General features: G+C 37.0%; 1 long non-coding RNA gene across 2 annotated transcripts; it reads left to right on the top strand.

Annotated features, from left to right (window-relative positions):
• The first annotated feature begins 5,076 nt into the window (after positions 1-5,076).
• On the top strand, positions 5,077-12,432 carry LOC113898837. 2 transcript variants are annotated; one of them, XR_003512762.1, is made up of 5 exons: positions 5,077-6,930; positions 8,054-8,148; positions 9,839-9,958; positions 10,576-10,683; positions 11,074-11,098. It is a non-coding gene; the product is annotated as an uncharacterized LOC113898837 (long non-coding RNA). The 2 variants fall into 2 exon arrangements; XR_003512779.1 differs by having other exon boundaries at positions 5,077-7,067; positions 10,576-12,432.
• The last annotated feature ends 51,738 nt before the right edge of the window (positions 12,433-64,170 follow it).

Here is a 64,170-nt window from a genome sequence, read left to right as displayed (position 1 = left end):
ATACGTGTCCATCACAGAACAAGCTTTGGCTCAGAGTAAAGAAAAGAGCAGAACTCATTAAAAACAGGATGCGTGCTGGATGAGATAGTGAGTGTTTTGTCACAGAAGTGCTCAAGCAGGAGCAAGCTGTGGTAGAAAGAATTCTTTTGAAGAATCAAAGGCTTGACTGTAAGGTTTCTAAGTTTCTTTTAAATTTTGAAATTCTTTTATGAATAGAATATAGCTCAGGCCAAATCTTGGGATAGGGTGTTCCATTCCTTCCAAGTAATGCCATCAAATCTTATTGGCTTCACCTTTAAAGATATGGTAAAGCCAAGAGGATAATTGTATTTTATAGTTTTTGAATCATCCTGATTCAGGTAATATTCATTTTCCTCCAGCTTATAACCATCTATGTAATTAATATTTCCCTGCTTTCATCTTCAGCTCACACTTCTTTTGTATCAGTATAGAGACAGAGTGGTCCTGTCAAAATGTGAATCAGAGCAGAGCATGCTATTCTATTTCTCAGAAGGAGATCAACATAAACTCAATACTTATGTCTGGACCACACATACAAGTGTGAATGTGCACGTGCATGTGCACACACACACACACGTAACTGTTCCACAGATTGAACTTCTGTTATTTCATCATATGTCCAAACTTGTACCATCCAGGTTGCTTTCCTATTCATTTCTCTTCATTGTGCATCACTCACATGGAACATAATTATTTACATGCGATCCTAAAATTATGCCGTTTGTTATCTACATGGAATTTCTGATAGAACTCCTTTTAATTATATTACTGTTTTTGAATTACATCAAGATTTTAGTCAAGTAAAAGTTTTAGTGTTTTTAAAAAATATAAATTCCTATTCAGTCTTCCCACCCTATTCTTGATTATGGATAATTGTAGCCCAAATATAAACGTTTTCATGCATCACTGGAGATATTCATGTTTGTATTGATTCACTTATAAGTACTTTAGAAACTTAGGGCAGAAAGAGTTGGAAAAATCCAAAAATCTCTTGTTTCTTAAAACACATAACAGTTAAGAGAGAAATCAAAAGGCTTTTCAAAGCTGTACAGCTAGAAGGTGTTGAGTCAGAATAAGTGGGGACAGGCTCCTTCGCTGAGTTCGTGCTTCATAGTCAATTATGTTGGCTCGTGTTTGTCAGTTACCGTGTGACTGTGAATGGGTAAGTGTGTGCACTCAGGGGACAGGACAGCAGAGAGTGTGGGCTGTCTAAGGTTGCTATTTCCCACATTTGCTCACAGAGGAAGCCAAGGTTTGATTTAAAGGAAAGGTACATTGGAGAAGGACCTCCTGTTTTACCTTCATTTCCTGGCTTCCATCTCTTGTCAGGGCTCAGTATCTATACATGGATCCCCCTCTTTCAGCTTCTCCAAATTCAAAACAGAGAGACATCACTTATTCCATCAGGCTAAATAAAGGACAGACACTCAAACGGCATTATCTCAAACACATGTATATCCATTTCAAGCCCAATAATGTATGCAACATTTATGCAACAAATAATGTGTGCAAACCAAATGCAACATTTTCCCACATTTTAGCATGGTCACCATGTTTTTGCATTAAAATTTCAAATATTCCCTATAATTTCTGCCTCCATGCTTTTATAGTTCCCGAAATTCACCTCATTTTTCTCTTTGTCAAATCTTGCTTTATAAAATATCTGCTATAAAAAATGAGTTGGACAAGTCAGACATTTAGTCAATGAAAAGCTAAATGAATACCCTAAACGTGTATGGCTGCACATCATTGGTTTTATAGTCACAAAGTGTTCTTGTGTTATTTGGAATATGTAACAGTGTTATCCTTTTTGAAAAATAAACTAAACTTTGCCCTGAATTTCTCAGTGTTAATAGGAGTTGCACATGAGTAAATCAAGACTGAATTTGTGCCCCCTGGCACAACACAGCATATGTGTATATTTGCTCTTCAATCCAATAAGAACACTACAATACAGAACTACTACCATACAAATAGAAATGAACTTCAACATAGGGGTAATGGCTTTGCTTCTTCAATAAAATAAACCTTAATAGCTATCTCACTTTGTATTTCACATGAATAGAAATTAAGAAAGGCTCTGGATATTAGATCTTGGTAAATTAGTAAGTATGAATAATTTACTAAAATAATGGCATTGAACTTTCTATACAAATAAGTTGACCTTTTAGAGTAGTACTCATTTCAAGCTACATTTATGTGGCTTTCTTGTCATTGCTTATTCAGTAACAAATAGTGAAAGAACACATGTGTTATGAAATATATAGTGCTAGTTAGTAACTCTGGAAGTGAAAATCACTCAGTCATGTCTGACTCTTTGTGACCCCATGGACTATACAGTCCATGGAATTCTCTAGGCCAGAATGCTGGAGTGGGTAGCCTTTCCCTTCTCCAGGGGATCTTCCCAACCTAGGGACTGAACCCAGGTTTCCCCCATGGCAGGTGGATTCCTCACTAGCTGAGTCACAAAGGAAGTAACTCTGAGGGATCTAAAAATGAGTTAGACATGAAGATTGTTCTAGAGAAGTAAAAAGTTTATTACAGTTACTAGTGGTATGTCAAAAATTAAACAATTTAAAAAGATAAATGTACCCCTGGCTTTCCTGGTGGCTCAGTGGTAAAGAATCCACCTGTCAATGCAGGGGGTGTGGGTTCGACCCCTGGGTCAGGAAGATACCCTGGGGGAGGAAATGGCAATCCACCTCAGTATTCTTGCTGGGGAAATTCCATAGACAGAGGAGCCTGGCAGGCTACAGTCCATGGGGTCGCAAAACAACTGGACATGACATGAGCATTCACACATGCACTCAAGAATTAAATGTCACAGTATATGGTCTCTCAAGGCCACTAACAAAATTGCATCTTTAATTGAATGTATGACTATAAATTTTAAGTTTGGAGATCTTTCAGACTGTTGGACTATAATTAATGTATTGTATTTAGTGATGTAACCTCATTTTTAAACCTCATTTTAAGCCTCATTTCTTCCTAAATATGTTATATTCAAAAAATTGGCTCAGAATCTCAAAGATGCCCAAGAGTAGATGAAAAATTAAAATAATTTTGAAAATAATTTTAGTTATTTTTGATGCAAAAAATGTAAGAATGTCTAAAGTTCATAAACTGGACCTTGTTGATAGACACAATTGCAGTGATAAGTGATATCTATGTACAATGTTCATATGCTGGGGGAATGCTGTATCATATTTTCACAGTTTAATATGAGAATTTCATATCTTCTCTCTCTACTTTATATGTGAAAATTACAATTTAGGCTACAAACTAGCCTTTTCAAAACATATAATTAAAAATTTAGTATTTCTATATTATAAAAATTTAAGACAATCCCTCATAAAAGAGGTCTGGGCATTCAGTTTATTGAAATCTTGTTAATATGTATTTAGACTCAGTTGTGGAATTCTTTCTAGCTGAATCTAACTTTTACATGGTCTTTACAATAGCACAAACAATAATCATATTTAGTGATTATCTGCTCCATGTACAGCATAAAGAAGTATAAAGAAATATTAGATAAGTTAATTGCCAAATTAAGAATAACATATTTTAGTGATGACAAGTAACCCTACAAGAAAAGTTATTGTATTAGGAGGGCTAAATTTGTAGTCAAGAATAGCAAGTTGATTTGACATATCAGAACAGTCTTCATAGTTTAAAATCATTTTTATGATAACAGCTACTGCATTTGGAGATGTGGAGAGTCTAAGTACAAGCCTGAGATCAGCTGGAATAGGATACTGACTTATAAAGAAGGCTGTACAGAAGTTGTTTACTCTCAACTTTTCCCCTGAATGGCTACCCTTGACTTTATTACCAGAAGGATGATGTATGAGTTTCCTACTGCTGCTGTAACAAATTATCACAACCTTAGTGACTTAACTCAAATGTAATATTTTAGTTATTGATCCTGGGAATCTAAAATGGGTCTTAATGGACTAAAATGAAGGTTTCATCAGGAATGTATTCCTTCTAGAGGCTGCCTGAATTCTTTGGGCCCTTGCTCCTTTCTTCATCTTCAAGTCTTGCAGGTTAGCATATTCAAATCTGTCTCTGACCCTATCTTCTAACCTTCTTCTACATGGAAGGTAACTTGTGATTACATTGGACGCAGTCAGACACTCAAGGAAAATTCCCTTGTTTTAAAGTCAGCTGATTAGCAACTTGGATTCCATCTAGACACTAATTTCCTTCTGCCATGTAACAAAGCATATTCATAGGTTTCAGGCTTTAGGAGGCAAACATCTTTGAGGAAGAGCATTCTGCCTGCCAGAAGTGAGGCTATGTTTTTACAAAAAGCATGAATCATTGTGCTGCTTGGCATTCTTTGGGATATTTGAGTCGTAGATTGTTTCCCCAGTCGTTTGCAACACCACCCATGTGGTTCTAAAGAGCACTGTTGACCCCATGACGTGAATAGACTGCTCTTTTCTACTACTATACATCATAGTCAGCTGTGCTCAAAATATTAACCTATCTTTTTTTCATTTTGGTGGGAGTATTCCTGATGCTTTCTCACATCAGCTCTAGCAGATTTCTATGAAAGGGAGTAAAAGACCTTTGGACAAAGGTTTGTCCAAAAGATCAGGATCTTGTTTGTACAAAAGATCAGGATCCATCAGGATGGGACATGGAATTTTTCATTGAAACAGACTTGGCTTAATGCTTTGTTCTAAATTCTTTCATATGGATATAGTATGTTTGTATTTAACGACAGTTTTATTTAATTGATATTTAATTTTGGACTCAAGCTGCATTCATAGTGTTGACAATCAACATATTTAAATGTTTAGATGACTGACTTCCTTTTTCTTTTATTCTCCACATGTTTGACAACTAAGGTTTCAATAAACTTTATATCAAGTCAACAATATTCAACCGTCATTTAGCATATACTTTAAATACTTTTCAAAAATGCACATTGGATTAATGCCACTCAATTTTATTGTAAGAAATAAATACATTTCCTGGGGAAGGAAATGGCAACCCACTCCAGTATTCTTGCCTAGAAAGTGCCATGGACAGAGGAACCTGATGAGATCCATGATGAGTCCATGAGATCACAGAGTTGGACATGACTGAGATACTGAGCACAGACCAGAATGCTCAATAATTTATTCAGTCATTTATTTCTTCATTTTTTCATTCACTTATGCTAGAGTTTTAGAGGTGAAGGGGATTTTAAAAGTTGTCTATTACAAGTTCTTCATTTTACAAATAGCTATCATGACCCATAACAAAGAATTGCCGAAGCTCACTGTCGTTCAGTGGGGGTTCTACAAGGAACCCCAGTGACTCAGATCTCAAGTCAGTGCTTGTCCTGTCCTATAGATCTGTTTTAATAAAGAAGCAAATAATAAAGAAGAATAAAGAAAGGATCTGGAAGGCAGTCTTTGAGAAATGTGCAGGCATTGAGACATTTTGCTTTACGAAGAAATGATGGTATGTTCCTACGACTTTCAGTGCCCAGGATATAATTCATGTAGCTCATTGAGGTCAGTTGTGTAAATATGAGAGGTCAGCCCTTTGGGAAAACTCCCCATTCTCTTGGATACATTTCAGGATACATTTGAGCTAGGAAATTTTTTCTTTCAACAAGTGATTTCTGCCATCAATACGGAGATTCAGACCACTAATATTTTTATAAGTATATTCTGATTTTAATGAAGACAGAAAGTTATTTTAGGTCAGAAGCATAAATGGCAAAGCTGAACTCAGTCCCTGAAAGGAATGATCCAGAAAAGAGTTTGGGAACATGAGGGTGGGATTGGGAATATGAGGGTGGGAAGCCTTTATCCACAATCTGCTAAAGAATTTAGAAAGTGATGAAGGCACTTCTCGTGAACAAGTCAGAATATACACATGCACTCAGCTCATCATTCAATTTCTAAAACATTAGAAACAGTTCTTAAGTCTCACAGTTCCCTCAAATTCAGTGTAAGGTTATTCAGGTTAGAATGGTGAAATAGAGACTGACAGAAAATACTAGTATTTCTTTGGGACACATTCTGCATTTAAGAAGCAAAAGGCACAAAAATAGACAGGGCAAGCATTTTACCTAAATTAAAATCATGAAGATGCAGTATCCTCCAGAATATGATTTAAAAATTGAAAAATAAATTACAAAAAATTTTATGTCAAAATAATGCTTAATGACAAAGAAGACTTTCCAAAAGTGAGTCAGAAATGTTGGTGAAATAAGTCATATGAATACAAGTGTAAATTATGGTTAACCATCATTTTAGTAATACCTGATGTTACAAAAGTGGGCGGTTGCTTTTTCTACATCTTGCACATAACGCACATTACGTAGAAAAGCAGATCTAAGCACAGAGTTCTGCTACCAAGGGAGGATGGGGACTTTCTCCTTGGGGGTCATAAATATAGTTTTCCATCTGCTGGAAACTGTTTAGGTGAAACATGCCTGAAGTCAGGGCCTGGATCAGATGATCTCTGGGGGTCTCTTCCAGCCTTTTGAGTCTTTGAGAGAAATTTCTAATCAGCATGTTAATGACTACTTTAAATTTGTATTCTGGTTTCCTTGAAGATAATTACCAGAAACTCTAAGCAGAGAATAGCATTTCTAAATGCCTGTTTAAGAGATGAAGAGAAAGAAGAAAGAAAGAAAGGAAAAAAAAAAGATTCTGTTTAAAAAGAAAAAAAAAATAGAGGTAAGAAAATGTGACCCACTCGATATCAGAGAAAGCAATTACCTGAGAAGATGGTATGGTTCGGCGGTCTTGGTAACGTCTGAGAAAGTCCAAGGATGCTGGATCTTTTCCTTGTTCTTAGATGTCTTGCTGTGTGACACAGGGCAAGTCACTTGACCTTGGTTTCTTCATCTGAAAATGCAAGACCCCAGGAGTTGTGCTTGATTACCTGACTAATATCAAGGTACAGGAACTAAATGAAGAATGGAATTTCATTTTGGGCTTCATCACTGCTGCAGCGATGACAGATGGGAATAACATGAATTAGGTTACTCCTGCGCTTCATTAACTGACAGGAAAAAAGTCTCAACAACATGGATGGTAAACTAAACTTTGAAAACACTTTAAAAAATCTTAATTTGGATATTATAGGATGATAAATATGGCAAAGATGTATTTAATTTCTACATAATAGAAAATCAACTTTAATATTATTCTATATGTTCAATTAATTTAGTTTCTCCAAAATTAACCAGAGAAGAAAAGGAGTGGGGTAAATATATGCTATAGGCCAATAAGTTCCCTTTCTATACCTAGTCTTTAGAGGGGGAAAGGCCTTTATATTAATGTTGATGTATAGCTGCTTTATAAATAACAAAAATGTATCAGTCCAAATTATTTTTCTCCCTATGTCCTCCTTTTCTTTACCAGTAGTAAAATAAGTTTAGTCTAAATTTTCATATGTTTTTGACACAAAATGTCATTTACCCTAGGTGACTAAGCTGACAAGTTTCCACATAGGGTTAAGAGCTTAGCTCCATGCTATTTCCAACACATTTTTCCCACCAGAGAGTTTTGTTTGTTTTAGTAAATATGTCCTACATGTGTATGTATAACTGAATCACTTCGTTGAACAACTAAAACTAAAACCAAATTGTAAATCAGCTATACTCCATTATAAAATAAAAATTTTTAAATGTCCTAAATAAGAAATCAAATGAGGAAGGAATTAAGCTTATACCTAACACAGAAGATAATACTTTCCAATAATCAGCTAAAACTTATCTCTGAGTACTACTAATAATCATTACCTATGTTTTAATGAATAATATATTCTACTTACAGTGAAAGAGCCAAACTCATTCTGGAAAAGTAGTTGGCATTTTGATTAAAGATTGCAATTATCTGCAGCTTTTTGTTCATGAATGCTAAGGGGAGGGCAGAGATATCACAGGAAATACTGCTCCACGTGAGGTTTGGGGAATCATAAATTCTGGTTCCGACTCTGCTATTCAGGTTGTGGATGGCATTATACCTTAGTCCCACCATCTGTACAGTATGAATAATCATATTTCTCTAACTCACAGGTGTGTTGTAAAGAGCAGACAATAAAAAGTAACGGAACATACAAGCATCCTAAGAGCCCAGATGATAAGGAAAACAAATGGTTAAGAGATACAAAGTAAGTGAGTTGAACTTTCTAATAAAACTCTGAGAATCACATTTAATCTGATAACAAAAAATCTTTTCTGACAATGTCCTCCTACCAAGATTTTCATAAGGCTCAATTTTATTTACAAAATGTGCATGATTTGGACTTTCGGTTTTATTCCAGAGTCTGTGAGGGGCAACAAAAGAGAAACACACTTCCCAACCTTGCAGCATTTGGTATGTCTTATGTGAGGGATCAGCAAATGGTACATTCTCACTGTGAATCTATGCAGTATTTAATATTGAATTACAACTTTAATTGAAAGAGTGAAAAGTATACTTTAGTTAAATAAGAGGGACTAGGATAACTGTTAGGAGCTGAATAAATGTCTTTTTATTCCAGGTATTGACATTTATTAACATGACACAGGTAAAATGCCCAGCAAGCCTTTGTGTTTCTTCCTTCAAAATTTGGGATTCCAAGGATACCAAGTCAATATGCCTAATTTAGATAAAATATTTACCCCTGGATATTCAGATACACTCACAATAGGCAGGTTAGAGTATAATATAATCATGTTTAATATAATCAAGCTTCCCTAGTGGCTCAGACAGGAAAGAATGTACCTGCAATGCAGGAGATAGAGGTTCAGTTCCTGGATCAGGAAGAAGCAGCCCAGGTCAGATTCAATTCCTGGGCTGGAGAAGGGAATGGCTACCTACTTCAGTATTCTTGCCTGGAGAATTCCATGGAAAGAGGAGCCTCGTAGGCTACAGTCCATGGGGTTGTAAAGAGTCAGACATGACTGAGCAACTAACACTTAGCCTATTATTGGGTTGTTCGCAGATACAGGAAAATCTTTGTGAACCAAGAAATCACCCCCTTGACTTCTATAAGCATATTACTAAATGTTATTAAAAGCAAGTTATATCCTTTGGTATATGGGAGACAGATAAATGTCTTCTCTTCATGCTTAAAAGAACATTTCCTGTTTCTGCTGCTGCATAAACACCTTTTTGCTTTAACTCCTTTACCCACCATTATCGAAAACCAGAGTTTTGAAATGTGGGGTTAAAAGTTGTGAAGTTGTGTGTCTCCAGTTCCTTTCTTTATATGACTTTCTGTGAAGACTTTGTTCTCAACATTCCAGCTTTTTTTTTTTTTTTTAAAGAAAGCAATCTCATTCAGCTTCTTTAAATAAACAACACAAATAAATAAGTTGAGGATCTCTGGTTTAGTGTTAGGAAAATCAGAAGGAAAGAGAATTTCAAGGGTGGGTAGTCAAAATTGTGAAAATCATGAATAGTGGATGAAAAGTATGAGTGAGAGAAAAAGGAAGTGCAGTTTCACTGGCGTAGGAGCAGAAGATCAAAATGCTTTAAGATACAGAGCAAATGATGGTGAGAAAGAAAGTGGGGTCATCGACTAAAGAATATACTTCAAAATTTTTAGAATTAAAAAGTAGATTTTTTTTTCAAGATAATTGAGATATAACCTCATAACATCTTGTGGGCTGAGTGTATGGGTCTGGGAAAACTCAGTTTGTGGACCAAGCGTACTTAGGGGAAATGTGAGAAATGCCTTCAAGTTTTGTACAGGACTCTCAGTAATCCACACATTGTCAACCTTGAATGGGTGCCCATGAGTATTTTTACCTTTTTAAAAAAATTATTCATAATTTTTATCTTTTTCGTCCTTCTGATTTTCCTTACTCCCAAAGGACCAAGGTCAACAGTGTACCTTGCTGTCAGGGCAACTAATATTGGTTTTGGATTTCATCCTGTCCTGAGTTTGGAATAGTTTAGAGCATCTGGATTCCTTTGAGTATAACATGCAAAAGGTAAACATTTCTCTACTAATCTTGACAACCTTAAAGGAAGAAAGGGCACAAAAGGAACAAGAAACTTCTATTCCCCCATGAGTGCTTTTATACTATCGTGAAAGCTCCTAGTGAAGGCAAAGACTGAAACTGGTGGTACCATTGATTTTCAAACTGAGGTGAAGACTACCTACATCACCATCAATGCCATATTTATCTATATCATAGGTGTGCCAGGCAAAGAGCATGGGAAAGTTAAGCTTCAGAAAGGAAAATTAATCTCTTTGCCTCTGAGATTTAAGCAAATAAAGAAAGAGAGGAGAGAAAGAGATTGGATGAGCTTTATGGAGGAGTAAACATGTTATCACATAAATAGCTTACAATATCTGAATTCTCTAAGTGATGTAGGAGGTAAAGCCCTCTATTAAGAAATAAGTAAATGGGTTGGATTGTGACTGGATAAAAGTCAAGAACAACAACAAAATAATCAAGAATTTCTGAAATTGTCACTTGCTGAATTCCATAGAAGTCAATAATATCCTGTTGTTCCTATGGGATAATACTTGTCCAATATTTTAACAATTGATGGCAACTTAAAATCAGTGCTGAATAACTCTTAACGTAACTGCTCTTTCCAGCACATACAGGGACTCCATCATGGCACTTCATACAGTAACTTAAATTGAGTTCTGTGCATTGTTGAAAATGTCGTCAGAATGATTATTCTGTGATTCAGCATTGAAACAGTAAGTTATTTTGTACTTAGAAAGACATGGGAATGGAGCAGTGGGACATTAATTTGATATTAATGAAGCAAATGTTAATCAGAGGAGAAATGAACACAATTCTATAATTTCTTACCAAAAAAACAACCAAAAGCATTAGTGAGATCCAAGAACATAAGACATGCATATATTTATTAATGAGATGTCTGTAAAAAGATTGGCAATCACTCACCAGGCTCTGTAACTAAAGGAAAGAGAAATATCCATGTATCTCAGCCTAGATGGATGAAGTTTCAAATTATTGAGAAGATGGTATGACCAACTTCGTTGTAACACAGATTATTTTTAAAATGCTTGACATCCATTTTCCAGAAACTTCAGCAAATTTAATATTACCTCTTTCACTTCCAGCAACATGTGATTCAGTTGAAGAAAACTGAATAAATTCCAATTTTGTCAAATAGGATAAGCTGATGAATCCTGCAACTCTCTGACATGCCTCCAAGTTAGACCATCAATACCAAAGCACTGAGAAGATGAAGATTATGGACATGGATGAAGAAAGACACTGTATCACCAAGAAATTGTGCATAATTGCCAATGTTCAAATGTTTCCTCCATGTTGCATTTTAACCTCAAAATATTTCTGAAAATTATCTCCTCAGAAATGTTACTCCATATTTCTATGCACATACATAGGTTCATGTACATGCACAGTCGGTTGAAAATTGTCTGAACTATAGACTGGATATATGTTTTCTGGAAGAAACAAGTAGGAGCCTACCCTAGTGAATTGCAATGTTTACTTCTTGATTTATTTAGTGGGCATGCACTGAACCATTTTGAACATAAACTTACCCAAAACTATAATGACTTAGTTGTTAATTGCTGCCATTGTGAGTGGATAACTGCAACCTCATGATTTTCAATCAACCAATCATTTAAGGACCATTTAAAGGAGGGTGTGAGCCCTTGTTGCTGAAAGACAGCTATTTGTTAACACCTGAAGATTAATCTAGTGTCAGATATAAAAACTGCCAATTGGGAATCTAAATGAAAGTCTTGAAGGAAACAGTGACTATGTAAAAAATAACCATGCATCAGAAACACATTTAGTAGGACAAAAGATGACAATTAATATGAAAGCATGCTCACTGATGAAGGAATAAAAAAAAATTCAAAAAAGTAGTCTCTGAAAGTAAACATATTTCAGAAATTGCATATCAATTGAATTTGAGACTTAGAAAATTATGTATCATCCCCAAAGTGATATAGTCTTATATTTTCTTTAAATATATTCATAAATTATATTTAATTTTTTTTACATCTAGATAAGTCTAAAGGCTCTTCCAATAGTATAAAATAAAAAATATATATTTCAGGAAAGTATATCATTTTATTGGCAGATTTTTTCCTTCTCAATTGCACATAAGAGATGGTACTTCTGAGAACTGATGTCATATTAGATTAAATAAAGTACTATAATAGGGATTTTCACAATGTTATTTGTCACCATTTTTTCTATCTACTCTCATGCATCCATCTATTTGTACAATCCATAATAAGTAGCACTTTTGTTCTAGGAATTCTACTAAAAACTAGGGATAGAAAGTCTTATGAGGTATAGTCTTGAGATTAATGTCATTACAGTCTAGCTGAGGAGAAAAGGAGAAGTAAATAGCTATAAGGTGATAAGCATTGTATTGTGCTGTGCTTAGTCACTCAGTCATGTCCAACTCTTTGCAACCCCATGGACTGTAGCCAACCAGGATCCTCTGTCCATGGGATTCTCCAGGCAAGAATACTGGAGTGGGTTGCAATGCCCTCCTCCAGGGGATCTTCCCCACCCAGGGATCGAATCAAGGTTTCCAGCATTGCAGATAGATTCTTTATCGTCTGAGCCACCATGGAAGCCCAAGAATACTGGAATGGGTAGCCTATCCCTTCTCCAGGGGATCTTTCCAACCCAGGAATCAAATCAGCATCTCCTGCATTGCAGTTGAATTCTTTACGAGCCAAGCTACCAGAAAAGCCTAGGCACTGTATTATATATGTGTGTATGTACAAAAACATTATTATTGGAGTAACTATAAAGTCACTGGCTCTGCCTGGGAGATTCTGAGAAAACAGAAGAAATATTAGGGGTTAAATCATGAATAAGTGCTTATTAGACAAAAAGGGAACACATTTTGAGTAGAGGGAACAATATATGCCAAGATCAGAGTGACAGAAACAGCAATATTAGAGGAACTTAAGAGGAATAAACTGGAAACAGATTTTGAAGTATTTAGTTTGCAATGAGAAGATTGTAGTAATTGGAATCACTGAAGACTTCTCCAGCATTTGATTTTTAAATTTTTTTTTATAAATTGTACATGACAAAAAATTGACTGTTTTAGTCATTTTAAGTGTACAGTTCCATAGTATAAGTGCATTCACGTTGGACTGCTAACATTAAATTTGAGAAGGTCATTTTGTGGTAGGTAAACTGGAGTTCAAAGTCATTAACAAACAGTGAATTGAGTATTTTTATTGAGGTATGATAGGACCAAAATTAGAACTGGAGACTAGAAGATAGAGACTACTAAAATAAAGTTTGTAGGAGGGGGATTATTTAAGGCAGGTGGTGCTAGTAGTGAAGAATCTGCCTGCCAATGCAGGAGACACAAGAGACAGCAGGTTCGATCCCTGGGTCAGAAAGATTCCTTGGAGGGGGAAATGGCACTCCACTCCAGTATTCTTGCCTGGAAAATCCCATGGACAGAGGAGCCTGGCGGGCTACAGTCCACAGGGTCACAAAGAGTCAGACATGACTGAGAGACTTAACACTTTTACCTAAAGAACAAAGAGTCAATCAATAAAGGAGACCGTGAAGGAATAGCGAAAGAAAGGATTAAGAGATGCAGACAGCGTAAGCATCAAGAAAGGAAAGTATTTCAAGTGACAAGAGCACCTAACTGTGTGAAATATTAGTACTCAAATAGAATAAAACTTTTTAGATAGTTCACTGGATTTGACAATTAGGAGTCATCGGTGAGTATAGGAAGAGCAGTTGTATAAGATAATTGGGGATGAAGTCATGGGCATAAGTGAGAATATAGTGAGTTGAAAGAAATATAGTGAATTGAAACAATAGTAGGAATAGTAAGAATATGAAAGAATAAGAATGATGATAGTTGCTATTCACGGACCACTTACACAGTGCTGGGGACTGCGCGAGTGTTATGGACCATGATGACATATAATTGTCCTACAAAATTTTCGCCATAGGTATTAAAATGTTATAGACTTAGAAAATTTATATAACTTGCCTGAGGATATACAGCCTATTATAAAGGCTAAACCCAGGTTTTTACTACTCTATATACCATTGACAAGGATATTTACAGAATTAAGAACAAAGTATTTTTTCAAGATGTTTGACCACAAAAGGAAGGAAGAAGATGAGTCAGTAACTGAAGGAGATAGTCATATTGAGGAAACTTGTTTTATTTATTTATTTTTTTATTTTGAGGGGATTGGTATGAGAGGCAGAGTTTTTAGATTGAGCAAATTGAACAGAACTCAAATTGTTTTATAATAATTAGTTTAGAAAAACAGAGTTTTGATACTGTAAAGATAAAGAAGATATTTTGTGGAATGAGAGCCCAGAGTAGGAAGAATAAAATTTGCAGTTCATGGGTCAAAAGTTTACTCTCTGAGAATAGGAAAAATCTGGATTCACAGAAGAAAAGGAAAAAAAGAATGTATGGCATTACATACAGATAACTGAGCATGGTAGTAAACTTATGGAGTTTTTGAGTGATACTCAGTTTTTTTTTTTTAACAGTGTAGAATATGTTTGGGGTTTTGAAAGGCATATAATAGTAAGCACAAAAAAATGTCTCAAGGAACTGGAAGAGAATTATAATAGTAAGCACTTTGGTCAGAGAAGGCAGTGGCACCCCACTCCAGTACTCTTGCTTGGAAAATCCCATGGATGGAGGAGCCTGTAGGCTGCAGTCTGTGGGGTCACACAGAGTCGGACACGACTGAGCGACTTCACTTTCACTTTTCACTTTCATGCATTGGAGAAGGAAATGGCAACCCACTCCAGTGTTCTTGCCTGGAAAATCCCAGGGATGGGGGAGCTTGGTGGGCTGCTGTCTATGGGATCGCACAGAGTCAGACACGACTGAAGCGACTTAGCAGCAGCAGCAAGCACTTTGGTAGCATAGTTCAAATGAGCAACTAGAACTTGAATGGACTCCAGTAAATATTTTCATGTTATTCATCATGACCAGTGTGTAAGGCATTGATAATAAAAGAGAATTGAAGGCAATTCTTGCATTGATCCATGGATAGTGAGGTCATATGGGCTTCCCAGGTGGCTCAGATGGTAAAGAATCTTCCTGCAGTGCACTAGTCCAGTGTTCAGTCCCTCGGTTGGGAAGATCCTCTGGAGAAGGAAATAGGAACCCACTCCAGGATTCTTACCTGGAGAATTCTATGGACAGAGGAGCCTGGCAGGCTATAGTCCATGGGATCACAAAGAGAAGGACATGACTGAGCAACTAACACACACACTAAGGGTACAATACTAGAAAGATGAGAAAGGAAGAGAATTCAGAAAAGTGGCACACAGCTGATAACCAGGCGGGAGTTACTTATAGAACTGTTGTTTGGTGTCAGAGCAGAAATGTAGTGCAGACAAACAGTGAGAACTATGAAATAATAAGTGATTGTGTAAAGAATTTCAGAATGTAAACTTTCAGAATCACCCCTGACAGTTAACTAGTTTTAGTGTCTCATCATGAAATACTTCTGCTAAAGAAGGAGGAATGAGAAATGCCCAAATTAAAATCATATCTGGTAAGGTAAATAGCTTAAAAATGTGAATTTTACCCCTAGTTAAGTAATTCTTCTAGCATATCTTTCACTAGCAGCTTTGAAAAAGAAAAATAATTCTCAAGAATACAGCTCTTACAAAAACACACTGATTCCTGTACCTAACTTCTGAGTTCATGAAAAGCAATCCTTTTTCTCACTGCTATCTTAAACAGACCTACTACTAGTACACAGGGCTAACTGTAGTACCTTTTGAACCCCAAATGCTGGTTAATATGGGTGTTGCTGTTAATCTACTTCTAGAAGCCTGTATTTTCTTCAAGGTTAAAGCTTGGATTCATGAGAATAATAACCATTCCTCTTCTTTAGCAGTTAATTTTTGTGTTTATGATCAGCCCTTGAAAACTGTCAATCATTTTTGAAGAAATTTGGTCATGGTTTTTTATCTCTTTGTTACTAAGACCAAGCTTAAATATTTGCATAGTATAAATTTGTATAATGTACTCCATCAGCATTTATGTGATAGTTTATTATTTTATCTCTTCTATTGTTTTCTCACTCAATGTTTTTTTAAAGTTTGTTTCAATGACAAAAGCACCCAAAGATAGAATATAAGCAAATATCCATGCCGACTATGTTTAACATTTTACTATTTAGATTAAGTTCTGGATAATAAAGCAAGAGATTTCTTACTTAGTTGCATCTGATTCATGTTTTTTTCTTTTTTTTATCTTAATCAAAAGTATAGAAACTACCCAAAAACTGAAATCCAAATCAGGTAACCTCTATTTACACATTTTCTTCAAAACTAACTTATTTTGAATGTAAGCAAGATGGGCTCTTACCATGTGTCCTGATCAGTTCAAACACTGCTTATCACAAGATCTTTTCTGATTTCCCCAGGCAGAGTTAATTACCTCCATGTCTCAAACAACTCTGCTCATGTATGTCATTTATCATATTGTATTGTGCAATCTGTTTATACATCTGAATCTTTCTTTAGACTTTGACTCAACTGGGTATAGAGGCTGTCTTATTTACCTTTGAATCCATGAAAGCAATAAATGTCTGACTCAGATTCTATGTAATTCAAGACAAGTCTTTACACATTTGAGTTACAGTAATTGCATAAGGAAAGTTGTACAAACCCTCAGCATACAACTTGATGAATAATAAAGAGTACCCAACTTTCATTATGAATTTTTCCCCCAGAATCATTCTCAGTTACCTTTCATTCAGAGGGACTCACAGAGCTACACTTATGATTCCTCAGTCACTAAACCTTTTCCTTGTCCAACAGTAACCACACTCAAACTTCCGTAAATAGTAAGAAACTATTTTACATTGTTGTTTTGGTCCTATGTGAATAAATCTGTGCCTTCTTTATTTTTCTCTTTATTTTATATATATCTGTATATATATGAGTTTGTATTTTATTCATATATATATGTACATATATATATAAGATGACAAGTTCAAGGATGACAAGATCAAGAATAATTCAAACTTAACTAATTTAACTATTTCAATGAAAGTGTCAAGTAGTATTAATTAGGCTTATCTAATTTAAACACCTTGTATGTATGATATACTAAAACATAGCTGACAATCATTTATCTTCCAGCGACAGAGAAACAGATCCCTCCAATGTGATGGTATTAGGAACTGAGGCCTTTGTGAGGTAACTAGATTTAGATGAGAACTTGAGGATTGGGTCTTGGATGATGGGATTAGAGGCCTTATAAGGGACATTAGGTAACACTAGTGGTAAAGACAAAGTGCTAACAAAGGTCCATCTAGTCAAAGCTATGGTTTTTCCAGAGGTCATGTATGGATGTGAGAATAGGACCATAAAGAAAACTGGGCAACAAAGAATTGATGCTTTTGAATTGTGGTGGTGGAGAAGACTCTTGAGAGTCCCTTGAACTGCAAGGAGATCAAACCAGTCAATCCTAAAGGAAAATCAGTCCTGAATATTCATTGGAAGGACTAATGCTGAAGCTGAAGCTCCAGCCCTTTGGTTACCTTATGTGAAGAACTGACTCCTTAGAAAAGACAGATGCTGGGAAAGATTGAAGGCAGAAGGAGAAGGGGATGACAGAGGATGAGATGGCTGGATGGCATCACCAATTCTATGGATGTGAGTTTGAGCAAGCTGTAGGAGTTGGTGATGGACAGGGAAGCCTGGTGTGCTGCAGTCCATGGAGTGACAAAGAGTTGGACATGACTGAGCGACTGAACTGAACTGAGTGGTGAAGAATCCACCTGCCAATTCAGGAGATGCAAGACACAGTTTCAATCCCTGGTTGGGAAGATCCCCCAGAGGAGGAAATGACAACCCACTCCAGTATTCTTGCCTGGAAAATCCCATAGATGGAGCAGCCTAGCAGGCTACAGCCTATGGGGTTGCAAAGAGTCAGACACAACTAAGCAACTGAGCACACACACACAAGACACACCAGAGAGCTTGCTCCCTCTCTCTCTTGCGTGGTACACGCAAAGAAGAGGTCATGTGAGCACACAGTGAAAAGGCATCCATCTGCAAGTCGAGAGAAGATATTTAACAAAAACCTAATCATGTTGGCACCCTACTCTCAGATTTCCAACCTCCAGAACTATGAGAAATACATTTCTGTTGTTTAAGCCACTCAGTCTGTGGTATTTTGTTATAGCAGCCAGAGAAAACTAAGACACTGGTATTTACAGATGTTCATGGTATTTGGACCTTAAGCCTGTATATGCATAATGATGTTTCAGCTTCCCAGAATGTGTGCAGGAAATGTACATGAAGCCCAGCTCTGTCTTGCCACAGCTAGTGTGTGTATCGTTTTCAAATTTTGCAACTGAGAGTTCGGTGATAGTTCCTTTTTCCAAAGTTAATGATGCAAGTAAACATTATCAAATTTAGATTAGGTCTTCCACTTAGAGAAATAGTTCTCAATGAATATGATTTTACCCCTCAGGAGACATTTCTGGTTGTCATAACTCATGGTGTAGTGTGGAGGTTGCTAATGAAATATAATGGTTAGAAGCCAGAGATACTGCTAAATCCAGTGCCATAATACTAGAAATGGTAACCCACAATAAAGAATTATGCATCTCTACATGTCATTAGTGCTGAGGTTGAAAACACCTGGCTTAAAAGAAATTTTCATGGAAATAATTTGATTTTATATTAGCTTGGTATTTGTTGGATTTTGGGGATGCCTAAGATTTGAATTACATGTGTCATTTTTCTTTTGCTTTTCATTTTTAACTTCAAGGGATGGAATAACACCAATTTAGGGAAACTTAAAGTTATGACCAACCTAGATAGCATATTCAAAAGCAGAGACATTACTTTGCCAACAAAGGTTCGTCTAGTCAAGGCTATGGTTTTTCCTGTGATCATGTATGGATGTGAGAGTTGGACTGTGAAGAAGGCTGAGCGCCGAAGAATTGATGCTTTTGAAGTGTGGTGTTGGAGAAGACTCTTGAGAGTCCTTTGGACTGCAAGGAGATCCAACCAGTCCATTCTGAAGGAGATCAGCCCTGGGATTTCTTTGGAAGGAATGATGCTAAAGCTGAAACTCCAATACTTTGGCCACCTCATGCGAAGAGTTGACTCATTGGAAAAGGCTCTGAGCTGGGAGGGATTGGGGGCAGGAGGAGAAGGGGATGACAGAGAATGAGATGGCTGGATGGCATCACTGACTCGATGGACATGAGTCTGAGTGAACTCCGGGAGTTGGTGATGGACAGGGAGGCCTGGCGTGCTGCGATTCATGGGGTCGCAAAGAGTTGGACACGACTGAGCGACTGATCTGATCTGAAGGTAAATTAAACTAGAAATAACTGGATAAATTTGGGAGCTAAAAATACTCAAATATTATTTCTCATACATTCTACTTTACAAGTTTCAAAGATGGGGCTGCTCTGGTTTAAATGTCCTTTGGAGCATGCTCAATTCCTGGTAGATATTATTACTTACAGTAGTAATTAAAGATATTCTGAATCATCAAGAAATATTTTTCTCCTCTTAACATTACTGAATTTTATTTCATTAACTATGATACCACATTCTAAACAATTCTTTTCTTGAACTTCCAATTTGATGATATTTTCATTGTCTTTCTATGAAAATTAATAATATGTGAAAATCACTTTTCCAGTGAAAAGGATGCCAGATATAGTCTACTCTTTAGAGCATGAGTCATGAAATATTCCTTTACTTGAATGTTATATCTGGCTTTTAAAAAATGGTTACATATAAGCAGTGACTCTTATATGACTTTGCTGAAGGTAAAACTCTTGCCAGTGGTGTCAGTTTGGTAGAAAAATGCTGTTTATCACTTATTATGCGTTACAATAAAGCATGTGTACTAGTAAAGAATGAGAGGAGGAGAGAGGCAAAGAAAGAGCTGCAGAAGAGATAGATTACATGGGGCTGTGTGTATTATCACCCTGAAGTCAGTAGGGACGCCTGCTAAATGCTCTTACAACTGTAATAGCCTATCTCATGCTAATTCTAGCCTGAAGCTTCCTGACACTTCTTGTTCAGAGATAATGGGGACAAGACTACTCTCTCTCTTTCTCTTTTCTGGTTGAACAGCAGATTTTTTTCTTTTTCTCAAGGACGTCAAATAAATTAAGCAGTCTTTGCAAACATTAATACAAAAGCCTTTTGCTTTGTAGGAATTCCCAGTAATAACATGCAAGAGTTATTACCCTTGATACTTAGTAGATTTTTTTAATGGCTAGCAATAATCATTTTGATTGAATATTGGCTTATAATAGGCTTGTAAAGGAATTCAAGCAGCCTTAACTGCTTTCAACCTTAGCTTCATGTGCCTCAGGAAAATCCTTGCAACAATATATCTTGGAGTCATTAACATGGAAATATTTTATAAAAATGAAAGTTAATACCTATTAGCTTCAAAAGTGAAGCCTATTAAAATGGACTCTTTATATCAATTTTTAGTGCTTTAATATATTATTGATCCTTTTCTTTGAAAGAGGAGATCATTTTATGGCAAGTTGCAGGTTTAATTTCCTTGGACATTCAACTTCTTTTTTAGCAAAGAAATTTCATAGTTTTCCTAATTCCTCATTTACAAATGAACTGAGATTTTATCTGCTTAACACCTCATCTAAATATTTCAGTTTCCTTCAACCAATTTGGGAAAGAAAATGAGATGCTTATTCCATGAAAGTATATTATTTGAACTATTAAAAATCAAGATTCCTTCAATATTTTGTTTGAAATTTATGTCTCCTCAGTGAGAATGCTTATAGGCCATCCTCTATTTTAGTAGACTTTGAGTAAGAAAGACATACTCCAGAGGCCAATCTACTGAAAAATATGTGAAGTGATTCCACCGTGAGGCTGTGGAATCCACTAAAACTCAGCTTCCACAGCATGAAGGACTGCAAGAAATGCAGGTTTGAGGCTAGATTGGACTCTAAAGAATTATGAAAAAATGATTTCTTACTTGTTGTTTTATCACATCCTATCTATCAGGGCAGGATAGTATCAGTAATTGAAAAACACACTAGTTGAGACCCTGGAGTGTTTCTGCCCAAAGGACACCAGAGCATTAAAGCTGGAGGAAGATGGTTGTAAATCGAAAGGTTTGCATCTGCTACTCTTTGCCTCCTTTGAAGCCCTGGATGGTAAAAAATGACAGAAGCTCTTAGATTGCCAAGGAATTTCCATTATTATCAGTTTTTTCAAAGGCACTAAATAAAGCGCTTTGAACAACTCTTGCTACTCGCCAGTGTATATTTAAATATTTCTTTAGTTTTCATTGGTTGATGATTTTGACTCTATTCCATATTGGAGTATTGAAATGCTTACTTTGTCTTCACAGTACGGAGACAGTACATTGCCTCTTGGAACACATATAATCTTACCACTACATGAACATTATTAGGTCAGGAAACCATATAATAGGCCTTTATGTGATAGTTATTGAATTAGTGAAGAGATGCTCATATATTCTTGCACTTTGAAACAGATCACTTGATTGAAAGAACTAATTAAAAATGACTTGGTCATAATTTTAGGGTATACTTTCTGACTTGGGGCTTCCCTTGTGGCTCAGCTGGTAAAGAATCTGCCTGTAATGTGGGAGACCTGAGTTTGATCCCTGGGTTGGGAAGATCCCCTGGAGAAGGGAAAGGCTACCCACTCCAGTATTCTGGCCTGGAGAATTCCATGGACTATATAGTCTATGGGGTTGCAAAGAATAGGACACGACTGAGTGACTTTCACAGCTCTGACTTGTATGTTAATGGCAACAACCCAGATTCAATAGAATATGTGTATTAAATGATTTCCCAGTGTTGATGTTGGGTTATGCCAGTTCCTTTACTGGTCACAAGGGCACAATTGTAATATTGGCTTCTGGGACAGATGGTAGGGCCTGTCGCTTTAAAATATAAACTATGGAGTAGGGAAAACTAACTGCTTATGATACAAATTGAACGTGGGACTTTAGACCAATTACTAGCATTTTCCAGGTAGGCATTTAAACATAACGTTAAATTCTGGATTATCCACAACATTCATATTAACGAGTGATCACCTGTCCTAATGCCTCTCCCTCGACAGGCTTGGTTCCCCCACTCCTCCTTAGTTTCTTTTCTCTACCGCTGTGTAACTATCCTGGGACTACAAGCCTCCTTTCACCCCACCACACACCCCTTACAATGCTGTCTCAGGCCAGACTCTTTGCTGACACCTGCACTAATAGCAGGGTTGATTATCTGCTCTTCTTAATTATCTCTCCCACAGCTCGCCTCCATTAGCTTGGATAATTGACTGTATACATAACATTCATATGCAGAACAATGTGCTATAGGAAAAAAATTAATGAAGAGAAAAAAAGGAATCTTTACATGAGGTTTTCTCTGTGTGGTGTCACATATAGGGAATCTGGAGTTTTGGGGGCGCATCTGCTTTTCTTTTGTTGGGAAAGTCATTAAGAATTCGGAATGAGACTTTTCAAAGAATAGGAGGAAGTGTTGCGTAGGTTTTGCATTGAGAGGGCATTCAAGAGACAGAGTTTCAGTGAAGGATGGCAACCCACTCCAGTACTGTTGCCTGGAAAATCCCATGGATGGAGGGACCTGGTGGGCTGCCGTCTATGGGGTCGCACAGAGTCGGACATGACTGAAGCGACTTAGCAGCATGAGTGAGAAGACAGGAAGCAACAAATGATGAGGCATGAAGAACAAAAGGATTGGCCATGAGTTACAGATCTTTGGAGGAGGCCTAGAGAGGCCAAGGGGGTGAATTCAATGGAAACTGGTCATCAACGGAACAATTATGGAAGAAGAAAAATATCTTTCCTATATTCTTTGAGTCAATCCTATAAATTGCCCCTGCAATTTTTGGCATTTATCCCTATTATATGACTGGAAAATTCAAGTATTCTATAGTTTTAGTGATTTCTCCATTTGACAAATGATGAGACTGGAATTTAAACATGGGGTATGATGCTAGAGGGTATATTGTGATTCAGTAGGCTATTTGAAACATTTGGACTGTTTCAAAAATTATACCTCAAAGTTGTATTGCTTTAAAAGGAGGTAAATAAGAACAGCAAATACAAATAATATGAAATGATTACTACAAGTCTATATTACCTTAAATTACAGAAACAGTGAATATAATATATTGTGTTGTTTAGTCACTGAGTCGTGTCTGACTCTTTGCTACCCAATGGACTGTAGCTCGCCAGGCACCTCTGTCCTTGGGATTTCCCAGACAAAAATACTGGAGTGGGTTGCCATTTCCTTCTCCCAGGGATCTTCCCCACCCAGAAATCAAACCCTGTCTCCTGCTTTAGCAAGTGGATTCTTTACCACTGAGCCACCAGGGAAACCAGAAAATAATATATAGAGAGAGTGAAAATGAACATAAATTTGTGATTTATTTGTCTGAGTTCTTCTTTAACAGTAAAGAAACTGCAGAAATAATTAGATTGAAAACAGGATTAGAAAATTGTTCAGCTGTACAATAATAATTCAAGATTTTATCTTTCTTTGTTTTAGATTAAATAACAGTTTGAACGTCTTTAATTTTGCATAGTTTCAAATTACTTCTCATAATAACAATAAAAATCACTTACCTATCATTAGCCCTGTAGATGACCTAAGACTTCTTGGTATATTATTATTGAGGTTTTAGGAAAAAAGGAGGAATTTTGCTCTCATACCTCTTACGGGTTGACCTCACAAGAATCAGTACACAAAAAAGAATGTGTTCTTTGAAGTGATTTATTAATTTATCTGGTGTGAGATGTAGTGGCTTAAAGCTTTTTTGAAAATTCAGATTTCATCTTGTTCTGTTTGTTTTCATGTGTTTGAAGCCGAAAGGTTTTCATTTGTGTTTCTGCTGACTTGCACATTTCACACAATAGGCCTTGTTATTAAGGGCCTGATCATGGTCAGTGCAATTTGCAGTGTTAGCTAATTTTTGAAACTAGCAGTGAATTTGAAATTAATTGCAGACTATTTTGGGTTCATTAGTGTTCATGAAGGGTTTTATGCCTGTTTGTTTGTTTTTCAATTGAGTAGAGGGGACCAAAATAACAAAGGCTGCTTTCTCTTTTATTCAGAAATAAAGTGGTGCAATCTTCAACTAAACCAGTGATAATAGTAGCAGCAAAGACAATACAAACCGAATGATTTGGCAACGAGAGGGCACTTGCAGCTATCCTATTTGCCATTTGTATATCCCAAAGCATGGAATGATAGAGGCAATGTTCAAATAATTAAATGACCAAAACAAGGAAAATAATACAAGCTTTGCAATTTACCTATTGCAAGGTAAATAAGCTTTGCCTATTTACAAAAAGGGGTCAAATTCTAAGCATTCCATATAATCAAATAATTTATTAGGTTTGTGAGGTTAACTGCTTACAGCTAAACAACTTGTAGCTTAATTGCTTCTCATACTAGAGTAGAGTTAGAAATGTCTTTCTGCCCCCTATCCCCAAAGCGGGAAAACGCAGCCTCCAGGCACTCAAAGTGCTATACAGGAAACAGTAGGTAGCATAATTCAGCCATGTCAAATTAATGTTGCTATCCTGGGAACATAGATAGCATAATGAAGGAAGAATAAGGACATTCAGGAGAGAGAGTCCTTCAGCAGGACATCCCTTCTGGTTTTTATTTCTGTGCAGAAAATAATGATTTATGTCCCATTAAAAATAATAACATTTGGAGTTTGGGAGTAACATATACACACTACTATATATAAAATAGATAACCAACAAGGACTTACTGTAGCACAGGGAATTGTACTCATTATTCTATAATAACCTATATGGGAAAAGAATCTGAAAATGAATGGAGATATATATATATATATTATATACATAAATACATATGTATAAAGCTGAATCACTTTCCTGTACACCTGCAACTAACATAGCGTGATATATCAACTATACTCCAATATAAAATAAACATTAAATTAAAATATTATCCTGAAGATTAATTTTGAGAGACTAAGTATACAATTTTATTCATCCATTCATCCTTCTTCTACTTTTTAAATATTTGTTTAATTCTCTGTAGTAGCTCTGTAAGTTTCCAAAAGGGGTAGAGAGCATGGAGAATTGTGTAAAACATGAACAAGGAAATATCGAATTGAATCTGTTTTGTGTGTGTGGCATTCAATGAATAAATCTCCTTGGAAGGCACATCAATGACTGCTCTCTGCTCCTGTGGTTTAAAGCCATCCTTGCTCTTGTTAGATGACAGATTATCAGCAGAGAGGAACAGCAGGTTTGAATTCATGATGATAGATAATGGGCTGAATATAAGTGTGTTCTTGAACTTGGTTGAACAGCCAGCCTCATCGCTTGAGACATTTAAAAATACACTGGATAAAGAGAAAGAAAATGCCCTTCAGGGAAAATCATTTCCTCTACGCATAGATAATCTGTCTTTTCAAGATTTTGTTCTATATGAAAAGTGGAACTAATGATGTACCAACAGGAGTCTGAGAAATCTTTAAATTCACAAAAAAAGAGCTGATAATTGTGATGCGAGTGAGATGGAGAAAGGCAGTCTGTCCTTTAACACGGAGCCTGGAGTGACAGGTCTAGGATGGTTTGTCTCTCCTCAGTGTTCATCATTTAGCTGAGAATCTAGTGGCATGCTCCAGTACCATTTCTGTAATTCACACAGAAAAAAGAGGAACCAGAGACAATTCATGTAAATGATTACAAAATGATCTAAGATCACGAATGGAGGGGATTTCACTTTTCACATGACTCAAATAGTGATATTTTGACACACTCTAATGACCTGTGTGGAAATGATCTCCTTGAAATATTCAACAAAATACATAAAGTACAGATAGGTAAGAGTTGCTAAATTAGCACTAAAAAAATACTAAATACTAAAAAAAAAAACAATTTAGAAAATTATATTTATTCAAATACTGAAGTATTAGTTTTATTTCCAAAATAATCTTAGACACAAGCACAGTGGTGATTAAAATAAGAGAGAGAGAGAGAGAGATGGAAAGCCATCTTACTCCATTATTTGTTTTAATCAGCAATAGCAAATGAGATATGACCTGTTCCAGATATTTGGATTTCTTAATGTGTTGTAGTAAATAGATTGTTGCTCATATTATAATAGATTGGACTCATTGCCTGGGGAGGGAGACTGCATTATAATTAAAATGTTGCCAGAGGGGTTACCAGAGAATATTTCCCCATGTTCTTAAATTCCTTTAACCAGAGAGTTCATTACGTTTTATGAGCATTTATTTGTTACCATTGAGAAAACTTTTGAGCTTTGGATGTTTTATTTCCCTTTCTGAGAGAAACATTAGGGCATTTTATATTATCTGTTCAAGTACATAATGTATCTGTGGCTAAGAAGAGATTAGTTCTTTAAGGACACAGGGGATGGAGGTGGGGGAGGAGAGAGTGGGATGAATGGAGAGAGTAGCATGGAAACATGTACACTACCATATACAAAATAGATAGCCAGTGGGAATTTGCTGTATGACTCAGGGAACTCAAACTTGGGCTCTGTGACAAACTGGAGGGGCGGGATGCAGTGGGAGGTGGGAGGGAGGTTCAAGAAGGAGGGGACATATGTATATACCTATGGCTGATTCATGTTGATGTATGGCCAAAAAATATTGTCATGCAATTCTCCTTCAATTAAAAATAAAAAAAAATTTTTTAAAGAAGAGATTAGTTCTATAAAGAAGAAACTAAATACTGCAATGGTATATCACTGAATTTTTATGTATCTCTGAATAGTATGTCATAGTGTATATAAATATATCATGTAGAAAAATTTATAGTCGATTTCTGGGAAAGAAAATTTGCATAAGGAAAAGTTGTACTATCTTTACCTAATCCCCACATCTGCCTCTCTGTCTCTCCCATCCTCACTTTTCACAGTATCAATTCCAGTTCCTTTGCCAGGGGTTAGGAGAGTTTTTCCAGGGCAAGGATCATCTTGTTCTCCCAATTCACCCCTGGGCTACTCTGGCCCCCTTCAGAGTTAATGATTAGCACTGGGAGATGTAAAAAATAGAAAAGAGTGTACTGAAAGGCACAGGTGTCATCTAGTGAGGGTGCCCTGGGGATGTTTGCTCGTACTGATACTCAGTGGTGGACACTTTCCTGGGTTCCCCAGGTACCTGCCTTGCTGGGGGCTCCTGATTGCAGTACCTTTAAAGCGGGGAATGCTGGCCGCCAACAGTCCATTTGCTTATGATCCCACTGTCAGGCCCCTGGGCATGCAGAGTGTCATCTGTTTTTTGGAGTCCCATTGACCCACCAGGCAGTCATATATGTAACATGTGGCAGATTCATGTTGATATATGGCAAAACGAATACAATATTGTAAAGTTAAAAAATTAAATTAAATTAAATTAAAAAAAAAAGGGTTCAGCTTGAACACAGAGCACCCCTTGCCCCAAAGTCAAGGAACAAGTACATTTCTTTTGCCTTCAGTGGTTTGCTCACATTGTAGCTTCTTTACTGTGCCATGCAGTCCATCCTCTGTGGAATTTTCAGATGTAGTTCTTGTATTGGTTTCTGTATCTAACAAATTTCTAGGGCTAAATATTTCCCTTAAAGACCCTGCCATTCACCTGAGATCAAGAGGGAAGAACCACTTTCCCCTCTGCCAGTGCTTAGGAGTGCAGGATTATATATATGTGTGTGTGTGTGTGTGTGTGTGTGTGTGTGTGTGTGTGAAGGGAGATGTCTGTTAAAGCACTATAAAAGTTCTCTACAACCTCAGCCTGAAAGTAGGTGAAAGGTGGAGGGTAGCAAATCAGATTTTTCAACTTTTTCAGTCACTCCACCTAGAAAGTGCACCACCTCGTTTTCAGAATGTGGCAACACGTATCAACCGTTGCTTTGTTCTAGACCTTGTCATGAGAACTTAATGCAGAAAGAGTTGTGATTTAAAATCTTTTCCCATGCATGCATAGGTTTAGCTTTTAGCCTTAAGGCCATGAGTTGCCACTGTATAATTTTAGGTAGGTAAATGACATAAATAGAACTATGTTTAGGGAGTTCACTCCAGCAGCAGAACGGGCAATGGGTTCGAGGAAAGGAGAGTGATTTGAAGGGAATGTGTCTCGACACATTTGCAGGAACTTAAGACTCAGTCAGGCTTGAAGTTACGCAATTGCTGTGAAGAATGGTGAGGTGGTGGAGTCAGATGGCAGAGATATCATAGAATTAGAATCTGTATGACTTGGTTATTTATTATGGACAGAGAATGAGAAAGTGGAAGATTTCAGGGTTTCTGGCTTCAGTAACAAGACAGAAAGTGGTGCCATTAATTGAGATAGGAGTTATAGGATGAGGGAAAAACATGGGTTGAAAGATGGCATCAAAGAAATTGCCAGTTATGTAACAAAGACAGGTATGGGTTTATACACATGGATGCTTGTAATCTATGCTAACATTATATATTTCATATACATTCTTCTTAACCCTTTCTGCCACCTTTATAAGGATTCAGTTTAGAAGACTCTTTCACAAAAAAACACAGGAATCAGGTGGCCTCTATTGTAAACCACAGGCAGGAATGCTATTCTTGGAAAAGGAAAACACATAATAAGCAGTTTGTACATTTCAAAACTTCAGATTGTTACAGATATACTTTTAGTTTGCAAGATCATAAGCACATAGCTGAAATATTCACTTTATATTGCACGATTACGTGAAAATTTGGGAGGCCAATTCAACTGGGGTTCTATAGAGTATTTTTTAATGAATACAAGTTTGTTCACCATTGCAACAGCTACTCTCATTCAGCTAATTCAAAGTAATTTAAAGGATAGGAATTTGACTTATTGACATGAAATCAGAGGCTTTAGCCTGGAAATATTTTCTTGTGAATCAACCACCAAATAGTTTACTTGAACCATGGCTAAAATATTTCAGGGCTTTCTGAGGCCAAATGGACCAGCTGTTTTTTCCTGATTCCCATCTTCTTGTCAATATTATAAAGAGAAGTCCTCAGAGGCAAAAAAAAAAAAAAAAAAAGAAAGAAAGAAAAAAAGGGAGGCAGGAAACAGAAAACAGTCAGTTTGTTAATTATAAGGCTCATGATGTATACTTTGTACTCAGGTCAGGCCTCAGCTCAGTTAAAGATTTATTGTAAATTACCCAGAGTGTCTGTGGTAGATTGTAGGAATGACCATAATTCTTTGCAGTTACTTCCGTTAAGAATTGGAGTTTGTTCCTCCATTCCTTGAATTTGGGATGGCTTTGTAACTTGCTTTGGTCAACAGAATTTAACAGAGTGATGTACAGGTCTTGAATCCAAGCATCAAGAGGCCTTGGGTGGTTCTTCCCTTTCTCACTCTTGACTGCCATGTGAACAAGGCTCAGCTAAACTTCTACATGAACAGACTAGTCTAGTTATCTTTGTTGCCCACGGATTTCATCTGACTAACATCCAGCTAGGTTAGTCCAGATGGCCACTACCTAGTGATTAAGATGAACCAAGTCTGACCCAGATCAGCAGAACCACCCAACCAAACTGTTCACTTGTGAACAATGATGGTAAATGATTGCTGCTTTAAACCATTATATTTTAGGGGTGGTTTGTTACAAAGCAAAAGCTAATTGGTATAGGAGCTAATCTTGATAAATTATCCAGAAGCTTAACTTGCCCAAATAGCCCAGTTTTTGATAAATTTACTAAAGTCTGATTGCAGGTATCTAAATGACAGCCATATGAGCCAACACAACATCTAGACTTTGTCCAGAACCATAGCTTTTTATTTGTGCTTTATTTATATTTATTATAAATTATACTGACAGGGCTCAGATGGTAAAGAATCTGCCTGGAATGTGGGAGACCCAGGTTTGATTTCTGGGTCGGAAAGATTCCCTAGAGAAGGAACTGGCAACCCACCCCAGTCTCTTGCCTGGAGAATCCCATGGACAGAGGAGCCTGGTGGACCATGGGGTCACAGAGTCAGACATGACTCAGCGATTAGATGACATGACATTATACAGATACAACCAGATTAATATGGGAGTTATATTCTAACTTTAAGATATCAGATTATTTCATTGCTAAAGAATAGTAATGTCATTGATATTTTAACAACAGGAAGCAAAGGATAGTTTGCTTCATTGTTTGCCTTGTGTTTTAGAACTTATATAAAATGTAAAGGGAGTTGAACAGTTTTTTTTTGTCCATTTAAAATTACTATTGTATTGCTAATTATAACTATGTGGTAAAATCATTCATTCTAAAATTAAAGATATTCAGACCAAGATATAAGAAAAAATGTTAAATACATTTTTAAAAAGGACTATATCAGCAAATGAAGAGTAATAGCACCACCATTTACTCTCATATTACACAGTCCATCATTAATGGTTTGAAGAAGTGAAGTGAAGTCGCTCAGTCCTGTCTGACTCTTTGCGACTCCATGGACTGTAGCCTACAAGGCTCCTCAGTCCATGGGATTTTCCAGGCAAGAGTACTGGAGAGGGGTGCCATTTTCTTTTCCAGGTCTTTTCCAGACCCAGGGATGGAACCTGGGTCTCCCACATTGTAGGCAGACGCTTTACCGTCTGAGCTATGCTATGCTAAGTCACTTCAGTCGTGTCCGACTCTGTGCGACCCCATAGACGGCAGCCCACCAGGTCCCTCCATCCATGGGATTTTCCAAGCAAGAGTACTGGAGTGGGGTGCCATTGCCTTCTCCTACCGTCTAAGCTAGATCCACCTAATATTTGTTGGGACCAGCAAAGAGCAAACTGTGCCTAATTATCTAATCTATATCTGCAGGGTTTTAGTTATGGTCTCTTGTTCAATTAAAAATATTCACATGTAATGCAAGTCTTTCTGTAGATTTATAAAAAATTTGGGGTATATTGACTACTCAGTACAGTTAGTTATTATACTAAGTTACATGTCTCATTTGGAACACTCCCAAAAAGCAATGGTCAGTATAAAAATAGACATCCTATCTTTGAACGAAAACATTATATTTTATTCATGATAAGATAGAAGTCAATTGAATTCAGTCTATCATATTATTAACACTCAATAAAATGATTTTTAAAAGAATAGTATGAGACAATAAGAATTTCATGATTGATTAGCACAAGCAAATCTGGGCATCTTTCACAGTTTCATGTCTAAAATAAGCATAGTGTGTTTATTTCTTTTTATTCATTTAACCACCACTAATATAATTTATTCTATGGCAGACACTGTTATAAGTGCTTATGAATATTAGTTCCTTTTTAATTCTCATAGCAACCCTAGAAATATTATGTTCATTCTACAAATGTAAACGTTAAGCCAAAGAGAAAAATTAAGACAGAGAGGTAAAGAAACTTGACCAGGTTACCTGGTTAGTCAATAGCAGAATATGGATTTTAACTCAGGATATTTATTCTTATCATCCATATTTTAAGGACTATTCTATAACATAATTTTGCTTTCTTAATTTATCACATTGATGTCATGAAATATTTGGTCTCATATCCCAGGAAGAAGACAATATTTCTAAAACCATTGAGATAATTTCCCTGGTACGGGCTATTTTCAGCTATTCTATGTAAGCTTTTGTATGATCTTGCTTTCACAATACTCAGAGCTGATTTTGCCATCCTTCAAGATCTAGAGGGATGCTAGATATATAGATGAAGTCTGGAAATGTTTGTCAAATATCTGACATATAGCCTAACAAATGCCAGGTATAGAAAAGTTCTTGAGTACTGGAGTCAGTAATATTACTTACTGCATTATATAATATATATGCATATATATTACATATATAAAACTAAATTTTGTAGCACAAAAAAACATTCCAAATATTCAATATTCTAGTTGCCTAAAACTCAAAGTGAAGCAACAGATGGAGAGGAGGATACAGAGAGTCGCCAGGGGTGCTTGCTAATTATCATGTACTACTGTAGGCACAAGCACTGTATGTAAATTGCCAGTTGTATATTATATTTATCACCAACGTCATCCTTTATCTGCAGGCTATTTTCAGAAGCTAAGTACTCTGCCCAAACTATTAACCACTTCATTTAGTACAAAGTGGAAAGGGGGCTTTTATGAGTAGAAATGTATGGAGGTGGCAGTTGAATTCATAATTTAGCAATGCATCATGAATCCTTAACTTTCCCATTTAAATATTCTACTTTGTGGGCAAATATAGATTCTCTTTCAAAATATGACCATAAAATATTATCTCCAGGAAAGAAAAAAAATTATTCTAATGTGGCATGGCACCAAGATATTATTTCTCAGTAAACTTTTAGCTATATTTTTCCTTAGGGCAATATTTAATGCTGCCATTATAAACTATTTTGACAGAACATAATTTCTGTAAACCTAAATGCTGCAAGGGATTTTTTGAGATAAACTCAACCATATTGTGGAAAAATCAAATTAGCTTTTTTAAACGTGGAGTGTTATGTTCAGTAGAAGGACATATGATTAATATTCAGACAAGACAATACAATTTTAGCTGAAACAATATTATTCTTGCAATATTCTATTCAAATGAATCCAAATTTTATATGTTAAGGTGAAAAATGTGGACAGATGATGGTTAGAAATGTAAGTGTAGGTATCATCTAGAAATGAATTATTTTTTAAAGTCAAGAGAATGAAATTAAATAGCAAAAGTTTTGGTGATATAGAATATCAGTATTCTGGCAACAAATATTTGAAGACCCATATGGGTGAAGCAGTAAGAAATAAATCTGGTGGCACAGTAGCAGTCGGTGAAGGTATGCGTTCTTTTCTGTTTCTTTTCCTATTACTTTTCTCTGGGTTTCCCTGGTGGCTCAGATAGTAAAGACTCTGCCTGCAATGCAGAAGATAGGGTTCAATCCCTGGGTCAGGAAGATCCGCTGGAGAAGGGAATGGCAACCCACTCCAGCATTCTTGCCTGGAGAATTCCATGGACAGAGAAGACTGCCGGGCCACAGTCCACCTGGTCCAAAGAGTCAGACATGACTGAGAAGATGTTTAAGAAGATGACTTTTCTCCTGACTTGTACCTATGAAAACAGGATGAGGAAGAAAGAGTGACAAGGTTACCTTTAGGCAACTTCAAGGGAGATTATTTATGACAAACGTTCAGAGAGAAGTTAAACAGATAATCAGTGTTTCAACACAGAGGTCTTTTTTTCTGGAAGGTTCTGTAGGGCCCACACAGATCAGCTGTGGCATGTACATAGTGAGGAGGATATATTCTGAGGGTTTATGAGCTTAAAGTCTGCTAGAGAAGTCAACCACAAATAACATAAATTTTCTTCAGCATGCTAGAACAAAAATGAAAAACTAAGCTGTGTTATTGTCTACATTTCAAGGGAAGATGGGAAAAGACTTTGAATTGGACAATTCTGGTTCAGAATGAAAGTAAGAAGTGAAAAACAAGGAAAAATCTAGAAGAGGAAGGATAATCATAAAAAGAGAGACACAAATAATAATGATCCAAAGAAATGCAAGTTAAAACAAGGATGATATATTGTTCTTTGTCCATCAAAATGAAAAGATTGTTTTTTAAATGGTAAATTAAAATATTAAGTATGATATAGTGCCATGGTTCTCAAAGAGTGATCCATAGATCCCTGGGACTCCTCCAGAACTTGTCACAGAAACCACATGGTCAAAGCATCTTCTTAACAGCATGATATCACTTGCTCTTTCACTCTCATTCTCTCACAGAGTACTGGAGAGTTTTCAGCAGGTTACTTAGTGAGTGATGAGTCATCACTCTGATAACTAGTGAAAACTGTGCTTAGTGGTTTACATCTTTTTCTAGTTTTAATTTCTAATACAGCAAATAGCTCTGACTCATATAAACAAAAGCTTTCTGGGGTCTTCAATAAAAGGATCTGGCAACTAAATAGATTGAAGGCTGCTTATATTGTTGTAACAAGCATATCAACAATCTTTCTGAGTGTGGACTACTTAAAAATAATAGTTTCCTTGGTGTAGTACTTACAGTGATAGCAATAAAATCTCAAGGGATCATCAAAAAGCAGACTAGATATTAATTACAATGATAAACTTCATGCTATTAAAGTAGTAAATATTGGACTTTAAATCAGAAATATTTAATAAACGATACTAAATCCAGGGAATCAAACATTAGAGAATTTAAGAAATGATTTATAAACAAGAGTAGTGTTAAAATAATAAACCTTAATAAGATGACTGTGGTTTATCTGCCTAACAAGGGGGCAGAATGCTTGGAAACAAGTACTGCCATAGGTTAAACTCTTGGCTATTATGTGGTATTTTACAAAAAACTTAATCTGTTTAAAACACAGACACTATATTAACCATTGGAGCACTATACTGGTCTCCATCAAACAGGGTTGTTGTATTAAACAAGATGTTACATGTAGCATTTAGCACGAAGCTTGGATCAATTCAGTTCAGTTCAGTTCAATCACTCAGCTGTGTCCGACTTTTGCGACCTCATGACTGCAGCACACCAGGCTTCCCTGGAGCTTACTCAAACTCATGTCCATTGAGTTGGTGATGCCATCCAACCATCTCATCCTCTGTCGTCCCCTTCTCCTCCTGCCTTCAATCGTTCCCAGCATCAGGGTCTTTTCAAATGCATCAGCTCTTCGCATCAGGTGGCCAAAGTATTGGAGTTTCAGCTTCAGCATAAGTCCTTCCAATGAATATTGAGGACTGATTTCCTTTAGGATGGACTGGTTAGATCTCCTTGGACCCCAAGGGATCTCAAAAGTCTTCTGCAACACCAGTTCAAAAGCATCGATTCTTCAGCACTTAGCTTTCTTTATATTCCAACTCTCATTTCCATACATGATTATTGGGAAAACCATAGCTTTTACTAGATGGACGTTTGTGGCCAAAGTAATGTCTCTGCTTTTTAATATGCTATCTAGGTTGGTCATAGCTTTTCTTCCAAAGAGCAAGCGTCTTTTAATTTCATGGCTGCAGTCACCATCTGCAGTGATTTTGGAGCCCCCAAAATAAAGTCTGTCACTGTTTCCATTGTTTTCCCATCTATTTGCCATGAAGTGATGGGACTAGTTGCCATGATCTTAGTTTACTGAATGTTGAGTTTTAAGCCAACTTTTTCACTCTCCTCTTTCACTTTCATCAAGAGGCTTTCTAGGTTCTTTGCTTTCTGTTGTAAGTGGGGAGTCATCTGCATATTTGAGGTTATGGATATTTTTCATGGCAATCTTGATTCCAGCTTGTGCTTCATCCAGCCCAGAATTTCTTATGATATACTCTGCATATAACTTAATTAAGCAGGGTGACAATATTCAGCTTTGAAGTACTCCTTTCCCGATTTGGAACCAGTCTGTTGTTCCATGTCCAGTTCTAATTGTTGCTCCTTGACCTGCATACAGATTTCTCAAGAGGCAGGTCAAGTGGTCTGGAATTCCCATCTCTTTAAGAATTTTCCAGTTTGTTGTGATCCACACAGTTGTGATTCACACTAATGGCTTTAGTGTAGTCAATGAAGCAGAAGTAGATGTTTTTCTGGAACCCTCCTGCTTTTTCAATGATCCAACAGATGTTGGTAATTTGATCTCTGGTTCCTCTGCTTTTTCTAAATCCAGCCTGAACATCCAGAAGTTCATGGTTCACGTACTTTTGAAAGCTGTCTGGGAGAATTTTGAGCATTACTTTGCTAGCATGTGAAATGAGTGCAATTGTGCGGTAGTTTGAGCATTCTTTGGCATTGCCTTTCTTTGGGATTGGAATGAAAACTGACCTTTTCCAGTCCTGTGGCCACTGCTGAGTTTTCCAAATTTGCTGGCATATTGAGTGCAGCACTTTCACAGCATCATCTTTCAGGATTTGAAATAGCTCAATTGGAATTCCATCACCTCCGCTAGCTCTGGTCATAGTGATGCTTCCTAAGGTCCACTTGACTTTGCATTCCAAGATGTCTGGCTCTATGTGAGTGATCATGCCATTGTGATTATCTGAATTGTGGAGATCTTTTTTGTACAGTTCTTCTGTGTATTCTTGCCACCTCTTTTTAATATCTTCTGCTTCTGTTAGGTCCATACCATTTCTGTCCTGTATCGAGCCCATCTTTGCATGAAATGTTCCCTTGATATCTCTGATTTTCTTGAAGAGCTCTCTAGTCTTTCCCATTCTATTGTTTTCCTCTATTTCTTTGCAATGACCACTGAGGAAGGTTTTCTTATCTCTCCTTGCTGTTCTTTGGAACTCTGCATTCAAATGGGTATATCTTTCCTTTTCTCCTTTACCTTTCACTTCTCTTCTTTTCTCAGCTATTAGTAAGGCCTCCTCAGACAACCATTTTGCCTTTTTTCATTTCTTTTTCTTGGGGATGGTCTTGATCCCTGCCTCCTGTACAATGTCATGAACCTCCATCCATAGTTCTTCGGGCACTCTGTCTATCAGATCTAATCCTTTGGATCTATTTGTCAGTTCCACTGTATAATCATAAGGGATTTGATTTAGGTCATATCTGAATGATCTAGTCGTTCCACTACTTTCTTTAATTTCAGTCTGAATTTGGCAATAAGGAGTTCATGATCTGAGCCACAGTCAGCTCCCGGTCTTGTTTTTGCTGACTGTATAGAGCTTTTCCATCTGGCTGCAAAGAATATAATCAATCTGATTTCAGTATTGACCATCTGGTAATGTCCATGTGTAGAGTCTTCTCTTCCATTGTTGGATAAGGTTTTCTATACCAGTGTGTTCTCTTGGCAAAACTCTATTAGCCTTTTCCCTGCTTCATTCTGTAATCCAATGCCAAATTTACCTGTTACTCCAGGTATTTCTGACTTCCTACTTGTGCATTCCAGTCTCCTAAAATGAAAAGGACATATTTTTTGGGTTTTAGTTGTAGAAGGTCTTGTAGGTCTTCATAGAACCGTTCAACTTCAGCTTTTTAAGCATTACTGGTTGGGGCATAGACTTGGATTACTGTGATATTGAATGGTTTGCCTTGGAAACGAACAGAGATCATTCTGTTGTTTTTGAGAATGCATCCAAGTACTGCATTTCAGATTCTTTTGTTTACTATGATGGCTACTCCATTTCTTCTAAGGGATTCTTGGCCACAGTAGTAGATATAATGGCTATCAGAATTAAATTCACCCATTCCAATTCATTTTAGTTCGCTGATTCCTAAAATGCCAATGTTCACTGTTGCCATCTCCTGTTTGATCACTTCCAATTTGCCTTGATTCATGGACCTAACATTCCAGGTCAATATTGCTCATTACAGCATCGGACTTTACTTCTATCACCAGTCACATCCATAACTGGGTGCTGTTTTTGTTTTGGCTCCATCTCTTCATTCTTTCTGGAGTTATTTCTCCGCTTTTCTCTAATAGCATATGGGGCACCTACCCACCTGGGGAGTTCACCTTTCAGTGTCCTATCTTTTTGCCTTTTCATCCTGTTCATGGGGTTCTCAAGGCAAGAATACTGATGTGGTTTGCCATTCCGTTTTCTAGTGGACCATGTTTTGTCAGAACTCTCCCCCATGACCCGTCCATCTTGGGTGGCCCTACACAGCATGGCTCATAGTTTCCTTGAGTTAGACAAGGCTGTGGTCCATGTGATCAGATTGGTTAGTTTTCTTTGATTGTGATTTTCATTCTGTGTGCCCACTGATGGATAAGGATAAGAGGCTTATGGAAGCTTCCTGATGGGAGAGACTGAGGGGAAACTGTGTCTCGTTCTGATGTGCTGTGCTCAGCAAATAAATGTTAGTTATTGTAAATATCTATGTAACATATTAAAAATTAAACTAAAAAGTATTCATTCACTGAACAAATGTTTGTTAGACTTGGGTCACATCTGGAAACAAAATATTCCAAAGGTACCCCTATGGAAAACACATTAGAGATGGTTCTTTTTGGCTATGCATGGTATAAAACCTGGATCTCCACCACATACATAAATATGCACACTCACTCACTGCCCTTCTCCATATGCTTAGGAAAGTAGTCTGAAAGGAAATACTCTCACATATCAAGGCAATTATATTTTTAAAATATTTTCATCAAAGCTTGTTTTATTTTTATAACCTGAACAAACAGGCATAAGAATGAAAATTCCATGAATATGTTATTTATTCTGAAGACTGTGCAGTTTTCTCATTTTTATGCTGAGATTATGCAGTGGCCTCAAACCCTTTTGAAAGAAAAACACTCTTTAAGACTCCCAATTCCCATGACAAAGCTGTTATCTTTAATCCCTCCTTCATTCTAGGTATCCACATCCAGCATGCCACCAAGTCCTGTCAGAACCTTCTGAATATCTTTAAGTATCTCCCAGTTTTGTCCTCTCTCCACCTTCTTTTCTCCTGTTGAGCAGAAATCTAAATCCTCAGCTTTTGATGTGTTGCTTCTGACTGTGATCCCTGCCACATTCTCATCCTTTCCCATACTCATCCTCCACAGAGTTCCCAGGAGCCCTTCCTAAAAGTCCTGCCTATTCATGTCATTCCCTTGCCTAAAAGTTTTCAAAAATTATTTTGTTCATGTAAGATGACTCTTCTAATCTGATCCCTGATTACTTTTCCAGCCCCATGACTTATCCTATCTGCAGTCTACCAAATCATTTGCTTTTTCCATTACCTCACATATCCTTTCAAAGGTCAATGCCTTTGTACTGCCTCCTGGAATATGTGTCACCACCCATGAACTTCACGAACTTATCAACAGCTCAGTTTTCAAGATTCATTCCCTTGTCTCTTACGCCCTTCTCTCTTCTCTCTGTCATCTCCTAAGAGGACTTTGGGTGTTCTTTATGCTCCCAGAACACCACTATCCTAACTTTGCACTATGACTGTTAACTTAGCAATCTCCTTCTAGCACCTTTAAGCTTTCTTGTCCTCAAAACCAAAGCATCTGGCACTTGAAGGTTATCATAAACTATCTTTCCTTCATGAACATTTCCCTTCTCTGAGCTGCATTTCTCTTCTGAGTTTCTCTCTTGGTGGAAGGTTCCTCTCAAGTACATCAAGAGTGGAGGTGAATGGTTTAACCTGGGAGTTCCCTTTAAGTATGGAGCAGGGATGAGGAAGGATTTTGTAACCCTTGGAAAAAACTTAATTCCCAAATTCTCAATCTTTTTCCAGAGAAGGGTCAAATTCTCTTCTCTAAAGGTTGTTGTGAGAATTAAATATTTTTTGGAAATTACTTAGCACAGTGCCCGGCACAGGAGGGAACTCAATAGGCCTTTACTGTTATTATAACTTGTATCCTTGTTGCTGTTGATGTTGTTATTTAGTTGCTAAGTTGTGTCGGACTCTTTTGTAACCCCATGGACTGTAGCCTGCCAGGGTCCTGTCTGTGGGATTCTCCAAGCTAGAATACTGGAGTGGCTTGCCATTTCCTCCTTTAAGGAATCTTTCCAAATAAGGGATTGAACATGTGTCTCCTCATTGCAAGGTGGATTTTTACCACTGAGCCACCAAGGAAGCCCCTGTATTCTTTTATATCTTACTAAAAACTCTATTGATAGCCCCAATTCTTTTGTTTGTGCATCCTGTTTCAGCTGTTTTTTGACTCTAATATTTGAACTACACATTTTATTGGTAAATAACTTATGTATTGCTTATATTGCAAGGCCAGAACTTGATATCATTAAATTGTATTATTTTTATTTTTTTAATTTAATTTTATTTTTTAACTTTACAATATTGTATTGATTTTGCCATATATTAAAATGAATTCACCACAGGTATACACGTGTTCCCCTTCCTGAACCCTCCTCTCTCCTCCCTCCCCATACCCTCCCTCTGGGTCGTCCCAGTGCACCAGCCCCAAGCATCCAATATCGTGCATCAAGCCTGGACTGGCGACTCATTTCATATATGATATTATACATGTTTCAATGCCATTCCCCCAAATCATCCCACTCTCTCCCTCTCTCACAGAGTCCAAAAGACTGTTCTTTACATCAGTGTCTCTTTTGCTGTCTCGTATACAGGGTAATTGTTACCATCTTTCTAAATTCCATATATATGCGTTAGTATACTGTGTTGGTGGTTTTCTTTCTGGCTTACTTCACTCTGTATAATAGGCTCCAGTTTCATCCACCTCATTAGAACTGATTCAAATGTATTTTTTAATGGCTGAGTAATACTCCATTGTGTATATGTACCACTGCTTTCTTATCCATTCATCTGCTGATGGACATCTAGGTTGCTTCCATGTCCTGGCTATTATAAACAGTGCTGCGATGAACATTGGGGTACACGTGTCTCTTTCAATTCTAGTTTCCTCAGTGTTTATGCCCAGCAGTGGGATTGCTGGATCATAAGGCAGTTCTATTTCCAGTTTTTTAAGGAATCTCCACACTGTTCTCCATAGTGGCTGTACTAGTTTGCATTCCCACCAACAGTGTAAGAGGGTTCCCTTTTCTCCACACCCTCTCCAGCATTTATTGCTTGTAGACTTTTGGATGGCAGCCATGCTGACTGGTGTGAAATGGTACCTCATTGTGGTTTTGATTTGCATTTTTCTGATAATGAGTGATGTTGAGCATCTTTTCATGTGTTTGTTAGCCATCTGTATGTCTTCTTTGGAGAAATGTCTATTTAGTTCTTTGGCCCATTTTTTGATTGGGTCATTTATTTTTCTCGAATTGAGCTGTAGGAGTTGCTTGTATATTCATTTGCTATTATTTTCTCCCATTCTGAAGGCTGTCTTTTCACCTTGCTTATAGTTTCCTTTGTTGTGCAGAAGCTTTTAATTTTAATTAGGTACCATTTGTTTATTTTTGCTTTTATTTCCAATATTCTGGGAGGTGGGTCATAGAGGATCCTGCTGTGATGCATGTCGGAGAGTGTTTTGCCTATGTTCTCCTCTAGGAGTTTTATAGTTTCTGGTCTTCCAGCAAATAAATTGTATTGTTTTTAAAATCATTGACTTTATAATTAAAAATGTAACATCTTATAAATGGTGTTAAGTAACAAGATGTAATACATGCTTTTAGAACTATGTTTTAATGTAAAATATAGTTTTAGAAGCCAGAACAGACTTTTGGCCAACCCAATAAATTAAACTTTAAATATATAAAAATCAAATTATAGACAAGCCAACATCAAAGAGGTAACTTCTAAATAGAGGAATAACATAGGAAATATGATGAAGATATAATGTATTTGATTTTAAAAGCACATAAAACTTAAAAGAATATAGACTAACAAGCCCCTAATAAGTGATGAAAAGCCATGACAAGCACTTTGCATAGCAGAAAATGAATTAGTAAACATGGAAATATGTTGAACCTCATCAGTAATAAAAGAAACATGAAATCTGAATACAAATAATACATTTTTAGAAGTACAGCAAAGATGTAAAATAATTAAAATGCTCTTTGCTATTAAGAATGAGTTGGAACTTTTAACCAATATGCTTAAAATTAAAAGAAATATTTGGCAAAGCAATTTAGCTTTGTGTTTTTTTTTTTTTTTTAAGTTTACTTTCTTTACGCAATAATCCCAATCTTCATAAATTCCTTGCTTGAGAAGGAAAATAATGAGCCTTAGTATACACTGATAAAGCATCCTGATTAAAGATGTTTTAGAATGCTTATGCATTTGCCTAGCTCAAATGCAAAAGAACATTCTATTTCAGCCTATTTTCTTATTTGCCATCATTTAAAATTACTGTTTAAGTCAATTAATCTGTTTCCCAATAAATCCAAGATGAAAATAATAATTTTGTATTAATATGTTTAAAAATACATGAATTTCATTCTGAGGTCTATAGTATTATTGTCTGAATTACTTTTTTATGACTTTTTTTTAACCCTTAGAATTACATTTCTAGATCATATTGTGAACTCATTGCCAGACTGCTGCTGCTGCTGCTGCTAAATCGCTTCAGTCGTGTCCGACTCTGTGCGACGACATAGACGGCAGCCCACCAGGCTCCTCCGTCCTTAGGATTCTTCAGGCAAGAACACTGGAGTGGGTTGCCATTTCCTTCTCCAGTGCATGAAAGTGAAGTCGCTCAGTCATGTCTGACTCCTAGCGACCCCATGGACTGCAGCCCACCAGGCTCCTCCATCCATGGGATTTTCCAGGCAAGAGTACTGGAGTGGGGTGCCATACTTGCTAAAGAACAAAGCTATTCTCCTTTGTCCCTATACCTTCTGTCCTTACCAGGGAACCTGGCATGGTGAACACATGTATTACATTTATTGACTGAGTGTATGAATGAACATCTTCTAAATATTTATATCTTCTTTTAGAAATTTTGCTTTATCTTTTCTTCAAGGTTGTATTCTTTGTGTTTTAGATTAGTTGTTTCTATTTAAATATATTCAGACCCTAAGGGATTATATTCATCTAATTTTATTCAGATGGTTCCAATCTTAAAAACAAACACAATCTTTCAAATCATCTACCGTTACTAATTTTTGGCCATTTTCCATATTTCTTTTCCTTTGTCTCAATTTCTGGGATATTATATTGGCCTGATTTTTCAAAGCTAAGCCACAGCCTTAGCGACAGAATTAAAAGTTGGGAGGAATTTTTAGAGACCTAGTAATCTTGTACGTAAATTTAGAGATGAAATAATTGTATATTAAGTAATTTGCTCATGGTTCTAAAAATATATAACTGCAAAGTTAGGACTAAAACCCATTGCTTCAGTCTTCTTTCCATTATAAGCCTAAATTTTGAAGGTCCCCCCCCCCCCACTTTTTTTTTCTTTAAGCTGTTCTGTTCAAAAACCATTTATTGAGAGCACACTTTTTGCCTGGCCCTGTGAGGGTCATGATTAATAAACAAGAACGCCGGGAAAGGTCATTGTTTGATTTGAATAGGCAAGTGTGGCAGTTAGAAATATGGAAATGTTCTCTCTCCCATGTGTAATACTTCTCAAATCTTCTCAGATTTGTTGTTTTGCATCTTGAACAAGCTGATTCAGCCTAGTATTCAACACTGAATTTCTTTACTACTTTTTAAATTATAGTCTTCCCTTGAGAAACTTGATTAATTCATATTGCTGAAATTATCACCTTAGTGCAAATGACATATGGTTTCATTCTGTTTCTAGTCTCTCTGGTTTGGAACATATTTTTGAAACACTAATAGATTTCTTATCCTGGAAGCCTCTTAATGCTTTGACATTAAACATAGGCATTACAAAATGTAGCAGTGTTAATTGAGAATGGTAATCAGGATGTCACCACTGGGTCCTATTTCCTGAGAGTTAATGTAACTCAATTATGTGTGGTATCCTTAGAATGGAAGTTTAACAATGAGCTATTGTTTTAATTTTATATTATTTCTATGCAAAACTGTGCTCTTTGTAAAATAACAGTATTTAAAGTTTGCAAAATATAAGTAATATTTAATTGCTACCATAGCTGATGCTAGCGTTTACCAACATTTTGAAGGTCTCTTTTTTTCAAGTTTAATCCATATAAAGGATATTTAAACATTTTAAATGCACATATTCCTTGTAATATTTGTTTTTACTATTTAAAGAAAGCCATTTCCCCTTAAGCTTGAGAATTCAGTTGAATATTTTTAAAAAATTGCCAATCAACAGAACTAAACAATAGTAATAGCTTCTTGCATTAAAATGTCCATTTTAAATATATCAGGTTAAATCTAAGATTCTTCTAAACCAAATTTGTTTTCTCCTGCTCTACACTGACTCTACCTTTGTGATAATACCTCCAGAGAGTGAAACTGGGACCGGTGTAGAAATATCAGACCATTGAAAGGGCTGTCCACAGAAGACAGTGAGTTCACTGTGATGAAAATGATCAAGGTCAGTGTTATTTTGACTCTGGCAGGATACTGCACAACCTGTATCTTTAAAATTCAATGAGACAGATAGGAATGATGAGTACTAAATGTCCTCTTGGAATAGTGGGAAAAGCATATTTTATGCCAGAAAATCTTTCTGGAAGGCAACTGGTGATTTGTCTTTTCAGTACTTGATTATGGTTCTTTTCCTTGTATTTTCGGTTTGTTTTTAGAGAAAGATGCCCACATTTCATGCTTTGGTTTTTCGTTAGTCATTTTCTTTCTATGCTAGTCATTTTCTATCTATCATCTCAACATTACTCCTCTACCTATTACAACTTGGGTTTTGTCTCTCTCTTTACCTCCCTCACCCCAAGCTATATAATACTTTTTGGTTTTGTCCATTCAGAGGCTTAATTTATTTGCTAAAATTAGCCTGTGGAACAGTTATCTTGATTCAGCTCTTGATCTGTGTATCAGGTTGGCAAGTTTTAGCCACAAATTACAGAACATGTCAGTTTACAGCAGCTTACACACCGAGTTAGGAAATTATTTCATGTAACCAAAGTCCATACATATGGAGAAGGGAATGGCTTGCTCACTCCAGTATTCTTGCCTAGAGAATTCCATGGACAGAGGAGCCTGACAGGCTACAGTCCATAGAGTCATAAAGAGTTGGACACAACTGAGGGACTAACACCAAGTCCACACACAGAGCAGACCACAGAACAGTATGATCGGATATTCAGCAATGTCTTTCAGTGTGTTTCCTCTGCTGCTGCTGCTAAGTTGCTTCAGTCGTGTCTGACTTTGTGCGACCCCATAGACGGCAGCCCACCAGGCTCCCCCGTCCCTGGAATCCTCCAGGCAAGAACACTGGAGTGGGTTGCCATTTCCTTCTCCAATGCATGAAAGTGAAAAGTGAAAGTGAAGCTGCTCAGTCGTGTCCGACTCTTAGTGACCCCATGGACTGTGACCCACCAGGCCCCTCCATCCATGGGATTTTCCAGGCAAGAGTGCTGGAGTGAGGTGCCATTGCCTGCAGTTCTCAATGTCAGCTTCACACTGAGATAATTCATTTGTGTTTGCATGACAAAAGGCAAGGGTTGTACATTTTTTGGAAAGAAAATCTCCAAATGTCCTCAGCTGACTTCTCATGTCCCACAAGTCTAGCTTGGATATTGGACATGGGATTTCCATGATTGATTTACAACATCCATTTAGGCATCAACTGCTAGCATATGGACTCAGTGAGAATGTATACTATCTAACTCGTGACTATTCCCAATGCCTAGATATTTTCTGGTACATAATAGGCTTTCACCTTATAATTTTGAATAGATATTCAAATCCTCATGACTACTACATATGGCAGGTAACTACAGATGATGTTCCCAGATATCAGCTAAAAGACCATCTGTCCATTATCTCCCTGTGCTTTCTTCCTCTCCTTGAAATCCCTATCCATACAATCAGCCCTGCTTTAACTCCTAGACCTACCTGGACTTTAGAGTTTTTCAGCCCTTTTTCTGTCTTTAAGACCTTTATTAATATGGATGGAATTAACAATACTACCTTAAAGAGTGATTGTGAGGATTAGAAAAAAAAATGTATGCAAAGCATCTGACACGGTGCCAGATGTACAGATGGAATTTGATCAGTGGTGGTGGTATTTTCTGTTTTCTTTGTACCAGACTAAGATTATGATATCCTCCCAGGCTCTTCCCTGTGCCACTAGTTATATTTGTGACAAACCTGACCTGAGTCCATGATTCACAGGGCTGACAACTTAGACCTCACATGGTTTTCAAGTTCCTGCTCTGAAGATGTTTCAGTCACCAGAATATCTATACTCAAGGTCCTAACTGTACTTGTCTCTGGCTTCAGCTTCTGATTTGGTTTCTATCTTAATTGATGCCCTCACTGCTAATTCCTTAATGCCCTGAGGTGCTGACTCTTGTTTTGTTCTGATCTGCTCCATATGTGGGAGCTGAAATTGCCTCAGAACTCAGTTGACAACTTGGGTTTCCATTTTAAGGACTGACTTGCTCAAGGTCAGTGTCTTCCTGCCTAAATGGACATCCAAATGTCATCTAACTAGATTATCCATCTTCATGCTCGTCTATCTTACTCGTATATCTCATTTCTAAAGCTTCAAACCTCAAACCTAGGCGTTGCGTGAAAATCATTATATTTTGTAATTCTATGACTATGTACTCTGCAGAATGGCTCTGGGCTTCAGAATATACCAGATGTAATAGCGGAAACACAATAAAAAGTAAAATCAATGTCAAAAGCCTAAGAACAAATTTAAAATCAGAGCTAACAAAAATGTAGGTTTTCCTACCCTAAATGTAGGAAATTCCTAGGGCTTTTATGTCAGCTGAAAAGACAATAAAAAGATGGATAAACATATGGCTGGTGTAGTGCCTACTTGTTATTCAGTGCTATCTTAAAAAAAAAAAAACAAAACAACTTTCATATATAGCCTTGATTTCAATTGGAATGTCAGACTCAAACTCAAGGGTTTGATTTTGTAACTGAGACAACACATGTCACCAGGGCTTCCCTGGTGGCTCAGAAGTTAAAGCCTCTACCTGCAATGTGGGAGACCTGAGTTCAATCCCTGGGTCAGGAAGATCCCCTGGAGAAGGAAATGGCAACCCACTCCAGTATTCTTGCTGGAGAATCCCACGGACAGAGGAACCTGGTGGGCTACAGTCCATGGGGTCGCAGAGTCGGGCACGACTGAGCGCCTTCACTTTTGCTCTCATGTCACTTTTAGTGGTGGGAATTGAGTCGATAATCTTATGTCTACTTTTTCATCTGCAGTATAGGAATCTGGACTATTTAAATAACCCCTTTTCTTGCACTGGCAATGCTTAGTTATTAAGTTTATTTCCAGAGGTCTATCTACTCTGGTTCTACAGAAAGCAAATGGTACCATGATGCCTACACGCCTGCATTCTTGACATGTAGTGACTGCACCCTCTTCCTTTTATGGATAAGGGCATCCCTGGGCACTCTACAAAAATGTTAACTGAAATCAAATCCTCAATTGGCTCTCTATTCTTACTTGAGTAACACACCCTATTTTCAAAGAAATGCTGACATGTGGAAGATTAGCATGAAGGTGAGAGGGAAGAAAGAAATCAAGGCAGTAAACCCTAAACTTATGTATGTGTTGAATATTTCATGGGTAACTGCATAGGGATTGTGTTTTTTTAAAGTATGTGTAACATCTGGTTCTTTTCTTCACTGAACTCATGTGCAGTGCTTTTTTTATACTTAAGAACAGATTTTCTATTGTTTCAGAAATAATTTTGCTTTTGTACCAAAGGCATTTGTATTAACTCAATATGGTGCAGTAAAAGTATTTCGTGGAATGGATTTGACCATATTGTTTATTGATCTCTCCACTTATTTGCTTTATGTTTATCTTTAGTCAGCTATCACATCAAGTTTTTTGGCATTTATCTGGATGCAGAAATTAGATATCGAAGGAAACCCTACAATTCATGTGGTTTTTTTGATGGTTTTTGGTTTTTGCCTTTTTGTTTTGGTGTTTGGAATGCAGGAGGTAGGAGGGAAAGTAGAATTTAATGTCACTTCATTTTGCAAGAAAGAAACATATATATGTAAATACTTCTATTACTGCTCTCCACTTAACAAAGCAACAGCGATGCTGTGAGTATATGAAGCTTGTCAGTAAATAGTAGACCAGCAGAAGGACTCTGTTCCATCTTAGGGTTGCATTTTTGCTGCACTGGTTGAGGGACAGAAAACAGACCTGAAATATTTTTGAATATGTGGGAAGAAAAACTGATTAAAATCTGAACCTGTCAGTTTTATAAACAGAAAAATGTAGAATATTTTCAATTTCATGATAATTATGACTTCTGTTTACACTTACAGCCTGAACTTCCATTGTGATATAGGATGGAAACCTCACCCTATGCTTAGTGATCAAGCCCAGTGTTCTCTCTTGACCCGTAGGACACCCTGCAAAGTATCAATCTTGTATATTTGCCTTCATGCTAAATTTCTGTTCTGCTCCACTGTTAACTCAAAATGAGCATGCCAAACCTGAAATCAGTGTTAGTTTCCCACAAAACTAGCATTTTCTTCAACTTCTTTTAACAGTGGACCCATCTCTTCACCTGCACTTCTGCTGCTTACTGCACGTCACATAATTCATATCACCTGCTTAGATCTTCTAATTGGATCAGAAAAGTGGTATTTTGATTGATGGATTTTAATACATATCATCTGCAAATATATTTTAATACATACCTCCCTTGCTCAAATATTTTCAGTGATTTTCAGTGATTATTTGTCTCCTAAAGAGTAATTCATAACTTTCAAGCTTGGCATGAATAGTTTTACACAATCCAGGCATAACGTACCAAGAGTGCACCCCTTGTCACTGTAAAGTGCTTTTGTAGAGACATCCTTGTTGTGAAAGTTATGGTTGTGAATGCTACATTTAAGCTGGGTCGTATTCTCATCCCTTCCAAATTTATGACTATGATTCATAACTTTTTTAATTCTCACTTTTCCCCACTGTTCCTGACACAAATGTTATTTATGTTTAATTAATATACATGTTGGATAGAAAACAATGTTTGAGGTGTGCATTCCACATAACTGAGACTAGATTACTTATTAAAGACTATTTTAAATTTCACCTCATTCAGTCATTTTTTTGCTGGCTACCTAACCCCATGTTTCTGACCTTATGTTGCGTATACTGTCAGAATCTCTTACTTAGTATTATAATTTTTTGGTGTGAATTACTATTTGTTTTTCTAGTAGTATGTACTTCTGATGGTAGATTGTAAGATCCTGAGTAAAGAGAGTGTCTTATGTCACTTTGTTTCCCCATCTCGTGTACAATCTTCCATACTATCCATATTACAGATACCCGTTGAATATTTCTGGATGATTCAATGATCCTTTAACTTTACCATCTATATGAATCCTAGTTAATTTTCCACATCTATTAGCAATCTGCCTGCTGCATTCGAACTTGCCTGATTATAAAACCTAAGTAACTTTACATTCTCAAAGTTCTTTAAAACTTTTAGCCAGTTTCATTTTTTATTGTCACCAATAATTTCTTTCTCTCTCTCTCACTCCCTCTGTCTCCTTTTAAAGATTCTAGACATATTGTAAGTATGTATTGTAAGTATTTATGATTGACTGGTAACTCCTCTGGAAATATCTTTTTCTCCAGGTCACAAATCTGTAGACTTCTATGAGAGTGTTCTGCAACGAAACTGGGTGATCAGTATCTCTGGGACTGAACAGTAGTGTGCATACAACCATGGAGTACAGTTCTTTAACTCCAAGAAAGTAGGTCCCATAAAACCCAAACTAACGGGCTATTTAAATAGCTCAGTGAGAATTTGCCAACCAGCTGGAAGATGGAGGTGACACCTCTCCACTAAGATACACTGCCCCATGTACTCTGCTCCTCTGCATGCTGCTCTTGAGTATGGGGAATTTGGCACATGTTTATCAGACCAGCCAAAAACCTGCATGGTGAGGAGATAATTCAGAAACCATGGGTCACACTACCAGATGAGCAGTCTCCGTTATCGTAATGCAGCATCCCCAGTGACTAGCCACACATTTTTACATGACTTTATTCACTAATTTCGTGCCAAAGAAAGACAACAGATGGAAGGTCCCATGTAGACAGCTGTGCCAAATGGATGTGGCGCCACTGCTACCCAAAAGTGTCAGTCCTAGTAAACCGGGGCTATGAAGACAGCCAGTGGGTGGGGCGGCCCAACACAAATATAGATAATATTTGTGGTTTAACTCCCACACAGTTATGCAGAAGGCATTATGAATTGGCTTACAGTTTGAGCTGGTATTTTTAAAAATACTAAGGCATAAATAAAAACATGATCTAAATGCATAAATAGAGGTCTCTGCCTACCATGTGCTAGAAAAATATCTCAGGGTCTCAGGACTAAAATAAACATGATTTCTACCATGTGCTCAAACAGTTGAATTTTGCCCAATTCAAAATTAGCAAAGCATGAGTATTTACTAGTAAAATTAACTTATTTTCTCCCTTTTCTCATTTAGCTACAGGCAAAGAGAGGAAAGACAAGCCATTATACAGTGCTTTTAATTGATACATGAAGTCAATTGTGTTAACTCATTATAAAAAACCAACTTCTCTCCTCTGGCCCTCACTTCTATGTAGAGGAAATTGATGTACTGAGGATAATTACTTGAATCTTCCCCTTTACTTTTATTCTATAAACTTATCACTAGGCTTACAGTTTTCAGCAAAAAAATGTGTAAATAAGGAAAAAACAATAAGGAAAACATTTCTCCATATAGAGATGAATTTCAAAGTTTTGCTATTGTTTAAATTACAATGAAGATATTTGTTTTCCAAAAGGAAAACTAAAGATAAAATGGAATAAATTGAGGAATGAGTCTTAGGCATCAAATAATAAGATTTCCCTCTGAGCTACCACATAAGCCAGTCAATAAGTAAGATTTCTTATCAATTCATATTTGTGAGTTTGTTTTACTATAAGAAAGTGCATAAACTCCTGTTTATCAGGGAGAAATTAAAATTATATATGATTTCTGTAAGGCAAAATTACCTTTTCCCCACAAATTTATAAGTAGTTGGGCCTTGTATAGGCTCTCCATGGTTATTATCTGCCTAAACTAGTCCTCATACTTAGATTTTTTCTAACTTAAAGAGATACCAGGTTTTCACACCTTATATAAGGCTAGAAAAAGCATAGCTAATGTTGATATTTTCATGTAGCATGTAACAAATGTATACTTTCATGTAACAAAATTGGTATAGTAAAAAATGTACAGGTTTTGTACCACAGAGATGAGTTCAGTTCTGAACTCTATGTTGTAATAATCTTCAGCATATCACTTCTTTTCTCTGCTTCTTTTTTCATTTGTAAAACAATATTAATTTTCAGCTTTGTTGAGATCATTTATATAGTGCTTGACACATGGTGGGCTTAAAAAATTGGTAGGTCTTATTATGGCCTTTTAATCAGAGACTTATGCCATAATTAATTGTTCATATATGACCTTGGAAAGAGCTTCCCTGATAGCTCATTGGTAAAGAAGCTGCCTACCAAAGCAGGAGAAGAGAGTTCAATCCCTGGGTGGGGAAGATCCCCTGGAGAAGGAAATGGCAACCCACTCCAGTACTGGAAATTCTCTTGTCTGGGAAATTCCATGTGCAGAGGAGCCTGACGGGCTACATCCTTGGGATTGCAAAGAGTCAGAGATGACTGAGCATGAACATGAACATGAAAGATCTTGGTAATACAGTTCAGTTCAGTCGCTCAGTCGTGTCCAACTCTTTGCAACCCCATGGACTGAAGCACGCCAGGCCTCCCCGTCCATCACCAACTCCCAGAGTCTACTCAAACTCATGTCCATTGAGTTGGTGATGCCATCCAACCATCTCATCCTCTATCGCCCCCTTTTTCTCCCTCCTTCAATCTTTACCAGCATCAGGGTCTTTTCAAATGAGTCAGTTCTTCGCATCAAGTGGCCAAAGTATTGGAGTTTCAGCTTCAGCATCAGTCCTTCCAATGAATATTCAGGACTGATCTCCTTTAGGATGAACCAGTTGGATCTCCTTGCAGTCCAAGGGACTCTCAAGAGTCTTCTCCAACACCACAGTTCAAAAGCATCAATTCTTCGGTGCTCAGCTTTCTTTATAGTCCAAATATCAAATCCATACACGACTACTGGAAAAACCATAGCCTTGACTAGATGGACTTTTGTTGGCAAAATAATGTCTCTGCTTTTTAATATGCTGTCTAGGTTGGTCTTGGCTTTTCTTCCAAGGAAGAAGTGTGGCATCTGGTCCCATCACTTCATGGCAAATAGATGGGGAAACAGTGGAAACAGTGGCTGACTATTCTCTGGGGCTCCAAAATCACTGCAGATGGTGATTGCTGCCATGAAATTAAAAGATGCTTACTCCTTGGAAGAAAAGCTATGACCAAACTAGACAGCATATTCAAAAGCAGAAACATTACTTTGCCAACAAAGGTCCATCTAGTCAAGGCTATGGTTTTTCCAGTAGTCATGTATGGATGTGAGAGTTGGACTATAAAGAAAGCTGATCGCTGAAGAACTGATGGTTTTTAACTGTGGTTTTCGAGAAGACTCTTGAGAGTCCCTTGGACTGCAAAGAGATCCAACCAGTCCATCCTAAAGATCAGTCCTGGGTGTTCATTGGAAGGACTGATGCTGAAGCTGAAACTCCAATACTTTGGCCACATGATGCAAAGAACTGACTCATTGGAAAAGACCCTGATGCTGGGAAGGACTGGGGGCAGGAGGAGAAGGGGATGACAGAGGATGAGATGGTTGGATGGCATCGCTGATTCAATGGACATGAATTTGAGTAAGCTCCGGGAGTTGGTGATGGACAGGGTGGCCTTGTGTGCTGCAGTCCATGGGGTCACAAAGAGTTGTATACAATTGGGTGACTGATCTGAACTGAACTGAATATTGAAAAGGCAGTCTTTCTTCCTGATCTCCAAATTTCTTTATGGTCCAAAACTTTAGGAAATAAGGCATTTGAAATAAAATAGTAGTGCAGCATCCAGGTTACCTTTTGTCTATTAACTCATTCGTTAATTCAAAGAATAGCCAATGAGCACATATCAGGCCATACCTCAACTGCTCTGCTAGGATAGTTTTCCTCAGTTCCCTCCATGCCTCCATGCTTCTCAAAGGTACTCTGCATCTGCTATGTGCTCCCATAGTATCCTGTGCATTTCACTACTAGAGAACTTATTACTAGGTATTTCAGTCATATGTTTGCTTCTCTCTTTTCTTCCCACTAGACTGTACATCCCAAGTCTCATTTTTCTGCCTGTACTACTACATATTCAGTTCAGTTCAGTCCAGTCCCTCAGTCGTGTCTGACTCTTTGCGACCCCACGAACCACAGCACTCCAGGATTCCCTGTCCATCACCAAGTCCTGGAGTTTACCCAAGCTCATGTCCATTGAGTTAGTGATGCCATCCAACCACCTCATCCTTAGTCATCCCCTTCTCCTCCTGCCTTCAATCTTTCCCTGCATCAGAGTCTTTTCAAATGAGTCAGTTCTTCGCATCAGGTGACCAAAATATTGGAGTTTCAGCTTCAACAGCAGTCCTTCCAATGAATATTCAGTACTGATTTCCTTTAGGATTGACTTGTTGGAAAAATAACTCATTCCTAATTTAAGTTTTCACAGCAAGGAAAACAAACTAGATATATTAATAACACCTGGAATACAGAGCTGGTTGTAAAGATTCAAGGAGAATATGGACAAATAAACCCAGCAAATAATTTTATCATACAATCCAGAAAAGGAAAGACAGTTATATGATGAAAGTAGAAAGTGTAGGAAATCAACTATGAAGTTCAAGGATAGGAGTACATTTTAGTAATCCAGTTTTTTGTTTTTTGTTTTTTTTTTTTTAGCAAAGGAAAGCTTTATTCTCTAATTAGAGAATGGACAATTATGATCTCCTGCTCTAGAGCATCTGCAGGACATATCTCCTGCCAGCTTGGACCAGGCTGCTTTAGAGGGATCTCATCAGCGGGGAGGGGCTGGAGTTCTCCTGGGACTGTGCTGTTCTCGCTCCAAACCACTGGGCCGAAAGACTAGTCTCTGCACATGGCCCGCCGCCACCATCTTGAATTGAGTGTTGCTTGCAGCGCTTCTGTATAAGGTCTGAGCTGAGGTGTCAGCACAGCTGTTTAACAGAGGGAACTCTGGTCTAAAGTGCCATGCTGCACCCTATGAGCAAGTGAAACAGGACTAAGCACAAGGAGGGAAAAAAGGTTAGACTAAACTTTATTACCTTTCTATTTTTATTTCTCAAGCAATATTAGTAATCCAGTTTTCATTACACATTGTATTCTAGACAAATTATGTACTTTTTTCCTCCTTGACTTTTCTACTGGTCTAATATTCTCTACCCATTTTTCATGGAGAGAAAAAAAAAGAGAGAAAAGGCAAAGATTGAGATCATCGTTATATAAGCCATGTGTGAGAATATTCCATTGCATAGTAAAGCAAAATTTGCACCATTGAGAAGAAAAGATGAAGCATTGTAAGTTATCTCTATAGCCTAAAGAGGTTTGGATTTTCAATATGCTTCACTCCCCAAAATTTAGCGCCACAAAATCTAAGATCCTGACTTGCTGTTTCAAAACCAAAATTCCACAAGCAAAATGTTAGAGATATAACCTTTTATCCAGATGTAAAAGATAACTTTGAATTGCTTTTCTCTTTTTCCTCCTTCTATTTTTTCTTCACTTATAATTGGGCTAATATTTCTCTGCTTTTATGTTTTGAAAATATCATCCCACTGATGCATACACTTAAAAAGTTACTTGGTAACTGTATTCCTTCACTATATATTCAAATAGCATGGGGAGAAATACTGTACATGAAGATAGAAAAGCATTTCTAGACTTTCAGAGATCAGTGGATTGAAACTGAGAGATCCCTGCATCTACCCAGCATGAAAATGCCTCTAAGCTGAACAGATCTTCTAAGTACACCTGAGGGAATTCATTCTGCTCAGGACTCAGTCATGCTTTCTTACCAATTAAGATGATAGACTGTATATCTAATAAGTTTTTCAGTTGTGAAAGAGGATATATATTGTGAAACAACAAATCACTAGGGTATGTTTTTATTGTATTATAAAAACCTTTAAAACACTGAGTGACAATAGGAAATGGCTTTTTGCCATAATTATTTTGAAGTTGTGCTTTCATTCTTCTTGGTTGGCACACTGTAGTATTTGTACTTGACTTAACCTGTGGGCCATTTCTCAGCAGGAGTAGGCTTACACAGCAGTGAGTGCAACCTTTAATTGGCAGATATCATCAGCAACATTATTAGTATCATTTATATAGTGTAATAAATAATGCTTATTTCTAAACTGATGTCAGCAGAGAGAATCCCTGCCTTGAGGATCTAGCTGTAGGATCCCGTTATTCTTAGAGATTGTATTTGTATATGGTTGGGTCAAGTCATCCAAATATATCCCTGTTTATCTTTCTGACTTAAGTGTCTTGTAGCCACCTACTTGACTGAAGTACCCTGAGTAAACTGGATGGAGTCCACTCTTTTTGAATTTCCCAAACTCACTAAGAATGAGGGCTAATTCTGATTGTTCATGAATGATCATAGTTCACAATCTGGAGTTTGACCATATGGTTTGTTTTCCATCCCGTGACAATTGCGAGAGTGTATGAGGGTCCAGGAATAACTAACCTGGGAGAACTGTAAACCAGACTATTTCGTGTAACCTTCGTGGTTACCTTTGTTATGTGTGTAGCATCATTAATATCTGCTCTCCTGCCTCTCCTTCTAGTGGATTACGTGAATACAAATTAGGAATTTTCAGCTCTACCATTTACTGTTTGCCAACTGTATAGAATATCCTTTTTTAAACTTTGATATACATAAGAGTTATCTAAGAATCTTTTTAAAAAGCACATTTGATTAAGAAAAATAAATTTCTGAATTATATTCTGATTCTTGGATTGAACCTGAGGAACTGCATTTTCAAGGAGTAAGCAGGTGATGCTGATGCAGTTGGTTTGGTGTTCACACCTTGAATAACAAGGGAAAAGAATTTTAGCATCCTAGCTAAAGGTCATTTCCTGAAGATGATGCTGTCTTCAGAATGATAAAAAGGTGTTTCAAACTTCTTGTGCCCCATCCCAGGAATGCCTGCTAGCTCACAGCTTCCCTCTTTGTTGTCCCTTCTTTTCCACCACTCATCTCTTTCTGTTTTCCCTCCTTCCTTAGCCCCAGCACCCCTTCCCCTCAACCTGAAATCAGTGAATCATTCTTCCTTTAGTTCTGAGCTAAGCTGTTTTTGCAGATCTCTTTTGTTGGGACACATTTTCCCTTTCTTAAACAAAAAACACCAGGGAGGGACAGGGCAATGCACAGGGCAGAAAGAGGTTTATTTGAACAATGTCCTTTTGTTTGGTTTTCTAATAGAACACCAGGTTTATCAGAATTAATGCAGTCAGCGTTAGCACAAATCCTTCCCCTTTTAGGGGAAGATTTTGCTTAGCAGCAAGGAAATCAGCTGAGCAGAGTGAACAATGTTTTATTTGACCAACAGATGGCAGTAGCAGTCTCTCTTTCTCTATAGCAGTAATCAGAAAATTGAAACTAACTTGCTCCTGAGAGCCTTCTAAGAGCACTCATCAACATTTTTTAGTTCTTTGAGCTCCTGGCTGATTTCAAAACGTTATCTCACTCTTTGAGCACTGGACCACTTAATCACTCTTACAAAATGTAACCCTATTTTCAGGAGACATGCTACCTACCCAATCCATATTTGCCTAATTCAAATGGAAAACCAGGAGACCGTGACTGTCTCATTTCCACTATGCATAATTTTTTATTTTACGCATCTGAAAATTTTAGTTACACTAAAAATACAATTTTAAAAAAGAACTCATATTTTTGAAAATTACATAGGTTTTCAAATGAGTCAGTGTAAATCATTTCACCAGTCTCCATCAAGATCCAAGCTTTAGAGCTATGCAGTTGTACATGTCAAATATATCAAATGTGTTTCTAACTATAGGGTCTCTGAGAATATTTATTACTTTTGTTAGTATATTTGGTAGGATGTGTATCTACTAAAGCCTGCTCAATACTCCTTTTTACAAACATTCTCCTTACTATTGGGCAGAATTTCTTATAGAATTTCAATTAAGAGATACAGAACAAATATTTTGATCCTCTGTGAAAAACTGCATATAATTTACTTGTCATTCTAGAATTATAAACATATATGTGTAACTGTTTCCTATTTAACAGCTACCATTTAACTATAACATGTCTGAGCATCATAATTTAACTGCTGATCTTAGATTTAAACTCAGAATATCATTGATACATTTTGATTCTATCCATAGTGATAAAATTAATTTTTATAATTCACACTGATACTGTCTTCTTTGATATCTGTTCTAACTTCTGGTTAGAGCTCAGGGTTTGAAAGTTTGTGTTCCAGCTTTCGCCATGGCTTCATTTCACTCACCTGTTTTAAGGGTGGTTCAGATGGTAAAAAATCTACCTGCAATGCAGGAGACCTGGGTTTGATCCCTGGTTTGGGAAAAGCTCCTGGAGAAGGGACTGGCAACCCACTCCAGTGTTCTTGCCTGGAAAATCTCACAGAGGAGCCGGCAGGCTACAGTCCGTGGGGTTGCAAAGAGTCGGACACATCTGAATGACTAAAACACTTTGCTTTTAGACACTTAGTTCAGAATCTCTTATGTTCATACCCTGTAAATGTTTAAAAATACATTTATAGAAAAACTGAATGTTCTCCCCTAAGATTGTGAACAAGGCAAGAATGTTACTTTTCACCCCTGACTCAACATAGTACTGAAATTTCAAACCACTATGAAAAGGCAAGAAAATGAAATACAAAGGCATACAAATTAAAGGCAGAAGAAATAAGATTGTCTCTATTTTCCAGTGCTATGGTTGTCTACCTAGAAATCCCAAGGAGACTACAAATATACTCCTAGAAGTAAAAAGGGAGTTCAGCAAGTTATAAGATTTGAGAGCAACACATATTTTTATGTCCTACAATGAGTATGTAAAAACAAAATTAAAGGCTTAGTATCATTTACAGTTGCCCCAAGAACAATAAAATATTAGGTATAAGTTAAAAAAAAAAGTACAAAAAGTGCTGCTATTTCATCTGTTGGTCAAAATGCAATGAAAGAAATCCCAAGAAGACCTGAATAAATGGAGAGGCATATCATATTCATGGATTACAAAATTCAGCATAATAAGATGTCAAATTATTTCCAAATTGGTTTACAGTTTTGATACAATTCTCCTAAATATCACAACACACCTTTTTGCAGACACAGAGAGGCTTATTCTAAAATTTACATGGAATGGCACAAAGACTGGAATAACTAAAGCAATCTTGGAAAAGAAAAATAAAGTGAGAGAAATCACTGTATCTGATATTAGAATAATATATAGCTTCAGAAATCAAGACTATGTGACACTGAGGGAAGGATAGACACATATATCTGTAGAAATGGTAGAGAAACCAGAAGTATGCCCACAAAAATATGCTATACTGTTTCTTGGAAAAACTGTGTAACAATTCAATGAAGAAATAATTCAACATCATAGGCAAAGAAATGAACCTCAAACTAAAACTCATACATTGTACCAAAAATTAAACCAAAATGAACCATAGACTTAAATCTAAGATAGAACACTTTTAGAAGAATTAAGTGAAAATCTTTGGGAGCTTAACACTGAGGTTTTACACTTGATTTCCAAGCGTGAACCATAAAAGGAAAGTTTGATACACTGGAATTTATCAAAAATAAAGAAAATTTGCTCTGTAAACAATACTGTTAAGAGAATGAAACAAACTAATAAGCATGTGAAGAAAAAATTGCAAACCACATACCTGACCAAGGACTAGAATGTTAAGTATATGAAAAGCTCAAAAAACTCAGTAGAAAAAGCACAAACAATCCATTTAGAACATGGGTAAAATCAATGAACAGATATTTCACTGAATAGGATATATGTAGATGGAAATAAATGTATAAAATTTATTAAAAATAATTAGCCATTATTATTGTTGTTTAGTTGCTGCTGCTGCTAAGTCGCTTCAGTCGTGTCCCACTCTGTGCGACCCCAAAGACGACAGCCCATCAGGCTCCACCTTCCCTGGGATTCTCCAGGCAAGAACGCTGGAGTGGGTTGCCATTTCCTTCTCCAATGCACGAAAGTGAAAAGTGAAAGTGAAGTCGCTCAGTCTTCGACTTAGTGACCCCATGGACTGCAGTCTACCAGGCTCCTCTGTCCATGGGATTTTCCAGGCAAGAGTACTGGAGTGGGGTGCCATTGCCTTCTCTGTGTTTAGTTGCTAAGTCATGTCAAAGTCTTTGTGACCCCATGGACTGTAGCTTCCCAGACTCCTCGGTCCATGGGATTTCCCAGGCAAGAATACTGGAGTGGGTTGCCATTTCCTTCTCCAAGGGATCTTCCTGCCCCAGGAATTGAACCCGTGTCTCTTGTGTCTTATGAATTGTAGGTGGAGTCTTTACCACTGAGCTCCCTACTCCATAAAAGTGTTTCTGTGTTAGGTTCCTTTTACAAAATTTTTGGATGTCTATTATATATTATATTGATGTTGTTACCAAACCAAGAAACAAATACAGAGTTACTTGCAGTCCACATATGGTAATGCAAGTAAAAAGTTTCTTCAATAAAAATATCTTTCTACCATTCTACCCTTATTCTTAAAATCCTACCATTCAGTTTATCACTTTGATTATAGCACTGAAGTCCCCTCTAAGAAATAATGTCCTCAGAAGTGTTATTTGTCCCTTATGTACTTACTACTTGGAAGGGTAATGTAACAAACCAGTAATGATTAAGTATTCTCAGAAGGATTTTTTATGCCAAAAAAGTAGGATCTTAAATAAATCATTCATAGGACAGATAAGTTTGATTCAAAAAGGGAGTCAAAAGAGAAGTATAAGGCATCAATGTGAAGACTTCAGAACTTTGATTCTCAAAATGTTATCCTTAACTTTATGATTATAAGTCATTTTTTTTGATTTATAAAGGTCAATAAAGAGAAATTCCATAGAATTTCACTTGTTTGTACTACTAAGAGTAACATACTTATTCTTAAGGACAATTAAGGGAGACATGTTCAACTCAGGAGGATAATGACTGGTCTTCAAGATAAAGTTACCATTTATCTTGCAAAGTTCCTATTATAGATACTCATGCTGCTGCTAAGTCACTTCAGTTGTGTCCAAGTCTGTGAGACCCCATAGACGGCAGCCCACCAGGCTCCCCCGTCCCTGGGATTCTCCAGGCAAGAACACTGGAGTGGGTTGCCATTTCCTTCTCCAATGCTTGAAAGTGGAAAGTGAAAAGTGAAAGTGAAGTCACTTAGTCGTGTCCGACTCTTAGCGACCCCATGGACTACAGCCTACCAGGCTCCTCCGTCCATGGGATTTTCCAGGCAAGAGTACTGGAGTGGGGTGCCATTGCCTTCTCCGATTATAGACACTCATGGATAATTGCAATTAATGGTTTTCTGGAAGCACATTGTTTCATGAATCGCGTTGATCTTTGGTTGGTTTGGGTCATTTTAATTTTAGTCTTGTGTGCATGTATGTGTGTGTAAGTTGCAGTGAGCTTAGCTTCTTCATTGTCAGTTTAATCTAGTGTAGATAGCTGTTTATATAACAATTGAGGGTAAGCACTGCCTATTTTTGGCTTTTAATTCAATAATTAAAATTTAAGACGTATACCTTGTCATTAAAATATGAATCACTCATACATCTGCTGCTAGGGAAAATTGATATATCATCTATTCCTATCTTGGAATTTGAGTCATTTAACCTAAAATACACTATAAAAATAAGTAAAATGACATTCTTGGTGTTTTTGAAAATTTGTACAGGATACAACCTCACAAACCGAAATCATGCATCTATGCCCAAATTCTTCACTTGTAAACTGAATAACTTTTAAGTAAACAAACAAATACATTGAAATATATTGTAAGGGACAAGTTTGTTGTTCTTTATTTTTTATCCTTTTTGGTTTTACTGGAAAATGAGAACGTGGGGCAGGCACATCTCAGGATCCTTTATAGTCTCCTTCAGTGAACACTGGTCTATGTTTCTGAGACTTTTCTGACCCAGGAAGCCAGAAGGCAGCACAAAGGTACAGAGATTCAGAAAAAAGGCGGGAAGAGGGAAGGGAAGAAGGTAAGCCCTGCAGCAGGGAAGACTGCTGAAGACAAGCGTGGTTGACCCCCAGTCAACAGGGGTGTCGGCCCTATTCGCCTCATTCAAGTCTTTCACAGTTTAGTATATTCTGCTTTTGGCTTTTATTTAAATGTTGAGTGTGCATTAGAATGTGAGATGGTCTGTGGATATAGAGAAAGCAGATTTACAGTCCAGATCAGGAATGTTTAAATGGATATTGATGGAAGAAGATGCTGTAAAACACATTTAGGATTGAACACCACATGATACATTCGAGTAAATATTCTGTGCATATATGTACATAACTCTAAAGTCTTTTATGTGTACACACACACAAAACTTTATCAGCTTGACTGTTATCAATTCTAGAACCATCTTGCTTGGGGTCACTAAGGACTTTTAGTTCTCAAGAATATTCCATGTGTATTCTGACTTTTAACTCTGCTCCCACAAGTAGTGAATCCCCATGGAAATGGATTGAGAAAGGGAACATATACAGCAATAATTTTTCTTGTGAAATTTCCATTTGTCAAAGATAGAAGTAACTGTGCATTATAAAATTTGCCTTGTTTTAGAAACTGTTCAACAATATTTTTATATTAGCATTTTATATTTGCTTAACAAAAATATAGGGTTTATTAATGAGTAAGATAAAAAAGATATTTTAAAAAAATAAATGTTGCTTAAGGTTTATAGAAGTTTCTTGCTACCAATAGACTTAAATTTGAAGATTTTTGCCATACCAAAGAATTTTCAAGAAAAGTGCATTTTGTTAAAGATGTGAAAATTTAACTATAATGTCAGCTTAACGTCTATAATGGTAATTAGAAAAAATAAAATGAAGGTAATTATGGGGAAAGAAAGCCACATGGAGAACTGAGTAGGCTAAGATGAAATTAAATCTTCCCCTGTCATTTTCTATTTTTTCTTTTTGGGGTAGGAAAAGTGCAAGAAAGTAGATGAGAAAAATTATAACTCTTTATTAATTGACAGCTAATAGGTGCTTTCATTCTAATTGCACATAAGCCAAATTAAACTAGAAATATTAAGAGGATTTTCATTTAATTTGTTAGAAGAATTCTAAATCAAGTGATTTTAGGAGAGCATATGGATTTGTGTAACAGTTCATTAGGGTTATCATTTGGAAAGGAAGAAAGGATGGAAGGGAGGAAGGAAAAGAGGCTAGGAAAGGAGGAAGGGAAGAAAGAGAGGGAGGGAAGAGGATGACTAGCAGAAAATGGATACAGGAGGGTGTGCAAGCCTTCCCTAGAGTATTGTGTCTTTCCTCAGGCATTAATATCCAAGAGCAACAGTGTGATTTTTACACTTTTTATACACACCATTGAAAAGATACTCTCTGCATCACAGAATTAATAAAAGACCATCTATAATAAAGAGCCTCATCCAGTGGACCACATTTTGTCAGAACTCTTCAATGTGACCTGTCCAACTTGGGTGGCTCATAGCTTCATTGAGTTATGCAAGCCCCTTTGCCACAACAAGACTGTGATCCACTGAAGAGGGATCCACTGGAGAAGGAAATAGCAACACTCTCCAATATTCTTCTCATGAGAACCCCTTGAACAGTATGAAAAGGCAAAACCATGTGACACCAGAAGATAAGCCCCCCAGGTCAGAAGGTGTCCAATATGCTACTGGGGAAGAGGAGAGGGCAATTGCTAATTGATCCAAAAGGAATGAAGAGGCTGGGCTAAAGCAGAAAAAAATACTCAGCCATGGATGTGTCTGGTGGTGAAAGTAAATTCTGATGCTGTAAATAGCAGTACTGCATAGGAATATGGAATGTTGGGTCCATGAATCAAGGTAAACTGGACATAGCCAAGCAGCAACTTGCAAGATTGAATGAACATGGACATTTTAGGAACAATGAACTAAAATGGGTGGGAATGGGTGAATTTAATCCAGATAACCATTATATCTACTACTATGGGCAAGAACTCCTTAGAAGAAATAGAGTAGCCTTCATAGTCAACAAAAGAGTCCAAAATACAATACTTGGGTGCAATCTTAAAAGCAACAGAATGGTCTTGGTTCATTTCCAAGGTGAACCATTCAAAATCACGGTAATCCAAGCTTATGCCACAAACAAGGATACTGAAGAAGCTGAGGTTGACCAGTTCTATGGAGACCTATAGAACCTTCTAGAACTAACACCAAAAGAAGATGTCCTCTTAATTATAGGGGATTGGAATGCAAAAGTAGGAAGTCAAATGGTACCTGAAAGAACAGTCAAGTTTGACATTGCAGTACAAAACAAAGCAGGGCAAAGGCTAACAGAGTTTGTGAAGAGAACATGCTGGTCATTGCAAACATCTTTTTCCAACAACCCAAGAGACAGCTCTACACGTGGACATTACCAGATGGTCTGTACAAAAGTCAGATTGATTATGTTCTTTGCAGCTGAACATGGAGAATTTAGTTAGCAAAAAGAAGACCTGGAGCTGACTATGGTTCAGACCATGAACTCATTGTTGCAAAATTCAGGGTTAAATTAAAGGAAGTAGGGAAAACCACTAGGCCAATTAGGTATGACCTACGTCAAATCCCTCATAATTATACAGTGGAGATGATGAATAGATTCATGGGATTAGATCTGGTAGACAGAGTGCCTGAAAATTATGGACAGAAGTTCATAACATTGTATGGGAGGCAGTGACGAAAACCATCCCAAGGAAAAAGAAATGCAAGAAAGCAAAGTGTTTACTCTGAGGAGGCTTTATAAATAGCTGAGGAAGGGAGAGAAGTGAAAGGCAAGAAAGGAAGGGAAAGGTATAACGAACTGAATGCAGAGTTCCAGAGAACAGCAAGGAAAGACAGAAAGGCCTTAAAAAATGAAAAATGAATAGAAATACATTAAAACAATAGAATGGGAAAGACTAAAGAGCACTACAAGAAAATTGGAGATATCAAGGGAACACTTCATGCAAGGATGGGCATGATAAAGGACAGAAACAGTAAGGACCTAACAGAAGCAGAAGAGATTAAGAACAGATGGTGAAAATACACAAAAGAAGTATATAAGAAAGGTCTTAATGACCCAGATGACAACAGTGGTGTTATTGCACAACTAGAGCCGGATGTTTTAGAGTGTGAAGTCAAGTGGGCCTTAGCCAACGTTACTATGAACAAAACTAATGGAGGCGTTGGAATTCCAGCCGAGTTATTTAATATCCTAAAGATGATGCTGTTAAAGTGCTGCAGTCAATATGTCAACAAATTTAGAAATTTCAGCAGTGGCCACAGGGCTGGAAAAGATCAGTTTTCATTCCAATCCCAAAGAAGGGCAATGCCAAAGAATGTTCAAGCTACTATACAATTGCACTTATTTCACATTCTGGAAAGGTTATACTCAAAATCCTTCAATCTAGGCTCCAGCAGTATGTTAACCGAGAACTTCTAGATGTACAAACTGGGTTTAGAAAAGGAAGAGGAACTAGAGATCAAATTACCAAAAATCATTAGACCATGGAGAAAGCAAGGAATTCCAGAAAAACATGTACTTCTGCTTCATTGACTACACTAAAGCCATTGACTGTGTGGATTATAACAAACTGCTGAAAATTCTTAGAGATGGGAATACCAGACCATCTTAC

The sequence above is a fragment of the Bos indicus x Bos taurus genome, chromosome 1 (genome assembly GCF_003369695.1).
Source record: "Bos indicus x Bos taurus breed Angus x Brahman F1 hybrid chromosome 1, Bos_hybrid_MaternalHap_v2.0, whole genome shotgun sequence".
Taxonomy (NCBI): Eukaryota; Metazoa; Chordata; class Mammalia; order Artiodactyla; family Bovidae; genus Bos; species Bos indicus x Bos taurus.
This window is presented reverse-complemented; position numbering and strand designations above follow the sequence as displayed.